The sequence below is a fragment of the Artemia franciscana genome, chromosome 11 (genome assembly GCF_032884065.1).
Source record: "Artemia franciscana chromosome 11, ASM3288406v1, whole genome shotgun sequence".
In the NCBI taxonomy this organism is placed as follows: Eukaryota; Metazoa; Arthropoda; class Branchiopoda; order Anostraca; family Artemiidae; genus Artemia; species Artemia franciscana.
The window spans coordinates 31,192,062-31,258,047 of record NC_088873.1 but is presented as its reverse complement, the minus strand read 5'-3'; the positions used below and the strand labels follow the sequence as shown (position 1 = coordinate 31,258,047).

At 34.8% G+C, this 65,986-nt stretch overlaps 3 protein-coding genes across 4 annotated transcripts in view; all 3 read left to right on the top strand.

The window, feature by feature from the left end:
- The first annotated feature begins 7,305 nt into the window (after positions 1-7,305).
- LOC136033090 (mesencephalic astrocyte-derived neurotrophic factor homolog) lies at positions 7,306-23,839 on the top strand. Its single transcript, XM_065713696.1, has 5 exons — positions 7,306-7,436; positions 11,018-11,090; positions 14,821-14,945; positions 21,702-21,843; positions 23,561-23,839. The coding sequence occupies exons 2-5, from the start codon at positions 11,024-11,026 to the stop codon at positions 23,725-23,727; spliced, it is 501 nt and encodes a 166-aa protein (XP_065569768.1). The 5' UTR covers positions 7,306-7,436; positions 11,018-11,023; the 3' UTR covers positions 23,728-23,839.
- Positions 23,840-30,718: 6,879 nt separating this feature from the next.
- On the top strand, positions 30,719-37,452 carry LOC136033089 (uncharacterized). Its single transcript, XM_065713695.1, has 3 exons — positions 30,719-30,839; positions 35,268-35,510; positions 36,861-37,452. Exons 1-3 carry the CDS (start codon positions 30,807-30,809, stop codon positions 36,906-36,908), a joined length of 324 nt encoding a protein of 107 aa, XP_065569767.1. The 5' UTR covers positions 30,719-30,806; the 3' UTR covers positions 36,909-37,452.
- Positions 37,453-51,658: 14,206 nt separating this feature from the next.
- Positions 51,659-65,986, top strand: part of LOC136033088 (uncharacterized) — a 53,402-nt gene continuing 39,074 nt past the window's right edge. For both annotated transcript variants that reach the window (XM_065713694.1, XM_065713693.1), the window contains exons 1-3: positions 51,659-51,782; positions 57,610-57,760; positions 59,353-59,490. In XM_065713694.1, coding sequence (XP_065569766.1) covers positions 51,703-51,782; positions 57,610-57,760; positions 59,353-59,490 — 369 coding nt within the window. In that variant the 5' untranslated portion in view covers positions 51,659-51,702. The remainder of the gene's footprint in view (positions 51,783-57,609; positions 57,761-59,352; positions 59,491-65,986) is intronic.

Sequence of the window (65,986 nt, the reverse complement as noted above, 5' to 3'; positions counted from 1 at the left end):
GTATTACGTATTTACGCATTAAGTATTACGGTTTACGTATTTGAGGTTAAGACAGCATGCGCAGCACACTAAAATAAACGGATTCTTTTGAAAGATTAAGGTCAAAAATTTAAAGCTACTTCATTCATGGATATTATAATATTTTTATGCAGCGATAAATTTGGGATATAAACTTTTATAATTCTTTCAGAAAGATCTGATGCGTGTACAAAAAAATAGGATCTGATTAAAAAAAAGGTCAGTTTTAGGGCCAGATTGTCAAGTTAGGCTAAAAAAACTTAAATGTTTTGCCTTTAAAAGTCTCCAACTGTTGCCATTTTTACGAAATGCAAAACTTTAGACGAGTAACTTTGCCTTTGGGTCTCAATTAAGGGACCATAATTTTACTGGACTTTCAGATTCCGAGATTTTTTCTTACGTTTAGGAGTTTTAATTTTAACGCTAATGCGTAGTAATCGATAGTACAAAATTCAAAAACATTTTACTCATTCCTTGAAAAAATTCAGAGATCAACTTATGGGGGCCCTTAACTAAAGCTTTTATTAACCTGTTGGCTAATGTGGAATGGGCTGTTATGTAAATGATAGTAGATGGCATGATAATAATCTCATGCAAAGATGACAAGCAAAGTTTAAAAAAAAAAAACTAAAATGAAAAGGAAAGAAGAAGGACAATCATTTGGTCGTAACAGAAGGCAATCAAGATTATTTTCTGAAAATAACAACTCCCTCATGGTTCGAAAATGTATATTTTCTTGTTAATTTTACTGATTTCATATACCATCTTCAGTCTTAAAAAAATTAAAAATGGTAGACCAAAATGGGTTAAATGGAATTCCTTCCCCATATCAACACTAATGATGGATGTCCCTAAGCATGCTATATCATTTCTGTAGAAGCAAGAAAACACCATCTAAGTCCCATTCATCTGAATTGGTATCATGGCAAATTCCGTACTAAGAAAAACTGAAAAATCTATTGTGGAATAAGATATCAGAAAGAGAACTCGGAAAATCGGTATAGTTGCACAATTTAGTAAATATTATTGACTTTTCAAATTCAATTTGACTGATTGTAACATTTCAATTTTGAAATTTTTAAATCTTGATTTTGCGGTGAAACTATAAATAGCCTGGGCCATTTTTTTGTGAGGGGGGGGGATTGAGCCTAACTTGACTTTCTGCTTAAACTAATTTCACTTATGTCGATTTGGATCTGGCTGGTACAAAGGGTGTCATTTGAGGAGCAAGGGGGATGGGAGCATTTGCACACCCTCCAGACTTTTTGTCTCTTCCAATATTTTGGAAAATACTATTTCTTATGTGATTTTATTGGTAAATGCCTTTTTTAGTATTTTCATTAGAATAATGAAAAAATAATAAGAAACTTATAGTTTTCCCCCCTCAACATTATGTAAGTGACGCCACTGGATTCTATGTATTTTTTGTAGCATGAGATTCAACTGCTTTCAGGAATTTATACATTCAAGAGACAGCGAAACAATTAATCTAAAATTTTTATAACTATGTACATCTTATCTGAAAATGAAACCGGAACGTTGCGGGGTTTTTCAAAGAAAAGGGGTCCTGTTTTACTTCGTTTAAGAATCACTGCATTTCTAAACTACAATTTTATTCTTTTTTAGGTCCAATAGAAAAATTCCTCCCATACTCCTAAGAAAACATATTTCTACTCTATATCATACTCACAAGAACACCCAGTGTTGCTCTGACTCAAAGAATCTTGTGCCCTGCCATACACAAGTATACTCAGTTAAAATTCGCCTCGATGTTTTTCCCTCCTTAAAACAAAGTTTGCGTGTAGAAGCATTCGTATATTTGATATTTTTTTCGTTTCATGTGTGTCATTTCCCTTTTTTGTTTTCATTTGGCTGGCTTGTATTTTCTTATAGCATACCGTATTTATCACTTACCATCATAGGCTTACACAGCTAAGACCTAAGGAGGGGAATGCTTATAAAGTTTTTCTAAAGGGCTAAGCTTCAGAAAAAATATACCTTGCCTCAAACACCAGATTTTCATACACTTTTAGCATTTCCCCGAAAAATTTGTAAGGACAGTTAAAAATCAAAGGAAGTAATCAAGAAATTCTAAATTTCTGTCTAAATTTGCTTAATTGCTTGGATTCTGGGTTGTTCCAACAAGTAAGATTTATTTCTGAAAGAAATTGGTTACCTATAAGTTTGAGCTAATCTCAATGTTAGTATATGCATAGACAGTATGTGCAGATTATTAAAAGGACGTATCTGCAATATCTGAGGAACAGCTAAGGATATTAAGCTCAGACTTTATCGGAATATCTATGGGATATGTAGCTAATTTAAAAGACACTATATGCATCCAGGTGTTCAAAATCGTGCGTCTGCAATATCTCAGGAACAGCAAAGGGTATTAAGTTGATATTGCTATGATATGTTGAGCCGCCTGAATAACTACACCGAAATACACCATGTAAATTCAGGTTATCAAAAGGGCATATCTGAAATACCCCAATAACAGCTAAGGGTATCAAGTTAGATCTTAAAAGAGATGTTGAGGAGTACGTTAAGGTAAAGGTAAAAGGTAAAGGATACGGCATTAGACTTTACAGTCCGTATCGGCGGTGCTGATCTCCGTTTCTTGGCCCTTCAGCCAGGAAGTGCAATGAGGGGTTGGGGGCCAGCCATCCTGTGCTTTCGCACACCCTTCCTGTTTACCTTCCCCAAATTATGTTTAACAGACATGCAGTTAAAGCAAAACAAACCACAATTTGGTACTTATAATGAAATCATTTATCGAGTTTTGTCTATGTTTAAGACTGTGACATGATGGGGTCGGTATAGCCTTAGCACCTCAGAAGGCCAAAAATTATGCAGATTTTCAATCCGTTTAACTGAATAATATCTTCCCTGCCTAACTATTTAAGGCTATACAGTATAATCGTAAATTTTTATTTTATTTTCTGCAAAATAGATTTAGTAAGCCAAAATCTTCATTCTTATGTCGAACCCCCCCCCCCCAAAAAAAAAAAAATTCTACAAGTATTCTTTCTTTTAACTAACGTAAAAGACGGACACTATTAATCAAAACAAAGAGAAGTTTTCAAGGAAAAGTAAAGAACTATATCAAGCCAAAAACGAGCAGAAATAAAATAAAATAATAATTCAAACTTTAAATAAACAGAAATTACCATCAATGAACAAATGAGACAAAATACAAATAGGCACTTCAATAAGTAATCAAGTCACACCTAAAACGAACAGAAATTATCACAAGCAGGAGCAGGGTTAACGTTTCCTAAACTTTCTGAATGTCAGATACCGACCAGTCCTAAAACCTCCGCCGTATTCCCCGGTACCTTTATAGTTCATCCATTCCCAGTGCCCTCAGGATATCTATACGCATTTGCCAGTCTAAAGTCCCCAGATGAGAATGAAATTCTGGCAGTAATAAGAAATAAAAAAAAACATCGGAGAAAACAAGCAAGCTTAACGCTTCTTGCTCTTCACATGCGAAAACTTTTGAAGTAGCTTTGGGAACAAAAAATACCCCCGGGTGACTTGTAAGTGTCAACCATTATCTACCTACAAAATATTATCCTCCTTCAAAATCTCTCGTAGGCATTCCCGCCAAACATTAGCCATAGTTTTTTTTTCAACGGTTTCAGCTTGGTAAAAAGCGTGACCTTACGCACAAAACAGTAGGGATTTTCCCCTGGAATCGGCTGCACTGACCATATTTTGGAATACAGCGCATTAAAAATGCTGGAGCACCACACGAAACACAACGAAAATAACTGTAACCATCTTTATACATTTCATAATAGTCTTCGAACTGATCAAAAGAGATTGCATATAGGCGGTGTTGTGGGAGAATGGTGTACCACACTAGTTGAAATGTTTAATCGGTTCATGCTACACACCACCCATATACCTCCACAAAAGGCAGTGCTTTTTCTTCCCCCTCTTTTACAATGCAATAGAATTTTTGGGAAAAATTAAAGTGGAGTAAAAACACATTAAGAAAGATAACTTATGTAATTTACGAGCCTTTAATTTAATATTTGCGAACTGAAAACGTTTATAGTTTGAGAATGTGTACATTTTTTTCGATGTCACGTTATAATAATATATCAGTGCGTATGGTTATTTTCAAAATGCCACTGACCATGGAAGGATTCGACTCAAAAACTTATTAACTTTGCTATTTTTGATTAGCCAAAATTTGAGGGTATTTGACATAAATCAAGCATCAAATAGGGTCTTACTAGGAAAACCCCAAATGCCTTCAATAACCTTTTAAGGTAATAAAGAAAAAAAATACAAATTACGTAACTTGCAAAATTATCAAACAGTTCGTGGTAACGAACTGTAGTAAGGAGCGACCACCGCAGTAAGGACCACCGCAAATCAGAGACACAATGGATGGAGAAGTTAGAACGCGGATTTCAAATGGGCATAGACTTTGCATTAAAGACTAGTCACTCACACTTATCAATATTCAATGACAGACCAACAGTTTTGAAATGTTTTGAAATAGATGATACGGAATTCGAGAGGCTAGATCTAGAACGGCTAGATCTAGAAGTATATCATCCGCATATGCAATACAAAGACATTTACCAAATTACAAAAAAGAAAGGGCATAATTTTGTATAACACACTGCGATACAAATACTGAAAAGATACGGTGAAAGAACACCACCTTGAAGCACTTCCAAGCGGGTTGGAATATTCCCATAACAATTAGAGTGAAACTTAACCGAATATGGGAATCAAACAGTTCGCGGTAACGAACTGTAGTAAGGAGCGACCCGGCTCAATAGTAAACGACACTCTAAAAAACGGAATTTCGATGCTAAAAGAAATATCAAAAGAATCGGATTTTTATGCTGATTTTAAATATATACGTTTCATCAAATTTAGTCTTTGTCTTCAAAAGTTACGAGCCTGAGAAAATTTGCCTTATTTTGGAAAATAGGGGGTAACACCCCCTAAAAGTCACAAGATCTTAACGAAAATCGCACCATCGCATTCAGAGTATCAGAGAGCCCTATAGAAAAAATTTCAAGGTCCAATCTACAAAAATGTGGAATTTCGTTTTTTTGGCCAGAAGACAAATCACGGGTGCGTGTTTATTTGTTGTTTTTTTTTCCCAGGGGTCATCGTATCGACCAAGTGGTCCTAGAGTGTTTCAAGAGGGCTCATTCTAACGGAAATAAAAAGTTCTAGTTCCCTTTTTAAGTGACCAAAAAATTGAAGGGCACCTAGGCCCCCTCCCACGCTCATTTTTTTCCCAAAGTCAACGGATCAAAATTTTGAGATAGCCGTTTTGTTCCGCATAGTCGAAAACCATAATAACTATGTCTTTGGGGATGACTTACCCCCCACAGTCCCTGGGGGAGGGGCTGCAAGTTACAAACTTTGACCAATGTTTACACACAGTAATAGTTACTGGGAAGTGTACCGACGTTATCAAGGGGATTTTTTTTGGTTTGGGTGTGGGGTTCAGGGGAGGGGGCTATATGGGAGGATCTTTCCTTGGAGGAATATTTCATGGGGGAAGAGAAATTCAATGAAAAGGGCGAAGGACTTTCTAGCATTACTATAAAAAAACAATGAAAATATAAACATGAAAAAGTTTTTTCAATTGAAAGTAAGGAGAAGCATTAAAACTTAAAACAAACAGAGATTATTACGCATATGAGGGGTTCTAAAAATACTTTAGCATAAAGAGAGAGGTATTTAGGAGGAGATAAATACTTCGCTCTTTATGCTAAAAAAATTTAAGTAATTTCAACTATTTATTCTACGGCCTTTCTGATTCGGGGGTTATTCTTAAAGAATTGGGACAAAACAAGATTTAGTGTGAAGAGCAAGGTATTAACGAGGGGATCAACCCTCTCATATATATAATCAAAAATATAAGAATATAAAAGTTTGTTACGTAAGTTAATTCTTAAGTTGCGTATTTTGTTTACTAATAAAAACGTTCGTTAAAAATTAAAAGATCTAGTTGCCTTTTTAAGTAACCGAAAAATTGGAGGGCAACTAGGCCTCCTTCCCCACCCCTTATTTCTCAAAATCGTCTGATCAAAACTAAGAGAAAGCCATTTAGCCAAAAAAAGAATTAATATGCAAATTTCATTTTAATAATTTATGTACGGAGAGCCAAAATCAGACATGCATTACTTCAAAAACTTTCACAAATTAAATAAAAAAAACAAGTTTTTTGAAATGAAAGTAAGGAGCGACATTAAAACTTAAAACGAACAGAAATTACTCCGTATATGAAAGGGGCTTTTCCTTCTCGACAACCCGCTCCTTGCGCTAAAGTTTGATTCTTTCCTGCAACTCTACTTTTTAAAACAATAAAAAACTTTAGAGTAAGGAGCGGGTTGTCGAGAAGGAAAAGCCCCTTTCTTATACGGAGTAATTTCTGTTCGTTTTAAGTTTTAATGTCGCTCCTTACTTTCATTTCAAAAAACTTGTTTTTTTTATTTAATAACAAAACTAGATCTGATAATCACAAAGTAATTTCGAGTCACACAATTTGCCAATAAGAATTCAATGTGAAACTTTAAAGCGTGTGCTATGAAATTTTTTATATTTAATTCGGTTAATGAGATTATATCTATAATTTCTGATGAGAATATTTTTTAGCCTTAACTTATATTTTTTGCGATTTTTTCTAGTTTTTTCCTTTAATGTGTCTCACAGATTCTTAACCTTCCTCAAATGTTTTTAAAATAATTTTTCGGAGAGAATTTCTTTAACAATGTTTTTGTTATTTCCATTGAAAAAGTTGAGAAATTTACAAATTTTCTACCCATAGATTTTGAACAATAAACTTACCTATTCCCCTTAATGTTCGTAAGTCGACCCCACTGCCCCTTCCCTCAAGGTTTTTAAACAATTGGAAAAAGGAAATCTATATCCAACACCAAGTCTATAGACATTTAGCAGCCTTAAAAAGGACCAAAACTTTGAAGAGAATTTTAAGAAATTACTCTACTTTAGCGTCTAAGTACAAATTTCTTGGTGTTACCGGCAGGGGATGTAGCTCCAGTATTTCTATGGAGGGGGCAAGAGGTCTACATCCAGAGAGTCATAGGGCATGAGTATTGTAATATTTTTTCTGAATTATTGGAAGGAAACTGCCCCCCTCCCTCAAACGACGCCACTTGTTACTGGTAATAAATTTTTTTCAAGGTCTTTGGAATTCAACATCAGTTATTTTCCAGCTGTCATGCCATCTACTTTATCTGATCAAAAGACGTCATAATAGACACATCATAGATGAGATTCACCAATCAGAAACAGACAAATTTAAATTGCAACAAGAACGATATAGAACAAAATATAGTCCTAGAAGATTCGAACAGATAAACTTACAGGTCTGCATATCGAGTGGTGTTCAAACAATATTCATTTCACAGGTAATTTATCAGGCTCATTTTTCTTTCAACTAAGCTATATCCCTTATGCCTTAGTTAGTCTACATTTTTGTTAGGCCTACTTCACATTTGAATTGTTTTGACCTTAAGAATGGGGCTGTAGGCAAAGCTTTTAAGCTGATAAAATTCCAGTCTAGGAACTGATTGTCATCATCTGGTAAATTAGTTGATTTAGGTTGAGTATGGAACTTTCAGGAATGGGTTTTGGGTCTAGAACATAAAGTGAATTTTGGTAAATTTGTTGCTGAGATTAGGCAGGTATTTTAGCTAGAACACGAGCTCAGCTAACCACATAGTTTAGCTAGATGAAATTGAATGCATAACTTGATGTTTTTTATCCTCTTTCATAATTAAATAATCACTAGTGGGATAAATTCAATTTTGAGACCCTAGTGGGCTCAAAACAGCCCACATTAGCCTAACTAAAAGTTTAAAAATGTGTTCCAAAAACATTCAAGCAAGAAAAATTGCCATTTGTTGCTGATTAGTCATAATGATTATTAGCATTAGTCTTACTAGTAAAATGTTACTAAAAGAGCCAGAAACCCCTCAAAAACAACATCAATTTTGCTGTGATGTCATTTTTGAGGTTTCATGCTCACTTCAAAAACTCCTACAAATATATTTTCAAAATAACATTTTATTTTTAAGACACAGGAAAATAATAGTTGACATTCTAGAATCAGTTACAAATGGCAATTTTTTCTCACTAGGCAGTTCTTTTAAACATGTCTTTAAAATTTGGGTTACTGTTTGTCTTTTTGGGGGGGGGGTGCATCCCACAGGGACACAAAATACCTTCCATCATGGGCTGAAGACTGGAATTATGTTGTCAGCTGCAAATATGCCTGAATTTCAAGACTAACTGAGATAGCTGAGAAATGCACCCAAATTTAGAATCAGAATTTTGTCCTGAATCTGAATATAATATCCTTTTGCTTTGCAAAATCACTTTAGCTTCACCCTTGTCCTACCTCATGGTCAAGTTTATATCCTGAATTGTAGAGTCCTATGTGGAATGAATTATTCATTGTTTTACTAATAAGTGTGATGAAAAATTGATGTATAGAAAATATGGTGCATAGCCTACTTACAACTCCAGGTATATATTTGACCAGTAGAGGAAGGGGTGGTGATGTTGAAGTAAATTTGCCATGCAAGTAAATTTTATATTGGATCCAGGATGAAACTCTTATTCTAGAGGTATGTTTAGGCATATTCTTTGGTAAAATTCTAGTTAATTGACTTCTTGCTATCTCAGAAAGGGTTTAGGTTAGGAAAATGAAACTTTCAGGGATAGTTCTACAGGCTAAAGTATGTCCCAGTAAGGTATTTTAAAGTACCCACCTCTACTCCTTCTCCCTCTAGAGGGCCCCGAAATTTGCCTATATGACAGGTTTATACCTATTGAAATTTTGACAAAACAACATTTTACCTGAATTTTCAGTTACTATTTGCTTTTTCTCTGCCTTTAGTTCTGAAAATGCAATTCCTGTTATTTGAGTAGAATTTTGAGCCATATCAGTATTTTTTTTTTCAAAATTTAGGAAATATATTTAAAACTTTCTAAAATGGAAATATGAAGCTGAAAAAAATTTTGTTGTACTTCAATTAAGCAGAAGATCTATTTTGCAAGGTTTCACTTTTATAACACACATATTTTTAAAGGTCATCAAAGGTCAGGGCCATCTAGAGGGAGAAGGAGTGGAGGTAGTTGCTTCAAAATACTTTCCCGGGACATACTTTAGTCTGTAGATTCATCCCTGAAAGTTTCATTTTCCTAACCTAAACCCTTTCTGAGATAGCAAGAAGTCAACTACCTCAATTGTCAGTTAATCTAGAATCTTACCAATTAAACCCTGAGATTGTACTGCCAAGCTACAATGTCTATGCTTTTCTTATTTCTAGGGCTTAGAGGATTGCATGCATGACATGTCTATACCTATCTAAATTGTGACATAAAACTTTTTACTGTCATTTTAAGGTTTAAATCTCTTCCATTGGCTTTAGTTTTTGAAAATGCAATATGATTCCTGTTACAGTCTCAAGCCATATCAAAGATTTTTATCTAGAAAGCAGTTGAGTTAGGTAATGGAGCTTTCAGTAGCCCTCCCGTACAGAGTAGGCTATTTAAATGCAATTATTCTGCTTCACAACACTTGTCTTTGATTGGTTCTATCTGTGATTTAGAAACTTTGTTCCAACTTTAATATTGCATGCATGTCTAAGATCAGGCAGTATTTTTCAAGATTAGACTTAAGCTGAAAATCTGGGTAAAAATTTAGCAGTCCTACTTTCCATAAGGAAATGCTAGGCTATAAAATTCTAGAAACTACTTTGAAACATCCCAAAATATTGATATGTATCATTTGTATATGTGCTTGCTTACTTTACCCCCCCCCCCCCTTACTGGACAAATTATATACATTCATTGTATTTTCAATGGCAAAACTTTTATGTTGTTATTAATTTGATGGTAAAAAGCAGAAAAACAGCAGGATGTTTGTTTTACCTAAATATGTCATGGAATTGTCCCTAAGTTTACTGTATATGGCTAATATATTCAAGCTAATGAAGTTTTTATCAAGAGAATTTAGACAAGTCTAGTAGTGACACCTTTGAAGGGAAAGGGGTGGAGGTAGATGTCTTAAAAAGACATTTCTAAGGCATTGTTTAGGCTCTTGTTCCATTCCTGAAACTTTTGTTTGCCTGTCTCCACTACTTTCCTAGCTAGTACAGAGTCTCTCATCTAGAATTTAAAAATATTTTGCATGTTCTGATTAATTTACTAGCTAAAATATTAAATTACCACTTAATATGCTCTTTAATGCTCAATCCAAGTAAACTAAACCATCAGAAATTCTATTTTAAGCCCTAAAAGGAATTTTGAAATGTAAGATTATGGTGCCACATGGTTCTTTATGTTTTTGGTTGCAGAACTGAGAAAATTCGTGGGGGCTAGTATGCAGTTCAATTGCAAGCAACTCAAAAAATCCCATAGAAATTTTTGAATGTAATGAAAGGATTTTGTAAAATCATTCCTGAGGAAGGGATAAACTTTACTGCTAATTTAGAAAGCTATCAATTCAGGTAGAATAAACTTTTAGCAATGAATCTACTGGTCTGAAAAGCTGTCTTCAAATTTATGCTACCATCCCTTCCCTATTTGTAAGCCTTGAAAAATTAGGGTAAAGTGTAACAGTATTCTGGGCTTGAGCATGACAACATTTGACTATATCTAAAAATGAGCTTTGGTCAATTTGCTTGTAAAAAGATAAACATACCACTTGCTGTATCTATTAATGAATAAAGAGGTGAAAAGAAGGATCCAAATGTATGATTAGAAAAAGTATAGCTCTTTTTACTTTGTGAGTAAAGCTCTTTTTACTTTGTGAGTTAGTGTTTCTTCTTCTGTGTGATGTGGGATAGGACAAAAAGAAGGAGAATGATTTTAGTTTTTTTTGTGATGCTATTTTAAAGAAGTGATATCTGTGTGAATGGGTTCTTGATATAAAAAAAACTCCAATCTTTTCTTGTTTGTTTTTATTTTCTTTCATTTTCAGGCAAAAATGAAAGTGTATTTCCTGTTGTCATTTTTAGCTGCAGTTTCTGCATTAAAGAAAGAAGATTGTGAGGGTAAGTAAATCCTTTATCACTAATATTTAACTCCTATTTTTTAAAATACAATGCATTTGATAGCAAAAAATACTCTCCACAAGGCAATAAATCCTACATCCTTCCAAGACCCTATACAGATTTTGTATTTTAAAACAATGCTGGGTGGACTTTGTGCAGCTTAGTGAGGAATCATTTAAGGTAAAACAGAAGCAATCATTTCCCTAAAATTTTGCAAGGGCACAATTCCTTGAACTGTCCAAGATGAATCCTAGGAAGAAGAAGAGACAACCTCACAATTAAAGACATTTGAAGATTGATATTTCTCACCAATACTAATTAATGAAGACTTCTTATATTGGAAATTGTCCTATTTATTATATAATAGTCCTTTCTCCCCAGTTTTCCCTGCACATTGTCCCTAAATGTTATTCCTACTGAGCAGGGCAGGAACCTGTGTGACATTATTATAGTCACACATATTCAAAATATTTTGCAATGTTGCTCATTTAATTGTTCACTAAATTTTTATATGCAATTTGAAAGTGCGTGGCAATTAGACTATGAACTGTAAGTGCTATTTTTAGTGTTTTGATTCATGACACCTAATCTTCCCCAAGGGTTTAGGCTGTATTTGCTTAGGTATTAATGTCTACTCTCAAGGATAAAAACAGAAGAGGTCTTCAAGAAAAACTTGAAGTATGAGAAAAGTATTGAGTGACTATCCCTTGGTTTTTAGATACCTTGAGGGATGATAATGAATATACTAGTTAAAATATATAAAGCTACTAAAGCGCTTCCTCTATTTGATGCTATTGGGCAGCCACCTGATTAACTTCACCTGTTCAAAAAATTTACTCCAATGTGACTTTTTCTTTTCATTTTGGACCTGGAAAGTAATAGCAAAGACTAGTATATATTCAGAAAAAAAGGCGGGAAAACAAAACATTGACAAAAAATCATTAGACAGTGCTTCAGGAATGAACCACACTAGTAAAAAAGACAGAGTAAAAAACAAATTACTAGGGATAGCAATCTTGTCATAATGAATATTGAAGTCTCTTTGAGTCTTATATTAAGAAAATAAGTATAAACTATACCAAATATTCGAAAATTGAGACTTCAACTCTATATTAAAAATTTGAAATTTTGTGTTTTTGTTTATAAGGACATTTTTTGGTCCATATTTGTTTATTTAACTTTTTTTTTCTCTCTCTGTTTTTCTGGGGTGATTGTTTTGAGCCACTGGTTGCTGGATATGGGTGAAGGGATTATTGGAATACAAATTTTAAGCTTCTGCACCCCTTTTAAGCAATAAAAGAGGTCTTGTCACAGCACATTAGTGTCTTGGCTCAGTTTGTGCTGCATAAGAAAATTAAATAGCTATAGAATGGCCAAAATGCTATCATGCAAAAGTTCCGAAATCGCTAATTAGTTTAAAACCATCAAAACCCTTGCGTAAGTCTTTCAGTTTCATACAACCTTTTTTAAAAAGGTTTTACAGATCCTTCTAGAGTCAGAGAAGGGGGTTATATACAAAATACAACCTGAAAATGTTTCATTTGAATTAAAATATTAATATTAGATGTTAAGAATGAGTGTTTAAGGGGTGACAGCTCCCCATGTATTGCACAGATACTTCATGTCTGAAATGCTGGATTAGGTTCATTTGATTAAGCAAATAGAAGGTAGGAGAGGCCCCCGAAAATCAAGATTGTACATAAAACTTTTGCTTCCTTGCAAAAAAAGAAGGTATTCCTGTATTTCCTTTTTTGGTATTTCAGGTCTCCTTTCATTTTTAGGGGCTCTTTTCTCAGGGGTTACCCTATCAAGTCAACAGTGATAAAGTCATTCATAAATTCCAATGCTGTTTTTAAAAACCGAAAAAAATGGCACCTATGTATAGTGGTGTTCTCCACATTTGGTGCTGCAGAACAATATTTTTGGTCTAAAGTCAACCAAAATGTTGTAAGTCCAACAATAATGCCCTCTGACAATCGATAACCAAGCCGTTTAAGGTATTGGTATTGGTTATCAGGGTTTTCTCCCATGCAGTGGTGCTTTTTGTTCTTCAATGCATTATTTTTCGTATAAAAAAATCTGTAAATAAATTGGAATGGACATTGATTATATAAAGAAATTATTTTTTCTGTCATCCCATATAAATTTTAGCATAGAGATAATAATATCTATGCTAAAATTTAGCTGAAAGTTTGCTCAAAACATATTAGAATGTAACAAATATAGCCATTTGGTAATTATAAGCGTTTTACTTACCTATATTGCCTTTCAAAACGTCTAAACTGATAATCTGTTGTAAAAAGTAAATAAATGTAAACAATCAAATTCTTTCTCAAAGAATTGCAAGTTAGCAACCCACCTCATATATAGGTTACCTTTTTTGTTTCAAATTTTAATGCTGCTTCTTACTCTTATTGGTTTTAATTTATTTAATTTTTCTCTAAAATGTCAAGTCTTTTGCTGATGGAACCATATATGGGAATTAATCACCTCGAGCATAGGGTAATATAGCTAGTTTTAGTCCGAAAAACGTGCCAACAGTGGAAATTAATAATAGCCAGGTATCAAACAGTTTATGGTAACGAACTGTAAGCAAGGAGTGACACGGCCCAATAGTAACCAAAATTCTATGACAAGGAATTTTGATGTCAATAGATAATTCAAAACAATTGGCCTATTATGCTGATTTCAAATATATGGTACAAGATTCATCAAGTTTAATTTTACCCATCAAAGGCTACAAGCCTGGGATAATTTGCCCAGTGTTCGGAAAAAAGGGAACCACCCCTAAAATTTAAAGAATCTTAATTAAAATCACACTATCAAATTCAGCATATCGGAGAACCCTATTGTAAACGTTTCAAGCTCCCATCTTCAAAAATGTGGAATTATGCATTTCTTCCCAAAAGAAAGATCACATGTGTGTTTTCTTTTTATTTTTTGGATGTTTCCCCAGAGGTGATGGTATCGAACTAGTGGTCCTAGAGAATCAGGAGAGGGCTCATTGGAACGGAAATTAAAAGTTCTAGTTCCCTTTTTAAGTGATCGGACAGGTTGGGGGCAGCTAGTCCCCATTACGTGAAAGGGACTGCCCCTTCCTCAATACTTTGCTCTTTACACTAAAGTTTTTTACTACTTTAAAAACCAGAGTTGTGACAAAGAATCGAACTTTAGCGTAAATAGCGAGGTATTGAGTAGGGCACAGTCTCTTTCATGTAACGGAATAATTTCTGCTCTTTTAAGTTTTAATGTTGCCTCTTGCTTTCAGTTGAACAGACTTTTTTTTTGCATGGAATGATATCACATACATCACTTGACATTTTTTTTTTACATTGGTGTGACATTGTGGCAGAACAGGTAACATCTTGGGGGCAGTCATTTGCACCAAAATTTTAGAAGTAGAAATGCTGAAAAAATGCTCCCCCGAAAAAATTACTTAGTATTCCCTCTCCCCTATTAAAATCCTAAATAAAGATTAATTTCTTAGAAATTCAGAAATCCGCCAAAGAGGAGTGATTTTTAGCTCGTGTTTCTCTACCTACCAAATATCTTAGGTTTTACAATTTTTTCCTATAATTTCTTCTATTATGTCCCATACAAAACGCCTGATTTTGATTTTTTTTTTTTTTTAAGCTGGGCCAATAGAAACCTAATTCAGAGCCCGTGCCTGCCAGATCTCCCCCCTTTTATGCTGTATCTCTCTTGCCTAATTTAATTTATCTCTTTTAAGTATGTTTCAACGTCTTGGACACATTCAGAGCTACGTTGACAGAAGACCAGCTAAAGACACCAGCCAAGATTGAAGATGCCTTTAGGAAGTATTGTAAGGGGACGAAAGGAAAGGATAACCGATTCGTAAGTTTATTATGTAACATAAAAGTATAAATAATATTGATAGTTTCTTTCCTAGGGGTCGTGATGCTGATATTAACACTTTATTAAATTTCCCAGAAATCGGTTTCATGAAGCTTACCAATTTTTTCCTTAATTTTTCTCCTTTTTTCTTTTCAAGTCCTTTCATGTAGAACTTCTTTTATTAGTTTGAGACTTAAAGCATATCAAATAGACCAAGTTCTGTCTTAAGATGTTTAGACTATTCTTGCGCTAAAAAATGAAAAAGATGCAAAAGACGGAAAAAGAAACGGATATACGATCTTCGTAAGTATTGCTGATCCTTTTGGCATTCGACTTATAATCCTTTCTAGAATAAAAGGCTAATTGAGGCTAGCATTGCTAACTTCACTTACCTAGGTCGTGAATATAGTCAAGGTGCAGACCGTACTTTTATGGTTAAAATAGTTAAGAAGATTAGCAGAAGCAGAGAAGAACCAGTTTAGGATAGTGGAAGTAACGGTAGTAACTTTAGCAACAAAAGTAGGTGCTTCGAGAAGTGGATAAAAATATGCTAGGTGTTTTCCATCGGAGTTGTCTGAGGGCAGTCTTAGGTACTTGTTTCATTGACCATATATGAAAACTACTACTACTCCTAATAACTCACCACAGCACTAAGCCGCCTGGGGCCAACACATCTACGCACGCTCCTCCTCCAACCCAATCTATTCAAAGCCTCCCTCTTTACGCCCTCTCAGGAAGTTCCCATTTTCTTTAAATCTTTATTTATGACATCCTCCCACCCCAGACGAGGACGACCTCTTTTCCGTTTAGCCCTAGATGGTTGGCCAAAAAAGGACAATCTTCGGCAATCTGTCATCCTTCATCTGCAGAACGTGACATAGCCATCTCAACCTTTCTTTCACTGTAGCTCTAGAAAGCGGGATTGAACCATATTTTTCATACAACCTACTGTTTGAAATACGGTCAGTCAGCCGGTTACCCAGAACGATCTATCGGCAATTTTGCTCGAAAATATTTATTAGATTTTCATTCACTTTTCGGAGCACCCATGCTTCAGAGCCATATTTGACCACTGTCATCAGTGTGGCTTCCAATATTCTAATCTTTGTTTGCAGACATATCTTCCTATTCTTCCAAAAAATTTTAATTGTGAGAAAACACCCTGAGCCTTGCTATTCTACTTTTAACATCTTCACTGCTCCCACCGTCTTCACTAATAATACTACCAAGGTAAGTAAAGCTACCCACCTGATCAATCTTTTCGTTACTTAACGTTACCTTTTTGTCTTCATTTATTCCTAGCCTTAGTCACTTAATCTTCTTAACATTAATTTTCAAACTTATTCTAGCACCCTGAACTCGCAAAACCTCCAAAAGTTCAATAATTTTGCTCACACTTTCATCTAATATGGTTAAATAATCAGCATAATCTAAGTCCAGGAGAGTTTTTCCTCCCCATTTGATTCTGTGGTCTCCCATTACCTTTCCTGTGCTCCTTAAGACAAAGTCCATCAAAATGATCCAGATAAAGGGAGATAGAACACAAACCTGCTTAACACCTGATTTAATACAAAACCATATGAAAAAGTAATAAGTTGAATCTTTTTGCATCATGTAAGACAAATACTAAAGCTCTGTCTCTTCGAAACATAATTCACATCATCTTTATTTACTGACTAATTTGGCCAATTTTTTTTTTGGTTAATATATGAAAATTATCTGTCTAGATACTCTATGGGGGTCAGAAAGATTGTGCTGATTTACGGATAGTAGTTTTTCAAACAGCTTTTAAGTTTTATTGATTGCACAAATACGTTTCTCACGTAATATCTTTTTCATTTCATGCTCATTCATTTTACTTCATATTTATCACATACTGATAGCCATAATGTGTTACTCTGACTTTTCCACTACGTGACGTAAATATTTTCATATAAATTTAGTATCATGAAAAGAGAAATCACCAATGCAACAGCACAAACACACAAAAAAAAAAGAGAGACAGAAGGAGAAAAGGAAGACTGTTTTCCTAAATTAGTGATTAATATAGACCAGCACTTGAATGAGGCCTTAACCCTACTCATCCATACAATCACATAGGTCAAACAGCATAGCCACACACAATCAACAATAAAGAATAATCCATGGACAGGCAGTCATGTCGTCAATAAGTATAAGTCGTCATTTACCAAACAATAGAAAAAATAATATAGACAAATAATTCAGAGGCAACACCCAACATAAGGGCTCATCAGGAGAATACACTGGCCTATATAGGGTTTCGCCACTCTAAATTCTCTACCCAGCACAGTGTTGTGGCTACCACAGAATATCCATGGCATCCCCGCGTCAGGTATCACCCCCAAAATACATGTCTATGAAAAAAAAAACAGCAAATGTAAAACAACCAAGTAAAACCAAAACAAGCTTATCCTGTTAATATATCCCTCCCTTTAGCAACAATAGGTAAACTAAATATTATAAATTTTACCAAATCACAAATATTAACACATTGCAAAAAACCTGAATGAACTAAACAATTATAGAATTCATCTTTACCATGTGGCTAATTTTTAAGAAAATCCGCTAAATTAGAAACACAATTCAAAATAAATGGCGCTGTGACAACATTTCTCGAACCTCCGAAATTAGTCGAAAATTTCTTTAAGTATTTCTAGATAATTCTTCTGATATTTATTTAAAAGTTCGTTATAATGAAAACTAAATTTTTTAAATTGCCAAGTTAATTTATTTGCAGAAAAACCTCTTGATATCAATTTTTGGCTCAAGATTTTATAAGGATATATATTTTTAGAAATATCAATGAAATCATTACAATTTAAGAGCAAAATATCATCTAAATATCTTTTATTATTTGACAAAGCATGTTTTAAATTAATTGGATTATTCTTATCCATCATATATTTATATTCTAGTTGACTTAAAAACAAGTCAGCTATAAATGGGCTGGCATTCCCCCCCATGGGAATTCCCATAATTTGCTTGTATAAATCACCCCCAAATCTTATATAAGTATTGTATAAAACAAATTCAAATAACTCAAAAATCATATCCAAGCTGTAACATCTCAAGTTAACTGTAGTATTAAAGCAGTTTGTCCATATAGCTTCTTTATTATAAATGTCTATTTTTAAGAACCTTTTACTAGATAAGAGGAAAGATTTCTTGATAACAGTTTTTAAATTATCAAACACTACATTAAGTGATAAATTAGTATACATTGTCGCAAAATCGAAAGACTCAATTCTTTTAGCTGAAACCATTGTTAAAGAATCTATCACCTGCAGTGAATTATTAACACTCCAATATGGATTAAAATTCGAAAATTTTTTAATACCAGAACAATAGGTTATAAGTTTATTTACAATTTCCTTTAAAATTAAAGAGAGGTCAGTAGCAGCAATGCGGGTTGGACATTTAGCTGCTCCAGCAATAAACCGTGGTTTAAGGGGATTCTTATGAAATTTTACAGTCCAATATAGGAAAGGGAACTTTTTATCATTGTCATTTATTTTAATATTAAAATTTTTAAAAAATGTTTCTTCAGTCTTTTCAATTAAATTCTCATCCTCTATATTTACCTTTTCGTAAACATTAGTTGTGCATAACTCCCTTTTTAAGATATCACAATACAGCTTCTGACAAATTATGGCGAAATTATTATTAGCTTTATCCACTCGCACAATTACAAATTCATTCTTTAGATTAGCAATTGCTTGTTTAATCTTCGCATTATAAAATAATGATTTAGTGTTACTATTTTTTAAGTTGGAATATATTTTATTTCTTATTCTACTAATAATTAAATTCTTCCAACTTTGAAAACTCGCTTTATTTTTATTCTCTTTCTTACACCACTTATCAATAAATAAATCAAAATCATTTTCCAAGCCATCAAGAACACTCGATGGTTTCAGATGATGAGAAAGACGGAAATTAGCCCCTTTATTCGTTATAATTTGAAGATCATCTTGCTTTATTATTGACAAGTCCCCTGTTATAACATGTTTGTAAGTAGGATTTACAAATGGGCCAAGTTACTTACAATTACAAACCGGTTTCCAATTTATATCACTATCTAGTTTTTTTAGTATTAAATTATAATTAAAAATAATTTGCCCAATAGTTTTTGAAAATTTATAAGTTAAAACTGGACTATCATTATAATTCAAATTTCTAGGAAGGGCCTGTTTCACATGCCGCTGATTTAAAATTTCTGGTAAATTAATATCTTCAATCTGCTTACAAGTAAAATTAATAGGTAAATATAATCTGTTATCCTTGCATAGATCTATAGAAAGCATATGTACATCTAATTCATTTTTTCTATTATTTTTCCTATGTCCTCTCGATCGTTTTTTACGTTTAGTAGGACAAGTAAAAGAAGGATGGTCCATAAAACCATCAATACATTTAACAACAACATGAGACATGTCACCATATTTTGCTACACGATCATTTAGCCCAAAAGGATAAGCTGTACCAAGAGTATGGATCCAGAAATCCTCCTGTTTACGCAGTCTATTATTCTTCTCTTCTTTATTTAAATTTTCTAATTCTAAATTTTCTAAAATTGTGACAGTTATATCTGATATGGAACATTTACCATTATTACAATGTTGAACTAGATAGTTATTAGTTTTTTCATTATTAACTGTTGTCTTATGTCCAGAAAATCTTTTATATATATTATTAGTTGTTTCCCCCACATATTGTAGGCAGCATTTATTACATTCTAATAGGTAAATTACATTGGTTGTTCTACAATTAACATTACCACGTAACTTGCATGCAAAATTTTAATTATACAATGTACTTTTAACAGAAGTCCGTGGGACAAAATGATCTTGGCAAAGAAAACAACGACTTTTACACTTACTAACTTTCAAAAAATCGTTCCGAGTTCCGAGGCTAATATTTGTGTTTTGTTGCATAAAAAGTTATTGAAAATAAATCCAAAACAAACCAACATCCAAATCAAAATCCAACAATCGAAGTCCAAAAAACATGCCAAGGTCAATAGGTCAATAAATACATAAACAAAAAGATGAAAGAACATGAATTTGCATAAGTGCCATCTCACCAATAATTAACAATATCAGGTTGAAAACCTGGACCAGGGTAAAGGTCTGTCGGGGAGAAAACTAAAAAAATTTTTTCTCCACCAGCACTGGATCCAACCTGGAATAATATCATGAAAAGAGAAATCACCAATGCAACAGCACAAACACACAAAAAAAAGAGAGACAGAAGGAGAAAAGGAAGACTGTTTTCCTAAATTAGTGATTAATATAGACCAGAACTTGAATGAGGCCTTAACCCTACTCATCCATACAATCACATAGGTCAAATAGCATAGCCACACACAATCAACAATAAAGAATAATCCATGGACAGGCAGTCATGTCGTCAATAAGTATAAGTCGTCATTTACCAAACAATAGAAAAAATAATATAGACAAATAATTCAGAGCATGAATTATTGAACATGAACATGAAGAAACATCTTCATGTTTCTCCTATCATTACCAATATATTTCTTTAAAACTTTGAAAAGTAGTATAGCGATTAATTGTGTTTAATATATATTAGACAGTGTATGTGTAGATAGGAAGGCACACTACCATTAAAGCAACCACAAAAACTAATGTTCTTCCCGTTCCAGGTTGTTTCCCCCTTCTTAACATAAAACGCCTTTTCACTAGTATAAATAAGTCAATAACATAATTATATGTTATAATTAGTCAATAAAAATAATTATAACCATTTTACTCTTTCTAAAATTTTGTAAATGGAAACGCAGTGTGGTCTAAGAAATTATATATTAACTTTAGTTTTTTCATGGAAATTTCCACAAAGCTGTATGCATCAAAATTTGGAGCTTTGCTGTAGAAGGAGAAGTAAGTTGTGAAAAGGATTTTTATGCCTCAGGATAGTGTTATGGAGATAAACCACTTGAAATATACAACTGTAAAATAATATATAAAATAATGTTAGATACTAGATAATATATATATATAAATGATACTCGATATAAAATAATACTAAATAATAGTACTAATAATAATATTAGATTTTACTAGATATATATGAGTGATACTAGATATAATATAGATAGATATAAATAATACAGATATAATATAGAAAATAATACTATGTAAAATAACACTAGATGAACCACTTGAAATGTAGTTGAAGATTTGCTTATTTGTACACATATCTGTATTGTTGATAAGGTCCATGAGAGGGCTAAATCTACGAAGTTTTGTCAAAATATGAGAACAAGGGTGTCATAATGTGGTTGTACTTTGACGAAACAAACTCCGCGAAATAAATACGCTAAATCCGTTGATGAATCTCATGATTGATGAAGTTATATATCAACAATTGTATACTTTCTCATAAGCTAAGAATTACAAGTTGATAGGGGAAACGTTGAAAGTTTTCTGCAAAACGGAGTGAAGTTTGGATTTGTCCAAATTAGTTGACATTTTCTGGAACAGTGATGGATAAACGTTGACATTTTAGACGTTGACATTTTGACATTAAATTAGTTGATGTTTTCTGGAATATAAACGTAATGTGCGAAAGCTGCCGAGTTGACAGCATCGAAGGAAGACGGCTGTTAAAATATAGCTTATTTATTAAAAAGATGTATAGGTAAGCCTATTGTTTAAAACATTTTATGAATTGTTTCTAATCAATTATTCCTATGTGATTTCATTTCCATTTTAGTGTTATTTTCTTGGTGGTCTAGAGGAGTCAGCCACAAGTATCCTTGGTGAATTGTCCAAACCACTTTCTTGGTCATTGCCAACTGAGAAGATTTGTGAAAAACTGAAAAAGAAAGACAATCAAATCTGCGAACTTCGCTATGGTAAGCTCCTTTGTTAAATTTATGTCTAATTGTATATTAATTGCATAATCTATTATGAAAACTTGTACTGTTCTTCAATCAAAAGATAGATCAACTTTTCTTTTTCATGGGAAAGGCAGAACATGTTTAACCTGAATTCTTTTTGACAAAAAGAGTATTTACCGAACTTTGGAATTCACTTGGCAAAATCTTCGAAACCCAAAGAAAAATTTACTATTAAATTTTGATATTTTATAATAGAAAAAATACTAACATTCTCTAAGTATAATTTAGTGTATTAAAAGTTAAACCAAGAAAAAAAAATAAGAGAAATTGTCTTTTTATGCAATTCAAGTCACAGCTATATCTGTGATTATTAATATTGAGACTATTTAACTTGACCTTGGGTTTATAATGAAAAAATATCCCAAATTGGGTTATTGGGAAGATATGATGGAATGTTTGAAACAAAATTAAGACTTGAAAGCTAATACAAAAATAAAAAGTGTTGTTGCCAAGTATTTTTTTCACTGAAGAAAGTTCGTTTTCGTACTTTGAAGTTACTCAAGCTCAAAATACAGTGGCATTTTTTTCCTTCTAAATTTCTTCATGAAGAAGAGGCTAATCAACGATTGTTGCAGATTTTTTCGCAGGGTCGTAGAAATATTTTTGTTAGTAAAACTTGTTCATAAAGTTTGCTTTTATTATTAGCACATTTTTGTTCGTTTTGATGGAAGAGGTTCAAGAGTATTGGGTTTCGAATTGTTATAAAGCAAGCTTTCACTCCGGGGGGGGGAGGTGGTGAGGAATTCAGTGTCACAAGCCCTATGTCTTGTTTCTATGTGAAATTGAATATAGGCAGTGTTTGAAAAATATGTAGTTGTATATACGCCATCTGTATTATATTCATTTGAAAAATACTTATACAAGTACAAATTTCGTTTTGCTTTAGGAAAGAAAAGACCCACCTAACTCGAAACGAATTAGGTTTCATTATGTAATAAAGAAAGTAATTAAGAATCTCAAAGGCCGAAAATTGCATTGGTTGTTTCAGTTCAAAGCTACTTTCTTCAAAATTGTGCTCATTACATGATACGTTGCAACTTGTTGCAAATAGTTACTGGCATGAAGTAATAGTTCGATAAATGGTACAAATACAAGTGGTATGTAAATAAGCACATCACACAAGTGTCAGGTAGATGTTTATATCTTTGGTGTGCATTCTATTCGTAAAGTTTCAAGCTTAATCAGAACGATAACAATTAGTCCATCATCTGTCATAATACTACCGAGTTTTCGTAAAATGTTCATTTTCTAGTGCTGCCCTGCCATCTATGCTTACCCAGGACAATGAATATACTATGTCTGTGGCTCTAGCATCGCCGGATTCAATACTAAAATCAAATTGAGGCTGTGGGACATTTCTCAAATAGCAACCAATTTCTAAGCAAGATGAATGCCTCACATTTGTTAAAAAAGAACCTTGAAATGGCAATATGTTTAAAAACTAAAACATATTTTTATTTTGAAAATTTTTTTTTATCATTATTGATAAGCATTTGAATTTACATATAACAGCCTCCCTGCACCCAGCTCAAATTTGGGTGGAGACGAAAGCGTTGTAAATAAAGCCTGTGGTTACACTGTACTTTAATGTCGTTCTTCGTCATAGAATATTACTTTTACGGATTGACTTGACTAATTGTTTACTGATCGATATATATTTTCTTTTTTTCAGAGAAGAGTATCGACTTGAAATCTGTGAACTTAAAGAAGCTAAAGGTCCGTGACTTGAAGAAAATCCTAAGTGATTGGGACGAGGAATGTGAGGACTGTTTGGAAAAGGGTGATTTCATTCGGAAAATTGAAGACTTGAAACCTAAATATTTGAAGTCAGAGCTGTGAGAAATTTGCGTCTTAGGATTCTTCTGTTTCAAAACTAGGGACCGTTTTTAATTTTTTTTACTGTTAAATTCACAATGATTGAGAAGCAAAGAATAAAATAAGTTTTATAGTATCTTTACTGTTCCAAACAGTTTTATTAAGCGGTTTTTTAAAGGGTTGATAAAACTTTGGAACAATAGGAAGAAATCTGCGAACCAAGATTAGAATATTGGAAGCTACAACAATGACAGTGGTCAAGTATGGTTCTGAAGTGTAGGCGCTCCGAAAAACCGAGGAAGATTTGCTAGATGTTTTATAGAGAAATTGCCTACGGATTGTTTTGGGTACCTGACTGACTATCCGTGTCTCAAACAGAAAGTTGTAGGAAAATTGGCGTTCAATCTCGCTCTTTAGGGCTATATTTAGAGAAAGGTTGAGATGGCTAGGACACCTTCTGCGGATGAAGGATGACAGATTGCAAAAAATCGTCCTTGTCTGCCAACCGTCTAGGGCCAAACAAAAAGTAGGTGGTCCCTGAATGGGATGGGAGGATGTAAGGAAAGATTTTAGGAAGATGAGAACTTCTTTGGAGGGTGCAAAGAGGGAGGTTTTGAATACATTGTGATAGAGGAGGATCGTGCGTAGCTGTGGTGGGCTCAGCCGGCTTGGTTCTGCATTGAATTTTTTTAGTAGTTGTAACTTACCTTCTAACACGAAGATCGTGAAATAATTTTTTTGTTTATTATTACTTTATTGTTTTTTTTCTTAGAAAGGACATAGAGCACAAATAAAAGTAATTTGAACGTGTTACCTAGTTAGCCATCTCAAAGAATTATGTTTCGATGAGTGTTTTCTTAATGTTAATAAACTGATATAAATGGTCCCGTCAGAATACCAAACAATTAAAAATGTTACCTTAGGCGCAACCTGTATTTCTACCACTAAGTGTAGTAACGAGTGTTTCTGTGCATTAAATAAAAGGTTGAACTAAACAAGGTAGAAAAGCGAAATGTATTTAAAATACGGGAATCATGAGCTATGATGTAGGCCAACCGGCTGAAGGTACACGAAAAGCAGGTCGTCCTTGTCTGGGTTGGGATGATGTCATAAATAAAGATTTAAAGGAAATGAGAACTTCCTGGGAGGGTGTAAAGAGGGAGGCCTTGAATAGATTAGGTTGGAGAAGGAGCGTGCGAAGCTTTATTGGCCTTTGGCCGCTTGGTGCTACAGTGAGTTATTAGTAGTAGTGGTAGTAGTAGATGTAGGCAAAAAAAATCAATAAAAAATTCAAGAAATTTGACTCTGAAGAACGCCATGCGAGGTTTGAATATCCGAGCTGCAGACAGAATTGATAAAAAAACCCGCGAAGCAGTCTTTACGGTATTAAGAAGGCCTAAACTAACGCCCTTGTGAAGTAAAGAACAGAGGCTGATGATGCCTCTTCAGTGAAGCAAGGCACTATTTGTGATGTGATGAATTGTTCGTTGAAGTGCACACTGATAAAAAGGATCTGTTGGCCAAGAAAACTGCATCGAGAAAAGGTGTGGTGTTCACTATAATTATGGAATATTTGAAACACAAATGGTGTTAGTGTAATAGGATTTAATTATAAAAAAAAATGGTTGACATAAATGTAATAACCAGAAGGAAAAAGAGTCAGCTAGAGTGTTTTCACAGTGCATCTCAACTTATAAATAGAGTCCAAAGGCACACTATTTGTTGTGATTTTACCTCTTGATAAATTTTGTTTTGGCAGCACAAGTGGTGGCTTAAAATATAGCAGTTAAAAACTATTGAAGTTCTATAAAATTTTTGTTATTGCTATTATTATTATTATGAGTGGGCTTTGGCTACATGGGCCCACTGTTTCCCCCCTGAAAAAATATAACTTCAATAATTGCCGGGCTATAGTTACCCCCTTGGGTGTGGTTTTCTGAGGAAGGGTTTGCCTATTTTTTCCCCTTTTGAGAAGAGCCAGTTGTCCACCTTTGCCTCCCCCCATCCTGATAACCCCACCCATCTGCCTGGGGAGGCAATAGTCCTCCCTCAAAAGAGTGGGTAGTTGCTGCCAGATGGACAACTTCAAATCATACACATTAAAAACACATCCTCGATCCTGATTTAAATGTTTGTGAAGACCAGCTTCCAAAAATTCACCATGTCTAAAAAAATTATCTTAGTTTTAAAAACCTAATCTGGTGTTTATTGATTTGGACTGACGAAGGAAGAGACAAGAAAGACCTTACCCCTGAGATAGATCTCAGGAACTGCTTAAGGTAATAAACGTTTAAGGCGTACATTTTTAGTTATAAATTACACACAGATTGGGATCTAGTAAAGAATAAACCAAAGGGACCCGGCAGTGGAATCTCTCAAATATGGTGTCCCTCAAATCCCTCAAATGTGGGATATGGTGTCCTGGGGACACCATATCCCAGAAATTAATTTTTAAAAGACGCGTGTGTTAGTTCATCTTGTATACGAAGATGGTTTTTTTTTGTCAAAGTCGCATTATATTGTAAATATTATGTTTTGTTGCATAAAACAACAAGTAGATATTGCAAGTTTCACATGAGCCCTTAAACAGCTCTCTATGTTGTTCCGGTTCCCCTCTAGAGTCAAAAAAAAAGAACGCATCAGTGCTATGAATGCAAAATAGTGATTTTCCTTGTTGTTCAAGCCATGGGGCTGTAAATTTCCTGGAAAGAGTTGTCGGCTATGGGAATTCCAATGGTATATTTTTGTTTCCGTCCGACGCTGTCTTTAAGGGTTTTCAGACTATTTTTCGAGGCTCCCATAAATTGGTTCTCTAAATAATATTGTACTATTAAGCCTAAATAGAGATAATAGTTACCATCATCATAAAATTACTATTTTTTTCACTAGCCAGTTTTTTTTAACGCCTTTCTCAGTTTTGGTTAGTATGGGCCTTGGTTCGTTCTTTTTATAGGTTGCTGCTATCGCTCCAACCATGATAAGAAGAAAAAGACGTGTTTTGATTTAAGACAGTCATATTACCACCTTAAAGATTTTTATTGATTAACATTTAATCACAATGAACAGTCCCTAATACCTTATGTTCGAACCATTATGAACCGAAAGAGGTAACATGTCTGGATATTCTCTCAATAAGTCAACTCTTTTGAGCTGATTAAATAAGAAAAAACAAGTTTTTTTTACTGAAAGTAAGGAGTGACATTAAAACTTGAAACGAACAGAAATTACTCCGTATATGAAAGGGGCTGTTCCCTCCTCAACGCCCTGCTCTTTACGCTAAATTTTGACTCTTTCTCTCGACTCTACTTTTTAAAACAGAAAAAAACTTTAGCGTAAAGAGTGGGGCGTTGAGGAGGGAACAGCCCCTTTCATATACGGAGTAATTTCGGTTTGTTTCAAGTTTTAATGTCACTCCTTACTTTCAGTTAAAAAAACTTTTATTTATTTAATTTCTGAACGTTTTTGAATTAATGCAGGTTTTGATCTTGGCTCTTCGCACATGAATAATAAATACAAAATTTGCATTTTAATTATTTTTTTTGGCTAAATGGCTTTCTCATAATTTTGATCGTACAATTTTGAGAAAAAAATGAGCGGGGGAGGAGGCCTAGTTACCCTCCAATTTTTTGGTTACTTAAAAAGACAACAAGAACTTTTAATTTTTTACGAACGTTTTTATTAGTAAAAATATTTGTAACTTATGAATCAACTTACGTAACGAGCTTCTATATTCGTATATTTTTACTACGTATATGAGGAGGTTCGCCCCCTCGTCTCAATGCCTCACTCTTTGCACTAAAGCTTAAATTTTTTTCTCAATTCCTTAAGAATGCAAAAAAAGGAGCAGGGGAGGAGGCCTAGTTGCCCTCCAATTTTTTGGTTACTCAAAAAGGCAACTAGAATTTTTAATTTATTACGAACGTTTCTATCAGTAAAAGATCATAGCTTACGTAACGAACTTCTGTATTCGCAAGTTTTTATTACGTATGTGAGGGGGTTCACCCCCTCGTCAATACCTCGTTCTTTACACTAAAGCTTAAATTTAGTCCCAATTCCTTAAGAATGACCCCTGAATCACAAAGGCCGTAGAATAAATAGTTGAAATTACTAAAAATACTTTAGTGTAATGAGCGAGGTATTAGGAGGAGGTGAACCCCTCATATGCACAATAATTTCTATTCGTTTTAAGTTTTAATGCTGCTCCTTGCTTTCAGTAGAAAAAACTTCTTCATATTTATTTTTTCATTGTTTTTTTTTTAAATAATGCTAGAAATTCCTGCGCCCCCTTCATGAAAATTTTAAATGCTAGAAAAATGCTTATAAATACTAGAAAATCCTACCCCCCTTCATGGAAATTCTCTTCCCCCATTACAAATTACTCCGCGGAAAGTTACCCCAAATAGCCCCCTCCCCTCAACCCCACCTCCAACCAAAAAATGTCGCTGAAAATGTCTGTACACTTCCCGATAACCATTACTATACGTAAACACTGGTCAAAGTTTGTAACTTACAGCCCCTCCCACGGGGACTGTGGGGGAGTAAGTCGTCCCCAAAGACATAGTTATTGGGTTTTTCGACTATTCTGAATAAAATGGCCATCTCAGAATTTTGATCCGCTGACTTTGGGAAAAAATTAGCTTGGGAGGGGGCCTAGGTGCCCTCCAATTTTTATAGTCACTTAAAAAGGGCAGTAGAACTTTTAATTTCCGTCAGAATGAGTCCTTTCGCCACATTCTAGGAACACTGGGTTGATACGATCACCCCTGAAAAAAAAACCAAATAAACACGCATCCGTGATCTTTCCTGTGGCAAAAAACATAAAATGCCACATTTTTGTAGATATGAGCTTGACATTTCTACTGTAGGGTTCTCTGGTTCGCTGAATCTTATGTTGTGATTTTCGTTAAGATTCTATCTCTTTTAAGGGGTGTTTCCGCCTATTTTCTAAAATAAGGCAAATTTTTTTCAGGATCATAACTTTTGATGGGTACGACTAAACTTGATGAAACTTACATACTTAAAATCAGCATAAAAATGCAATTCTTTTGATCTAACTATTCGTATCAAAATTCCATTTTTAGAGTTTCGGTTACTATTGAGCCGGGTCGCTCCTTACTACAGTTCGTTACCACGAACTGTTTGACTAGGAATTAATTGATTCAATTATGTTAGGCAGCCTTTACGCTACATTTACTCTGATTTTTTTTTTCGTAGCAATATCAAAAAACGGAGGTCTAAAGCCTATGTGTCAGATACGCTTCACAACTGTAACAAGTCGATGAGGACTTATTAAAATGCTCTTAGAAACCCGATAACTATTTTTCTGGAAACATAATTCTGAAATAGACCTTTTGGGTCTCGGCATGACCAACGCACGCATACGCTATAATCTATTTGGGTGGAATTTATAAATATAACTAACGAAAAAAAAAACCATTGAACTATTGGTGATCTCCAAAAATTTTGAATCTTTTTCTTCTGGCGGGGGTGAAAGGGGGAAGCCCGCTTGCTTGGCCTGATAACGTTTTGAAATCTCCTTCTCATTTAATTGTTGGTATTTGTGTATTATACGCCACTCACTCTAGTTTACGCTGTGTAGAACTCCAGAAAAAATCGATTTTTTCTTTAGTTTCTTTCAACTTAGCGCAAGACAAGACAAAACAGAATAGATGGAAAATATATAATTTGGGCTGTATATTTGCACACTATGGGCGGGGTGAGGGTAAAGTATTTTGATAGTTTGAAGTAAGAAAACAATTCTTACTTCATAATATGCAGAATAACTGTACCCTGGCACGTACGCAGGAAGGGGGGGAGGGACCTTCGGGCCCGGGCTCCTCCCGAAATTTTGTGAAATGTCTGATTTATCCTCGGTTTCTTGAGATTTCTGGCAAAAGTAGGACATTTATTAAGAATCTAGATACATGTGTGAAGCCTTTTTTGGGGGATCTTACAGCAAGTAATTATCCGGTCAAGTCACTGCCCAATTATTAACCCATTTTCTGTCTAACTTTTTACCCTCTTTGAAGTAATTAGCAATTGTACTGTTATTTATTATATTTTTTTTTGTAAAGAGAGTTTGCTTTCCACAGCAAAATAGAATTATCCTTGATGTTAGGGCGTTTATCCCCCCATTTCAGGATTAAGTACAGCTTTTAATGGATCCATTTTGGAAACTATCATTTTTCATTAAAATCAATGTTTTCACAATAGAAGAACTATCCCTCACAGCACCCATATTGCACTGTTAACCCTAAAATTTCCCTTTCAGTGGGATATAATAGATTAATCACTGATTCTAAATTGCTATGAACATAACCTGAGCCTAAAACGTGCTTTTGAGGCTTCAGTCTTTTTCACCCATCCGCTACAATACTAAAGATTAAAGTTAATCTGTATTTTCCAATATACGTGATTTTTGAATTACTAAATAAAAAAGTGCTACTTTATATCTGCTGTTTCGAAGGGTTTGCCACCCCCTGAAAAATTCCTGCGTACGTGCCCTGACTGTACCTAACACATTTTGCATGCAGAACTGCTATACTTTACCCCTACCCCCCTAATGTGTAAATTAATGTGTAAGAAACCAGTGTGTTCTCAAGTTTTACACAGCGTAAACTTGAGTGAGTGGTGTATAATACACAAGTACCAATTATTTTGTGAATTTTTAATAAGTGTTATAATTTCATTTTTTAAGTCGTATTTAATTTACACCTCTAGAAGCGAAAACGACTTGGCAGGGACATGTACAGGACCTGATTCTCAGGAGTCCACAAGTTCAAAAAAGCGTCAAAAGTAGAGAGAAAACCATAGGAAATAGAAGATACTATAGGAAAAATTCTGTGATCTCAGTGGATGCGGGGGCCTAATGCCCTCTCTCCCTGTTACTTAATTTCGTTAATTATATATTTCAAGAACAGTCGTGGGTGTTAATCCATTACATCATCGAGAACAGCTCACAAAAATTGAATGCCAAAAACCTTGATACCTACCTGGCGGCTATGTCAGCCGCAGATTCCAAACAAAGCATATTCTCTATAACTCAGTGTCAGTAAATAATTAGATGTTTAATTTCTTTTGAGTTTTCTTTATTTTACTAAGAAATGGAAAGGATTGCGTTCTGGCTTTTGTTATTGGTATATTTTTTTCTGCTGTTTTCCAATGAAATACTATTTAAAATAAAACCTATCCGTTGGCCTGTCGTAACCCATTTGAATAAAACTATCAGGCAATGAAATCTACAGCCTAAATTAGTTTTCCAATTGAATTTAGGTCCTCTTCTGAGCACACTATAATAACAAAATTCTCTTCATTTCGTCCAGAGAATTTCATCATTGGTTTTACAGGGCTGCTTACAGTATATTCAAATTCAATTCTAGCCTCCTCGCCCTAATGCAGGGATACAGTCGTCATCTGGGGAGTCTGAAATACCCCTCACGGAAAATGGCAGTTTCCCAATTTTTTAGAAATTCAAGCATAAGCGTGTTTTCAAGCTGTCGAAAATGGGATTTTATTTTATAATAGGCTAGATACCAAACATGAAAAATTAAAAGTGGTGCGGAACTACCTGAAGTCTTCAATAATACGCTTTTCTGCAAGCGATAACAGAAAAATTTTACTATTTAGCAAAGATGTTACACGATTGTTTTAAAAAGTATTTCACAATACATAGTAATTAATAGACAGACATCAAACAAACGTCAAACTAAGTTGTCAGTCCTGCTTTCGCACGTCTCCTGTCTGGTGGTGGAGGCTCACTGACAGGTTCTTGGCACCCGGAGTGGATGGTGTTCTCGAGCTATAAGGAATGCCTACGTTCCTAGCTTCTCAACGAGAAGCTTTGGGAAATACCGTTTAACATGGATAAAGGGTGCCATTGGGGGACCAGACGGTTACATATACTTCCGTCAATTATTTGGAAATGGCCAGGGACGGATCTAGAGAAAAATCTTAGGGGGCACTGGATTAAGGGCACCAATATGATTCGAGCGTAATGATAGGGGGGGGGCGTGTAGATAACGCTTTCGTCAGACCAGTTCGTTTGTGTGAATCTGGTTGGTGCTAATGTAAAATGACAAAGAAACCTCTTTGAAAGCCAATAGTATTTTCTTATAGCAGTAAAATGTGCATTAATTACAGACGGGAGCAGATTATTTGATGAATAAATTACTATGGCTTCATTGAGACTTGCTGAATTAGTAGACCAGAATATTTTTTTTTTTAGTGTTGTTAAATAATTGATATTTTTCTCAACACTTGTCGACAGTAAATTGACAGTGTCTAGGCAAAATTACTTTTCTGAGTTTAGGTTTTTTTCTAAACGAATTTATAAGGTTTCATTAATTTTGTTTGATCATTATATATTGACCTCTAGCGCTCAGTCAAGTCCCAAATGCTCAATTCTGAGCATTCCTCTCGTTAGAACCAGTTAGGTCATTTTTTCTTTGCAAAATTCCCCGTTAAGCGATGAAAAATAAGAAAAATATTCTCAAAATACACCCTAAGTAGAGATACAGCGTTCTCTTGTGATGATATTGTTCAGTTCAGAAATGGATGGTCTTGGATGTTCTGCCTTAGCCCATCTCAATTTAGGATGTTTTGCCGAAATACGGTCAAAATGCAATTTAAACGCGTGCTTTAATAATTTCTAACTTAACCCAGTAGCGTCCAGCGTTCCCACCTGGGAACACCTTACTTTAAATTTTTATGACTAACAGGGTAGCAACTAGGGCAAGTTTTAAGCGTCCCTCAAACTATCCTAAGTATCAGAGAAGTTCTCAAATTTTTTCGGACTTGAATTTGGTTTAGTTTGGTTCTCTGGATTTTTTGAAATATGGAAAAAACAAAGATTTTTAAAGCTATCTATTTCTAGTGGAATATCAGGGAAGGCAAGTGCTTGTAACCTTTTGTTTTAGGGTTTTGTTGTTCTATTACCACCACTCTTCGAATCTTTGAAACAATTGCACCAAAATATCTACAAAAAGAAGGATGCGGTGTCAGTTAACCAAAAGTGTTCCCGACCGGAAAATTTGGGCGTTTCGCAGACCTAAAATTTTCCAAATGCTTTGTAACAGGCGATCACTCTGTTTTGCAGATGGGTCCCAAGAAATGTGCTTCTATCAAAGAATCTGTAGCTATGGTAGACGAAATAATTTACGATGAGATAGACATTGATATGGTAATTATCTATTTATCCCCCATAATTTCGGGGTAATAATAAACGAAATACGGGGGTAATATTGGGGTAGTCAGTGACTAAAGGGAGGGAGACAAGGGCAATAAAACAAATTCAATAGTCTTTCAATTGGTCTTGCAGGGACGATAAAGCTATACTTATGAATAAGCCAGTCTACGTCGACCTTATCAATCTGGCTAGTTTCTAACTTTCACATTATGTTCGGGTAACATAGACGACATTCCACTAGGACTTCGTCCTAGGAAGATAGTATTCTACCCTACATCCTACTACAGTCAGGCAGCTCAATGAGATAGGGCATGTGTATTAGGTCTCCCAAATCCCACTTGGCAAACTCAAATGTCCAACATTTCCCAAAACCCCCTTTATAATGTGTCTCCCCTCCCGTGACCCATCCTTATAATACCCCTATCAATGACTCCTAGAAACCGTACCCTAAATCGATGGACTCTTAAGAAATAGAATAAAAAAATCTGCCCAAAAAAAGAAAAAAGAAAACACAATCTGAAGATGAAGATGAAGATCTAGCAAGCAAGTTTAATGAATAATTTTTCCCGAAAATGTTGTTTATCTTGTAATTTTATGACGAAATGATTCGTAAACTGATCGTGCGCGCAGTTTCATGTCTTAATCTCAAGCAGATCAAGAGCGAAATCTTGGGTAAGGGGGCCACTGGGCCAAGGGTGCCGATGTGACTCGAGTTGGGCACCAAATTAAAAAGTTTATTTTAAAAAAAGATCGAAAAAAGAAAAAAGAACAGAATAAGGGCGCCAGAAATATCTTGGGGGAAGGGTCACCCCCCGACCCCATGGATCCGTTCCTGGCCTAAATGCTTTCAACTCTCTCATTCATCTAATTTCAACCACATTAGCTATATAGTTAAAATAAATAGATAGACAGGTTTATCACACGAAAGCCCTATTGGGCCATTCGCTATTTAATTAGTCACATAAGTAAAATTAAGAATCTTTTGAGTGGGGAGTGGACAGGGGCAGTTAAAAAAATTACTCCATAACATAAATTAATGTTGTATGTTGCCTTGTCATATCCCCATCATTGAAGCCCAGACACCGTACTCTAAATCGACGGGCTCACAAGTAAGAGAATAAAACAAATCTACCAAGAAAAGAAGGAAAGAAAACACATTCTGAAGATGAAGATCTAGCAAGCAAGTTTAATTATATGATTAATTTTTCATCAAAACGAGGTTTATCTTATAATTTTGTGAGGAAATGATTCGTAAACTGCTCGTGCGAGCAGTTTCATGTCTGAATCTCTAACAGATCAAGAGCAAAATCTCGGGTAAGGGGGCTGCTAAATCAAGGGCGCCAATGTGACTCGAGGTGGGCACGAAATTAAAAAGTTTATTTTATAAAAGATTAAAAAAAAAGAAAAAGAACGGAATAAGTGTGCCAGAAGTGTCTTAGGAGGAGGGTTGCCCCCTCCGACCTCATGTATCTGTTCCTAGCCTAAAATGCTCTTAATTCTTTCATTCATCTAATTTCAACCAAATTAGTTATATAGTTAGAATAAATAGATAGATAAGCCCTATTAGGCCATTCGCTATTTGATTAGTCACAAAGCTAAAATTAAGCATTTTTTGAAGGTGGAGGGGGTTTATTATTAGTCAAAAATTACCTTTCGATTTCCGAGTATTTTCGGATATTTTACCAAAACATCCGGAAATACCATTTGATTCTCTTGCACATTCAGCCATCAGTCTTCTTCTCTTATTCATTCTATGCTCGTATCCAGTTTTTTTTATTCTTATCCATTTTGAACTTTTAGCTACAAGGCTACAATTCAATATGTCATTGTGAATAGACAAATAGCCATAACTGTGTTACCATGTTTATGAAACGTCTTGAAGATACCACTTTTATTTTCAACAGGTTTTCGTGAGATTGGGAAAGTTCCGTGTTCGTAGAAAAATCTTTGTAGCAATCAAAGATTTTTATGCCAATTTTGCAGATATATACTGAACCGGCTGAAGATAAATAACTTTTGTTCGTTTTAAGTTCCAACTTTGCTCTTTACATTCATAGGAAAGTTTTGCTTTTTGTAGTTAATTGGGTAAATTACTACGAATAATTGATCAAATTGACAAGTATACTTAAAAAAAGAGTAAAAAAAAGAGCAGAATGCAAACGAGGGCACCATAAAAATATGGGGGGTCTAAGACCCTCCAGGCCCCCTGGATCCGCCCCTGGAAATGGCAGACAATTGTAATGGAAATCTTACGTCTACGACTTCCACGGCAAACGATATGCCAGAGGCTTCGGCAACCCCGGTGAAAAGTAAGAGAGCCGGATCTCTTTTATACGGAGTGCTGAATGTTCACAGTTGATCTGTTTGTTTTAATTTCTAGGTCTCCTTTGCTATTGCTGGAGACACTATGAGAAAATCCATCGTTTTCAACAAAGATACTCCCGATGTTTTTTACTGCCCAATCGAGAAACCAACCCTTTTGGATAAGATGATTGTAAAAGCAAGACCCCTGAAAAAACTCTGTGAATATGAAGGACGAACACTGCCAAAAAACTACAGAAGTGACTGTTATAATGATGTTGACGAATCAGAATTTGCTTGTAAAGAAAAAAAGAGGATCATGGTAAAGTCTACTTTTATTTTTTACAACCACTCATGTTTTATGTCGATTTATCACTCAGAAATTTTATGGAATTCAGTGGATATTTTTTTCTTTTCTTTAATTAATTCGATGGTCTTGTCTATAGTTTTGAAATATCCCAACTTCAGCTTTGTTTACACATTCTTATTTTGGTACTTATGGATTATACCGAACACACTCAAGAAGTGAAGTTAGGCTAATCATAATACAGTATACCATAACATGATGAAAATATAATACCTTAGTTAATGTATAGAACATAATTTTGGCTATATATTTGCATATTAGTGGTGGGAGTAAGTAACCTAACCTTAATCCCCCCCCAAGGTGCAAATACATAGCACAAATTATACAAGTTCAATGCACTCTGTCACCCGTCATGTGTCTTTGTGGCTATGAAACCGGTTTTTTCAATCTCTTCATTCAGCAAATTTCTCTACAGTGTTTGATATAATACATAAGTTCTACTGACTGTGAATTGGTGATGCCATTATGATTTGGTTTTGGATATTGTTGTTACTTGTTTCTTTCCTTTCTTGGAGGAAAAGGGGGAGGGGTCTCAATTTGAAAAGCTTTTTTATATAGTTTTAGGGGGGGGGGAGGGTAAGCTATTTGAACATCGTGAAATAAGAAAAGAATTGTTACCTAGTAATATGCAGAATAACTGTAGCTAACACACCTTGCTTACAGACCCGCTATACTTTACCCCCATCCCCCCTAATGGGCAAATATATAGCCCGAATTATATAAGCCCAACGCATTCTGTCACACGTCACTAATCCTTGTGGCTATGAAACCAATTTTGTCAGATCTTACAGAGTGTATTTCTATAGTGGGCTCCATTTAATTAACAAGTATCGTAGGTTCTGTTATGAAATTATTGAATTGTTTTTCATGATCAAGATTACTTATACTTCTTGCCTTTTTATATTAACAAGGGCATTTTTTGGTTTTGGGGGGTTAGACTGTTCAACTAATGAAAAAACAAAATTGTTTTTTGTCACTATCTGTATTCTTTTTCAACTGTTCCTTAAAAATTATACTAATATTTAAATATAATTTTCCACTTGATTGTTTAAAAGTCCACATTTACCTTCAATCGTGTTTAATAAAGCTACATTAAATCGTTTTCAAATTTGAAGAGCAAAAAAGCAAGGAAGGCCCAAATAAGTAAAACTAAACATTCTGGACTTGACTCATTGGGAACAAAAAATAAATAGGAAAAGATGAAATTGAACACTTGCCTTGACCACGATTTTTTCAAGCTTTAATGGAATGTAATGGTGCGGCATTTTCATTAACTAAATATCTAATATCTTTATTTCTTTTCAGAAAAAGCTGGAAATGATCAAAATGGAAAAAGAAATCCGTCGGAAGTGAAACCATGGTCGAATATGAGTTGTTAGATATGCAAGAATTTTGATTTAAGTGTAAATTTACTTTATTCTTTTGTTTTTACTTTTTATAGCTGGCTGTCTTGTTCATTACGTACATCAATTCAATCTTTTATAGGGAATTACCATAAATTCAAGAATATTTGCTTCACTTAGTCTTTTTAAATATCAAGTTCATTGTCACTGTTTTCAAGCTTATTCGTGGAAATTTTGAAGCAATTTAATCTTCCATACAAAACAACTCAAACAGTTGTGAATTTCCAAACGTTAATTGTTCAAAACACAAACTCTTTCCAGATAGCCTTTATATAATTTTTTCTCTCTATAATCTGATACGTTAGTGATCTTGAAGTAAGTACGGCTGTAAACCATTAAATTAAGATTAGTGAAGTGAACCCAATCTGCTTTCTCCCTCATTTTCCTTTAGTATATGTAACTTTGACATGTATCTATAGGCCTATTCGAATATCTAAGTCGAAGTATTTTGATTTTATTTCATGCACAAATAACAATTTTTTTTGTATAGTGAACCGTAACTTTAATAATCAAAATAGGCCGGGTGCGGTAGCTTTTCTCCTCTATTAGCTAGAAACATCGTTTAGATTTAAAAAGTATTTAGGGTTTGAATTTTTGTGATACAGGCCATTCAAAATACAGCTGTCCAAAACACGGTATGATACAAATGTATGTCACGGTATGTCCAAAACACAGTAAAAAGTATTTACGGTTTGAATTTCTGTGATACAGGCCATCCAAAATACAGCTGTCCGAAACACCGTATGATACAAACGTATGTCACGGTATGTCCAAAACACGGTATGTCCAAAACACGGTATGTCCAAAACACGATAAAATAGTATTTACGGTTTGAATTTCTGTGATACAGGCCATCAAAAATACAGCTGTCCAAAACAAGGTATGGTACAAATGTAAGTCACGGTATGTCCAAAACACGGTAAAAAGTATTTACTGTTTGAATTTTTGTGATACAGGCCATCAAAAATACAGCTGTCTAAAACACGGTATGGTACAAACGTAAGTCACGGTATGTCCAAAACACGGTGTGTCCGAAACACGATAAAAAGTATTTACTGTTTGAATTTCTCTGATACAGACCATCAAAAATACAGCTGTCCAAAACACGGTGTGATATGTCTAAAACCGTAAGTCGTTTCAAAATTTCGCTTGAGATGAACAAACAATTCAGTATTTTGGACTCATCTCTTAAGCTCTTGTTAATCTCAAACTCTTTGTAAGTTGAGCTATGGAACACGTGCTAAATGTTTTTATACAAATAGTAATAGCCGAGATAATTTCTTAAGCACAAATTCTGTTTTGCAAATGAGGTGGTAGGGTGGAATAAAGAATATTCTTTCAAACCATGAAGTCGCCCGAATTACGGAAATTTAGCGGCATCTTAGCGCTTATTTTAATGTAGAAACAGAGTTTCAAATTTAGAGTATTTTAGCCAAATTTTGCCTACGAAGGTGTATCAACTTCTCATTTGGCTAATACGCTGAACACTGCTAATGTTTATGTCGTAGGGGAGGGGGGGGGGGGGGTAGGGCTTCTTTATTCAGTTATTTAAAAGAAAATAATTTCACACACCAAAGGTTTACAATGAAAAGTAAACACCGATACTAGGAACTAAACAAAACATATATAAAATAATAATAAAAAAAAAAAAGCCAAATAATAAGACAGACTTATAAGAAACGGAAATTACTGGCAATGGATAAAAGAAGAGATTAAAATATATAATAGAGGCAAATTAAAATCGAATAGAAATTACAATGAATGAACATACTCTACCTAAAACGAACAGAAATTAAAATGTAAAATTGAACTAAAAAAAAGTCACCACAAATAAGAGCGGGACTGCCCAGTCAATCCCGGTAAAGGTCAGATCGTCACTTGTGCTTTGATGACAATGATGTATATTTTGAAGAGCATTTTTATGTTCGTCTATTTGGGCCTACCCTATTTTTTACAGCATCGGGACTTTGTACCGCTCATTTTCGGGCTGCTTTACCGAAATTTTACTGACGAAACTTACCTCACCTGTCAGGATTTAGGTTCTTTTTTGAATGGAGTCAGAAATTGGATCATTTTTTATACCGAGTCAGTCCAATTTTTTTTCGCACTGAGTGAGGACTTAACGTATTTTCCCACTGCATCATGACTTAGCCCAGTTTTGAATACACTGGTTCTTAAATAATTTTTGCCTCGAGTTAGTTTGCTTTTGCACCAAGCGGTCTGCAGCTTGAGCTTACCTAGTTTTTGTACCGAGTCAGCACTTACCTCGTCTGTGCACAGATTTAGGATTCAGGTTTTTTTTTTTTTTGCATTGGGTTTGGACTGCATTCGATTTTGCACCAAATCAGGCCTTGACTCATTTTCGCATTGAACCATGACCATGGCTTTTGCACCGAGTCAGGATTTAATTTTTGTAGTTAATCAGGATTTAAAAAAAAGGTAAAGGATACGGCATTAGACTTTACAGTCCGTACCGGCGGTGCTGATCTCCGTTTCTTGGCCCTTCAGCCAGGAAGTGCAATGGGGGGTTGGGGACCAGCCATCCTGTGCTTTCGCACACCCTTCCTGTTTACCTTCCCCAGATTTCTCCAGGTACCCATTTAGAGCTGGGTCGACTCTGGCTAAGCTTACAGAGTCACGCCACTGACCCCCGTCCCAAACTGAAGAATTGGGTACACCGGGATTCGAACCTGCGTCCTCTCAGACAAGGGATCCCGAATCCAGCGCACCAACCCACTCGGCCAGGACGGCTCCTGGCCGTTCTGGCCAGGACGATAGCTAAATCATAGGATTTAGGACGAGCTAAATCAGGATTTAGCTCGTTTTTAAACTGATTTAAGACTTAACTCATTTTCACACCGACTAAGGATCCTCATTTATGCTCTAAATCAGGACTAAGCTCGTTGTTGCACCGAGTCTAGAAATATCTTGTTTCCACGCCAAGTAAAAACTTAGTTTTTCTTTTGTGCTGAATTAACACTTAACTTTCTTTTAAATCAAACAAGGACTAAACTAATTTTTGTTCCGAGTCGGGTCGCAGCTCATTTGGAATCCTTACATGATTCCGGCTTTAACAAGGTGTCCCACTCTCTACTAAAACGTATCTTTAAAGAATGGTCTAATTGCATAATTTGGGTCCCATGGGTGTTTCATAAATTCTCCCCATGGAAGTTCGTTTATGCCTAAACAAGGCAGTAGAAGTTACAAATTTCAATCGAAGGACCATTTTTTTTATGCGAAGTGGTAAAAATATAAGAAAACAAAAACATTATTGCGAGCTGCTCTCTATTTAGTCAATTCTACTGCGATGACTCTTAATAGATCTAGATCTGATTTCTCTAGGCCCCATAACCATATACTATGTGATGCTGGTCCAAAATACATACAATGCAGCTATTGATGTAATAGACGGAATAAACTTTAAAAAATTGTGATTAACTCAATGAAGTTTATAAAAATTATTTCCACCGATGGTCTGAAAAATTTCGCCGTCTTTGATTTGAGTAAGTCAGTTTTTCAGCATTTTGGAAATTCATCTTATAAACCGTTACTTTATATTATTATTATTTGAGTGTTTAGAGGTAATGAACTCAAATTACAAATCACTTTCTTGCGATAGGATTAACCTGAAATATGAAAGGAGAAGATGGAATTTTAGCTTGAGCGTCGTTGAATAGGAAATTTTCAATGGGATAATTTAAAAACATCTCTAACGATTTGGTGGCACAGTGGGATGATCTATGCTTGGCAATAGGGAACTCGGAGTTTAATCTCAGCTGCTGCAGGGCCAAGAATTGCATGTAGGTTTGTATTAGCGTCTCCAGATAATCAAGAAGGAAGATGAAGAAGAAAAATCTCTTCTATAATTGTACATAGGTATTATTGTAACTTCTAATTTTGGCTTGTTAATATATAAGTAAGATTACTTCTTATCTAACCTCTTGGAAATTTCTCAAACAGGCGAGACATTTCATTAGTCTATGCCTAGAATGACTCAAGCATCCGGCCCTCTGTGTCTTCCTAAGACAATCTTCCGTCTTACATAAACTATCAAGTGATGCTTTCATTCAGTAAGTTATATAAATATCTGCAGACAGGTTAATAGATATGACATAAGTTTTGGATATGACAAGGATTCGTATTTCTCAAACGTCACTTCAATATCAGTATAGTTTACACCCCCCCCCTCAGAACCAAACGCTATAGCGACAAAATTCTTACTTCCTCACATTCGGAAAATTTATATTTATTTGATTATTATAGTTGCTCTCAATTTAATTGTGTCATGCCCCTACCCTCCCATAGTGGCGTTGCCAGCATGGGTGCAATCTTGGATGGACTATAAGTGTCCCGCCTGAGCAGGTTTAAAAAGTTCCACCCCTTTCTGAGTCCAGTGAATAACCACCCCCTTCCCTGCCTTAAAATGGACTATTTTAGAAATTATGGGGATAACATTAGCGCTATTCTACTGAATATATTTTTTTTCTGAACATGATACAACAGCGTTGAACAATTATTTATGCAAATAATAAACAAATAAATCAGTGACTGGATTACGTCCCTGATACGAGGAGATGAACATAAATTACAACTGTGAATTCCAGGTTTGTGACTGTGTGTAGGACCGTGGTCTCAGGGACATATTTTCTATCGTAGCCTTGGCTGATATTGGCGGTTCTTTTCAAACGGCTGTCTTTTCAAATGGTTTTGATGTTTTCTGAAATCGCAGCTTGATCCAACATAATCGTAACATAAATTAGAAATGACTCTTTGCTCTTTTTGTTCTCTGGTTCTCTTCTCTCCGTGACACCCATTGGAAAGTGACGCTCGGGGTGATTCGCATCCCACACCATATTATTACGCCGCTCTATGTCTACAGATAGTCCATGGCTGTATACACAAATTTTCTTTGTTTTTTTTTTTTCTTTTTCCAAACTGACATTATTCGTTAAAATGAACTAACTGCTGACATTAGTTAAGTAAGGAATAAGAATAATAACAAAACAAATCAACGGACTTTGTATATACCCTGGGGCTTTAAGCAACTATAATGCATGTTTAATTACACTTTGATCCTCCCAATTCATATTTTGCCTTCCTGATCCTCCCTTTGAGAACACACTAAATAATACCAATCATCAATTGTTTACACATAGGTTTTATAACGGAAAAAGGTGGACTTGTTTGATTTAGTCAAAGGGATGACGTATTTTTTCTGTGAAGGGGCCTGGAAACAGATCAAAAACTTTTTGTATTTGATCACTTTGAAGCTAACAGGCTAAAGTCTCTGGGTGAATGGGAACCTAATGTACAAAAAAAACTGCTTCGGCGTACCGTCTTCCCCTAAAAAAAACCAAAAACTTTATGTCCTGATTGGCTAGACACTAATGTCTTTTAAGTCCCTTAGATAAAAGGACCCGATGCAGAAGTAAAAAGAAAATATTGGTTCTCCCACAGGGTCCGACAAAGGTCCACAAAAGGGCAAACTACGCTTTCTCTCGGCCGTTTCGTATGGAAGGGGTGGTCTTAGAATCCTAAGATGCTCATTTGGTTGGTAATTAAAAGTTATACGGATTTTTTTCAGGGCTAATTGGAGGACAATCAGCCTCTCTCCTGTGTCCTTTTCTGCTACCAAACCCTCTGTAACCCCCATGAGGACAGATCAAAACTTTGCGATCATTAATTTGTTGATAAACGTCAGAACATCTGATTAATGGGCTTAAAAGGTCATCATCAACTCCACAGCCCCAGGGATATTGGACCTAGATTAAGTGAATTATTACTCTTCACAGGTGAATTTTAGAAGAAAGCGGATATGTTTTTACCTTGGTTGTCTGATCAGCTGGGAGCTCTTGCTGGATTTGGAGCTCTTACTGGTAAACTCTGGAGCTGGAGATCATACTTGTTCTGAGTGTGTCAAGAGACGCGATGCGCACCGGAGTATTCAAATTATTTACAATATCTCAGGAATTGCTTGAAGGATCAAGATGAAGCTTTGAGAGAGTGTTGGGCGTTTGGATAGACCTAAAATCTTGACTTTTGAAAAGCTATCCGAAAGCAAAATTTTTCACAGACAGGCTATGGCCCACGTAGTACAGGTATCGATGTCGTGATCCTCTGCTTTAGGCCAGGAGTCCTGTGCGTGGTTGAAGGCAAATCATGCGACGCTTCTTGTTTTTTCCCGAAATTTCTCAAGGTAATCTATTTGGAGATGGAGTGACTGTGGACGGAATTTACAGAGTTACACCATTGACCCTCGTCCCAAACCAAATAATTCGTGGCACATGGACTCGAACATCTGCTTTAAGGTAAATAGGATTGCAAGGGGCAGAGGTAAATTAAAACAACCTAATTGCATTCAGGTCATCGAGATAGCATACCTACAATACATTGGGAATAGCTTGGGGGGATTTGAAAGTCCCAGTTACTGTCGTGGAAACAAAGGGGGAGACGGAGCAAGGGGATTTCATTTTTTTTGTTTTGAGAAAGGGGCTAAACGATTCCGTTTTGAATTCGTCAGTAAGTTTTTGCACTAAAATCTTTTACGGGAAATATAATCCATGCACTCTTAAGTTGCGAGATAAATCAAAAGACACTATGCGTCGCAAATTCATTAAAACTGGCATACCTACACTGTCTCAGGAACGGCTAGAAGCGTAAAATCTATACTTTCAAGGAGTGTTGGTGGGGGCAAATGAAGGTTGAATTACGACTTGGGAAGAGGGTACACTGGAATCAAAAGGCACTCTATGCATCCAGGGTATTGTAGTACTGCTGGCGGGATGGAGCCAAAACTTTTAGGTTTGTTGGAGAAGTAACGTGGGATGGGCGAAGAGAATTCAAATTCTATGCTGGGGGAGTGGCTAAAAATAATATATCTTTGATGTACCTGCACGTTTTTGAGGCCTAAGTCGACAGTAGGGTAAATCGGAGTATATGTTTTCAGGTTATCAAAAAAGCGTATCTGCAATATCTTGGGAAAGCCTTTGGAGATCAAGCTGAGACTTTCAAATTTTTTATAGGCGGGCGGTACGATGGCCCCAATTTGGACCTATAGAGGGCAAACATACCTTGTTTCAAATCTGTGTAAAACCTTTTGCCATTTTAAGCCCCTCTGGGATAAGAATCTATTCATGATTAGGTAGTGATGTAAATAAAAAGATTCGAGGGGTGTTGCTTTCAGCTTTCAAGAGGTGTAGGGGGTTAAATGGACCTCAAATTATGACTAAGGTGAGGGGGTTCTAATTTTGAATTTAGGGGGCATACAGGAGGGAATAAAATAATTTTCTTTGATTCAGGTACTTCTTTTACACTATAATTATCATAACCACATTTCAGACAAAAGTTCGTATCAGCTTGTGCGTTACTGTCGAACGTTCTCCATAAAATTCAAGCTACGAACAGGTGGCTTGTCATCTGTGGTGACTTCAAAACGAATTTGAATGATTCCTCACTGCCACTTACACAATTGCTTCTGTCGTCAGTTCCGCTTGGTATGTCTGTCCTACATAAATCTAAGCCTTTCTGATATGTTCGTAATTCTGGTTCAACCTCAAACCTCGATTTTGTCGTGTCTAATCATCCAGAGCTTTAATCTACCACTATGATCGTCTCAGATGACATCCTTTCGAGTGACCATCTACACCTCCCGTTCACCATTAACATATAACCTTCACAAAATAAAGCAAAATCCCGTTGGTTTACAAAAACATCATGAAAACACATAGATATATCATCCTTCCGGTATACACTTGATTCTTTGCTGATGAAAATTAAAATCCCTTTCCATCTTCTGTCTACTTCACTGAAAAGGAGCCCTCTAAATTTTGATTACCTTCTAGCTGACTTGACGCATACTCTTAAGGTCGCTTCTTCTGTATCTATGCCTTTGCAAAGGGTCAAAATTGGGACAGAGAAACATAGTTGGAAAAATGATGATGAATCGCAAGATGCCGAGCTCCGTCGTAAGTTTTGGTTTTGGATTTGGCTGGACTGTCATTGTCCCCGTTCGGGTGTTATTTTTTCGACCCGGTACTAAAAATATTCCTCCATTCCTGATTGAATCCTGTATTGATGTCAGCCATCTCTGTAACCAAGACGATGTTCTTCTACTATCAAACGACCTCAAAGTTCTCCAAAATACAGTTGACATAGTCTGCTCTTGTCTCAATGAGATTGGGCTCCAAGTCACCTTCTCTAAAACTGAGCTTCTCATCTACGGTTTGTCTCAGCCGCCTCCCGTAACTATCAATGTTGACCCAGTGATTATTTCCGTATCATCTTCAGAATTCAGAGTTTTATTTGCCATTAAATACAAAATGGAAATACAACATTCTTATTCCCCCTCAAAAAGCTCCATGGCCAGGGATACAAGGGGGATACAAAAAAAAATACAATATAAGCAACAACCAAAAAAAGGAACAATAGCCAAATAACTTATAAGATGAAAAAGAGAACGTACCTAAGGCCTGGGAGTCAAAGCGCAGAGATAACAACCATACACCATGAAAAAAACACTCAGGGGACATCAACTCCTCAGAGGAAAAGGAAAAGGAAACAAAAGAAAATAGTAGGGGTAGGCGGAATGCAAATATTATATGAAGAACGAAAGCTATACAGAGCTGAATCAGAAATAAATACAGGAGTTTTTTTGAAGGGATTTTGGAAGATTGCCGTGAAGTTGATGAAAGGCAAACGAAGCACAAGAAATAATGTAGACTGTAGACTCAAGAGTGGTGTTGGTGGGGAATGGTTGGTATCCATAACCAGACGCCGTGCTTTGTTATGCATAGCAGAAAGTGACCGCAGTGTAGACGGAAAAAGTATACATCCTTACAATGGGGCAATAAGAAACATATGACTGGACAAAGCAGAAAATAAAAAGCTTCAGAATATATCCAGGAAATATGTGTCTAAGTTTTGGAATAATACCCAAACTCCGTGAGACCTTAACCCTAATCATCGCTATATGGTTTCTAAATGAAGGGTTATCATCAAGCAGGATACCAAGAAACCGGACTACCCAATTCTCTGGTCTACACAAGGAGCTTTGTGACACCTAAAGTAGTGTATGCTGAGGGAAACCTATACCAATTCGAGAAAAAATTTGAACTTACCAGCATTCAAGGCCAAGTAATTTGCATTAAACCATGAATTAACTCTCTCGAATATAGCCACAAGGTTAGACTTGATATCACATTCCGTCTTCCCAAGGGTCCCAAGAGTGGTGTCATCAGGAAAAGCAATTAAAGAAAACTTCATTAAAAGTAGTATTCGAACACGATTGAGCATCAGGATGACACAGCTTGTAGCATACCAGAGGCCTGTTGTTTCTTTTACCACCAAAATCAGATCATTAACATAAATCAGAAATCTTATGGGGCCAAGAACAGATATCTGAGGGACGCCATAATATACTTCAGAAGGGCTCCGGAAAAGTGGATCAATTGAAATAAGCCTACGGGAAAGATATGAATCATGCCAGAGGCCTGGTGTTTTTTTTACCGTCAAAATCTGGTCATCAACATAAATCATAAATAAAACGGGGCCAAGAACAGATCCCTGAGGGATGCCATAGTATACTCCAGAAGGGCTCCGGAAAAGCGGATCAATTGAAATAAGCCTACCAGAAAGATATGAATCAAACCAAGAAAAAGCGTTTGATCTCATACCAGTATGCGATAGTTTCCAAAGAAGAATCCGATGAGTCAAGGAGTCAAAAGCTTTACGAACATCCAAAAATAAAGCTGTCGGGATATGATCAGGATCTATTGCCGAATGAATGAAATTCAAGAAAGCTGCACAAGCATGCTCTGTAGAGAAATTCGCTCGGAATCCAAACTGGAAATCATGCAAAAATGATTCTCTGCCATATTTGAGTCTCCCGTTTGGTTCAAATGTTAAAACTACTAAAACACTTCGCATTTCAACGCTGTAAGAAGACCTTAGAAAATCATCTGGGCTGCTTGCTCAGTTAAAGGCCAGTTTCACAAAATAACCCTGGGCAGACTTTGCAACGCTTTTTTCATCCCTTATTGGTCTCTAACATTTTGGTCTCTAATTTGCTTCGAATTTACGGCACTCTGAGTCCGTGTTGGACTAGAATATATGCCTGGGAAAGGATGTAGACTGACAGAGACATTGTGTATCGAGGTTGTCAAAATGGCGCATCTGTCTTATATCAGGATCAGTTTAAGGATATCGAGCTGAAATCTTCAGAGGGTATAAGGGGGCCAAGAGGATCAGGCTATTTAAACTTGGATATATGGATGCAACATTGCATATCTGCAACATCTCGGGAACTAATTGCGGAAATCGAGCTAAAACTTCCAAAATGTTGATGGGTGGAGGCAAAAAAGTTTTAAATTTATTGTTTTGAGGTGGACGTTAGGGCCAGCAAATTTTTGCCTCTATTTTTTTGTCATTGGGTAAAGTTTTCGGGGTAAACTATTTTTTTGTTTGGGGTAAGTTTTTGTCACTAGTAGCCCCAGCTGGACTTTTAAGGTATTCAAGGTGAAGGAGCGATGTTAATCAAAAGATGGTTTATTCGCCCAGGCTATAAAATGACCTGCCTTTAATATTTAGAGGCTAAACTAAACCTTTCATAGATTGCTTGGGGAGGGCAAAGGGAATCCAAATATCCAGTTTAAGGAGAGAAATAAGAATGCAAAATGATTTTGTCTCATAAACATTGGTTCGTTCGAAAAAGAAATAAACCTTTTTTTTCTTAAAAGCACGAAACTTATTTCCGTAAGCTGTTGGCTCATGGGAGTGCTTATGCAAAGAAAAAGCTTGAAATATTCCGCCCAAAAATGAGTCAAAAACTTCTTTTTCGTCAGCTAGGTTTCTTTCGCTCAGCCCAGTTAATCGACTTCGAATTTTTTGGTCATTTTAGACCAAAATAGTAACAGAATGGGAACAATAAAAAAAGGGGCCTCAGATTTCGTCCCTCCCATTGGCTCTAAAATGACATTACTAACTTCTCGGCAAGACAGATTCCTTTGTAAAAAAAAAATAAATGTAAAAGTAATTTTAGTTGTATCGAATAGTGACATCCAAAAATGGATCCAATATTTATACGTCTCTGGGTTTGCTTGTAACTTAAAGGACATGTAGACAAGACCAAAATGAAAACAAAAATATTCTCGAGATAGGTTGTATCGACATGTGACACCTGAAACTGGGCCATCTGCTTAAAAATTTCAATTAAAATTTCAGATCAAGGGAACCTCAACTAATACAATAATTAGAGAAATAAATCTGATTGCAATGACGTGTGATGTCATTAAAAAGACAATACAAGAGAAGTTCCTTTAATAAATGACCTCGTCATAATTTATTAAAAAAAGCTAATGTAAAATATAGCCTAAAGTATCCTTTAGCAAAATAATAGGTTAAGATATGCATAGGCTGAAGGATACCCACAGGATGGGGGGTTTGCATGGCTTCACCGCTATAAAACACAAAAATTTAGCAGATTTCTAATTCATATGAATAATAACCCCTCCCTATCCATCAAAAATTTTATAGTAAAACTATTACTAAGAATTTATTCCACAAAACTACTGCAGATCTAAAATTTTGACTAGATATTCAATTTTATCAAAAATACGTATTACGATCCTGCATTTTAATTCAAAGGGGGATGCCATCTCAAAGGGGGAGGGAAAGGGAGTTTGATATCCCCCCGAAAAGTTTGTTTGACTTGTAAAAACATAATAAAAATGAATATAAACAAATTTTTTATGAATTTTTATTTTTTTGTCACCCCCCCCCTGAAAAATTCTTTTGTACCCCCCCCCCCTTCGTCATCTTGGATACGGCCGTGATTATTAAGCAGAAAAACTAAAAACAGTGCACGTATATTCTTAATATTAACCAATAATCGAACCATGTCAATTAAAAATCAACAGGAATTAATTCAAAAAACGTTTTCCAAAAGTTGGTTTTTGAAATAAAAGTAAAGTGCAATATTAAAACCTAAGACGAGCAAAAATGCATCATAAAAGTCGAATTCATTAAACTATTCAAACTTAAAACGAGCAGATGTTACTATTAATTACTAAGTTAAACTCAAAATTAACCAAAATCAAGATAAATAACCGGGTCTAATATTAATCTAACATACCACTATAAAGGAACAAAGGAATCTTAAAATGGACAAAAATTACCATAAACAGGAGTAGAGCTATCGTCCCTGGTTTTATGAAATATTGACCGACTTTTCAAGTTTTGCCTTAAATTTAAATTGTAATCCAATTTTTTTTTTCTCAAACAGAAAAACAGAGAAAATTTACAGATATTCTTACAGTTGACCATTGTAAGTTGAATGCCATTTAAAAAAACGAACAAAATTGAATTTAGAATAAAAACAATTTCGAATAAAATTTAAAAGAAAAGTAAAGAGCCATATTGAAACCGAAGACGAGCGGAGATAAAGTCAAATAATGAGTCAAAACTTAGCACAAGCACAAATTAAAATGAATGTTTAAGGGAAGATGAAACGAAAAGAGATTATATGAATAGTCACATTTTAAAAATAGCAGATACTACTATGGTTGAATAAATGAAACTTAAACCGAAGAGAAATTATCGCAAATAAAAGCAGGACTATTGCCCCCTCTAACCCTCCAAAGCTTTATCTGCACTTTATTGAAAAAAATATACATTAGACCGTTTGATCAAAAAAAAGAAGAAGAAGAAAAAAAAATGCCAGGACCCCAGCAGCATTATATTTTAAAACAGTTAGTATAGTTTCATTAGTCGGATATATAGCAATATATAGCAACCTTTTATCCATACTTTAAAGCACGTTCAGCACTTCTTTTTTAAGCACGTTCTGTGTCAAGAACTATGCTTTACTTCCATCTTTATATTTTTGTAACGCTAAAATCATCATATTTTCCCAATTTAATTACATTATTCCCTAAGCATTAGTAAGAAAAGGAAGGCGAATAATCCCATATCTTTACACGTTGTTGTATTTATTTTTTGCTTGATTGAATTTTGAGCCTGTAAGAGGATTAAATAAAAAAAAAACAAGTTTTTTTAACTGAAAGTAAGGAGCGACATTAAAACTTAAAACGAACAGAAATTACTTCGTATATGAAAGAGGCTGCTTCCTCATCAACGCCCCGCTCTTTACGCTAAAGTTTGACTCTGTCTATCAATTCTTCTTTTTAAAACAGTAAAAAACTTTAGCGTAAAGAGCGGGGCGTTGATGAGGAAGCAGCCTCTGTCATATACGAAGTAATTTTTGTTCGTTTTAAGTTTTAATGTCGCTCCTTACTTTCAGTAAAAAAAACTTGTTTTTTTTTATTTAATTTCTGAACGTTTTTGAATCAATGCATGCTTTGATTTTGGCTCTCCGCAGAGGAATAATTAAAACGAAATTTGCATTTTTTTTTTTTTTTTTGGCTAAATGGCTTTCTCATAATTTTGATCGAATGATTTTGAGAAAAAAAGAGCGGGGGAGGAAGCCTAGTTGCCCTCCGATTTTTTTGGAAATTAAAAAGGCAACTAGAACTTTTAATTTTTAAATAATGCTAGTAAATCCTGCGCTCCCTTCATGGAGATTTTCATCCCCCATGACAAATTATCGATAGAAAGTTCCCCCAGCATATCCCCCTCTTCTCAACCCTTCCCCCAACCAAAAAATCCTCCTGAAAACGCCTGTACACTTCCCAATAACCATTACTATATGTAAGCATTGGTCAAAGTTTGTAACTTGTTGCCCCTCCCATGGGGACTGTGGGGGAGTAAGTCGTCCCTAAGGACATAGTTATATGGTTTTTCGACTACGTTGAATAAAATGGCTATCTCAGAATTTCGATCCGTTGACTTTGGTAAAATAATTAGCGTGGGAGGGGGCCTAGGTGCCCTCCAATTTTTTTGGTCACTTAAAAAGGGCACTAGAACTTTTCATTTCCGTTAGAATGAGCCCTCTTGCAACATTCTAGGAGAACTGGGTCGATACGATCACCCCTGGGAAAAAGAAAAAAAACAAACAAAAAAACAAATAAACACGCATCCGTGATCTGCCTTCTGGCAAACAATACAAAATTCCACATTTTTGTAGATAGGAGCTTGAAACTTCTACAGTAGGGTTCTCTGATACGCTGAATCTGATGGTGTGATTTTTGTTAGGATTCTATGACTTCTAGGGGGCGTTTCCCCCTATTTTCTAAAATAACGCAAATTTTCTCAGGCTCGTAACTTTTGATGGGTAAGACTAAACTTGATGAAACTTATATATTTAAAATCAGCATTAAAATGCGATTCTTTTGATGTAGGTATTGGTATCAAAATTCCATTTTTTAGAGTTTCGGTTACTATTGAGCCGGGCTCTTACTACAGTTCGTTACCACGAACTGTTTGAAATGATAAAACCCATTTTTTTTTACGTATGAAACTTTAAGCCGATAAAATAACGATAAGTTTTCGAGTCATAACGTTTTTTTACACCTTAACTCTCCTTGGTCTCAGCACAGCTCTGAGCAAAAAGCAGGGTTTATATTTCCTTTTATAACCTTGTCAAAATCTATACAGCCTCCTGAAAATACTTTCCAATTCTTTGGGAATAAGATAAGAAAATGATAGAAAAATGCCAAGCAGTGTTATGGAAAAGGGGGTGTGGCCTCTGATAAATTTTCCCAAAGCTATTAAGATAAAAGTAAGATTATTTCTTATTTGATTTTGCGGATATTTTCCGGAGGTGAGATAAGTCTCATTAGTCTAGGATCACAATGACGCGAGTAACGGTTCTTCGCCAATTACTAGGAAAGCCTTTAGTCGGTCCAGCATTATCAAATAGCGTTTTCATTCAGTAAGTTATACTTTAATATCCATATGTAATGCTTTACCAATGGGCCAAGTAGAACCTTGGCAAAGGCACACTGGTGTGGGGGGGTTTTGTGAAGCTAAAAGTCAAGCTGTTCTTCTGCTTCTAGGAAGTCTTTTACTGTTTTCAGCAGGCTTAGAGAAGCTAACTTGTTAGTTTAAATAATCATACCGAATTATTTTATCCCGAAGGACCATATTGACTATAGCCACCCATTTATAGGCCGTCTCAAAAGAAAAAATATTTAAAAGAAAGCAAATTGTCAATATCAAAATTATGCTTAGAGATACACAATTTCATTATTATCTAGAATTTAACTACGGTAAAAACACTAAAAAACACTAAAAATTCTTTTTTCTCACGTTCTTTGCTAACTGTTCTATTGTTGGATAATGAAAAATATGTATAGAATGACCTTTGTCCATATAATTATAAGAACTCTCAAAAACAGGAATTCAAAATTATTTATACATTTAAAGAACATAATTTTTATGGGGGCCTGAGTCCCCCGGAAAATCCCCCTGGAACACCCCCCCCCCATTGGAAATTCCCTCTGGATAATCCACCCATGGAAAATTATCCGAAACGCAAAATTGATCTGCCACAGAGGAAGTACAAAACAGTTACCTCAAAATGTCGATTAGGTACCTATGGGGTAATAAAAGGATCAGATATGAAAAAAGATACTAGGACAAGGACTGGATGGTCTCCAATCACTTTTGACTTAAAAAAAAAAATGAACAAGAACTAATCAATTTCCGATGGAATGAACATCCCCCGAAGGTTTTACGACCATGAGGGGGAGATTGAGTATGATGGGAGGACAGCCCCCCTCCTATACGGAATAAATCCTGCTCGTTTCGGAGCTTAATGTGTAATATTTAATCTCACAACAACGACACAGACTAGAAATATTCTCAAAAATCAAGGGGGATAATATATCAAATACTACATCCACCCACTACATCCTTAGAACTAGTTCTGTGTGTATCTGAAGGCTCAATAAGATTATGTTTTGTCCAAAAAGATCACGAATGTATGTTGCTTGTTTTGTTCTTTTTTCCTCTCCAGGGATGATTGTATTGAACTACGAATCCCAGAATATCGGGAGATGGCTGGTTCAAACAAAAATTAAAAGTTGCAATAGCTTTTTTTAGTGGCCAAACAGACTTGAGGGTGACTATCCCCCTCCCCCTTTTCCCCCAAAGATATCCGACTGGGAATTTTGAGATAACCATTTGCTTCAGCATAGTTGAAAGGTCAGGTCAAATAAATATGCCTCTAAGGATGACATGATCCTCCACAGGCCCTAGGGAAAGGGCTTTAAGTTTTGCAATTAGTCCATTGCTTACATACAGTATCTTTTATTGGAAAAAATATGGACATTTTTTAAGGAGAGTTTCTTTAGGGGGGGGGGGGGGGTCCCACGTGAAGAATTGTCAGCAGGGAGTAAATTTTCGGGGAGGATTTTTTCTTGATTCATATACATAATTTATTTTATTTATCTTTTCTTCTCTTTGAATGCACAATTTTTCATATAGAGAGAATGTTATGGGGGGAATTGTCAGGATTAAATTTTCAGCTGGAATGCTCCAGGGGAAATTTTCTGGGGGGATCCCTAGGACCGATTTTTTACATTAATCCACCAAAAATGTAACATTGCTAAGCATGATTTACTTATCGAAATTTATTCCTTCCTTTGGCATTCTTAATTTTGATCAGATTTAAAATATGACTCATATCCTTTGAATACCTGGCTAGAAACAGGATGATTTCAGTAACTCATCACCGTCGATCACTCATTTCCAGGACTTAGTTATTATACTTGAGCAATACTGTTTTTTTTTCTGACACAGGTAGGTTGCAAATTTGAAAGGTGTATGCTGCCTATGCGTCGTTCGTTTAGCAATAACTGCTAAGGTTTGATATAATTATTTACATTTTTCTGTATTTCTTTTTTGTTATTTTTTCCTCTCCATGTTTATTTCCCTTATCTTGTATTATGATTTGATTGGAATGTTTTTCCCTATCTTCACAGGCCATGGAGCTTTTAGTGGGAATGTTAAAAGGGATGCATGTATTGATTATTTGATATTAATAAAGCTGAACTTCAATCATCATTTTGAAAATCAAAACTAAAGATTACATCTGGTACTCTTTCAAAATGAGCTTATGTGTTCACTTAACGTGCCCAATTAGAAAGGTATATTTATTGAAAGGTGTGGAAGGGAGTTATCTTTCACTTCTGATTCCACTGAGAAAAAAAAGTAACAGCAAATTGTCATTTCTGGGGTCTAAAATGCTACAATGTATAGGTCATTCATTTCCCCTTGCGAAAAGTAAGTTAGATTGTCCAGCTATATAAAATCACTAGATTTTTCTTGTAGAAGCCATGCACAATAAAATGGGCACGCAAATTGAAGGTGTCACCTCCAGATTGTCAGTTCTGGGGTCACAAATGCTACAATGTATAGGTCATTCATTTCCCCTTGCGAAAAGTAAGTCCAGCTATATAAAATCATTAGATTTTTCTTGTAGAAGCCATGCAAAATAAAAATGGGCATGCAAATTGAAGGTGTCACCTCCTGATACAAAAACGATATTGATGAGGGTGTGGAGGAGGGCTTCCAAGTTCTAGTAAAATTTTCTGAAATTTTATAGACAGTCTTCCATATTTTCTTGGAATTTACTGAGGTTTTGACAGAACTATTTCGATTATTTACTAATAAAAAACGTAAGACAAAACTGGTTTTGGTAAGTTTATCACTTAAACTTAAAACTAAAAACTTTTCAAACTTAAATCTTCCTTCAAAGACGTTGCGTCCAGATAGGCTGTGTTGTCCATGTGCAACAATTATTCTGGTAAGACCTATGTCGGAATACCTGGAACATTCTCCCTGGAAAGTTTCCTCCTGCGGAAAATTCCCCTGAACAATTCTCCCGTAACATTTTCACCATATACAAAATTGTGCATCCAAAGAAAAAGAAAGACAAATAAAAACAAGGCTATTTATGAGCCCGAAGAAAATTCTTCTCGGAAAAGTTTCTCATTAGAATCTCTCCCAAAATTCTGTCAAAAATGCCCGAATGTTTCACAATAAAAATACTATCCGTAATCAATAGACACATTGCAAAACTTGCAGGCCTTTCCCTAGGGACTGGGGGGGACTGTGAGGGGTCATAACATCCCTAGAAGAATAAATATTGGACCTTTCAAGTATTGCAAACCAAATTGCTATCTCAAAATTTCAATCGGATGTCTTTCAGGGGAAAAAGTGTATGGAAAGGGGACTAGTTGCCTTCCAATATTTTTGGTCACTTAAAAGAAAACTAAAACTTTTACTTTCTTTGAATGAGGCATAATAATAATAATAATAATAATAATAATAATAATAATAATAATAATAATAATAATTTATTCCAGAAAAAGCCCATGGGCCATAGGAAATTTACATAACAAACAACAAATTCACTAAAATAAATTAATACTATTTAAAGAAAACGCTCCCGATGTGCCGCTGCAATCCTGACAAATCTTGCTATCCTTTTAATACTCAGGAAATTTGTCTCTTTCGTTCTATCTACCATCCATATCTCATTCAATTTTTCTTTACAATACATCTCTTGCCTCCATTCATTCAACTCGACACATTCACACAAAAAATGTATTAAACTTTCATCCTGAGATCCACACATAGGACAAGCAATAGATTCTACCTTCTCCCCAACCTTCCAAAATACCTCCTCCCCCCAACTACCCTTTATCTGTCTATACAATTTTAACGACCCTGAACGATCCAGACTTGCCCACCATATCTGGATTTCTTGGTTCTTCAGCCTCTCTTGTACCTCCCTTTTTACTATTTCCTCCACACCCATAATCCCCTTTCCTTCATACCACCATTCCCCTAATCCACACCTATCTAAGATATCCTTAATCTCCACCGGCCACTCTGCTTTACTTTTCTGTCTCAATCGTCTGGGATTCTTAGTTCCGCACGATCATCTTTAGGAAAAAAGACGAAGAAAAAAAACAACACATATCCATGATCTTTTTTTTTATGGGATTCAGATAAATACGGAATTAGTCCTAAGGGAGGGGGATAGAGGTAGAAATTGATATATAATTCCTCTTAGTCTCCAGGAATATTTCTGGAGTTCGTCATTATTATAATGATAAAGAGTATCATTAAACCCAAAATAGTGATGACAATGGTCTTGCTACGTCATCTGTGCTAGAAAATAACCGATGGCAGATTTGTAAGCAATCAAATTACACTTTCAAAATAAACTTTGCACTTGTCACGGTCATATCAATTGAGTCATAATAAAGAATTTAAATTTCTTTATCCTTTTAACATCCTCAGAAAGTTTCATCTTGATGAATAAAGGATATCCATTGACAAAATGATATTCAACTGACAAAAAATATCACTAATAACACTTAATTCAAAGTGATGAGTTAGTAATAGTAATCTATGAATGATGAACCCTTTATTCGTCTGCTCAGGTTGGTGGAGACATACATTGGAGTAGACCAGAGGCGCCATTTGGGCCAAATCTTGAGGTGGGCATGAACTCCATTTTGGGCCCCCAACTTTCACGTAAGAAAAAATGCGAGTTTTGGCAGCACACCGATCGAATATTCTAAGTAAAAACTCATTTTCAGCACCCGTCTGTTGCATGGAAACACTGACCTTTAAGATTAATTATAACATCAGTGTGGCTGTTGCCACACTGACCTTTAAGATTAATTATAACATCAAAGATCATAATCAACGAGGTTAAGTGATTAAACTGAAAGTGGAATATTCAACCAGACTAAAGACTTGCCCTCCTCGACGAGAGACTTTCTTATTTAAGTAAACAATACGTCGGTGAAAGTAATAGGCGTGCATAATTTCAAATCAATTGGACGCAATGGATTATCTTGGACATAATGGATTATTATGGCCGGCAAAGGGCCCTTTGTGGTGGAAGCTTGGGCCCCCCTGAAAAATCTGGGGTGGGCATTTGCCCCCCCCCCCCCTAACCCCCCCCCCCTCAAATGGTGCCTCTGGAGTAGACGGCAGCGGTAGGAGGTGATGGCCGTGTCAATTGAGGTATTACTACTGAAGTAACATAGCTTAAGCTTGTACATGCCGCAACTTTAGAAAAAAGAATATAAACTAAGGTAGGTCTTAAGTTTTAGGACAAACTTATAAAGTATTAGTTTTTATGCATGGTGCGCTTAAAAAAATGATTGATCGGATTTAAATATGTGGCATATTTTGAAACCGACTTCAAGGAACACGCCATGACTTGCCTTTTTGGGACGTACCAATCTAAAGTCTTGGGGGAGACAGATGCGGCATTTAAACTATAGTGAAGATCGATGGATCGAATATAATCGATCGAATCGATATAATCGATAGATCGAATATAATCGATAGATCGAATAAAATCGAAGGATTGCTCCCGCAATAAATTTGCCGGCGTAGTCCACCGAAAACTGCCACAACACTCCTTATTCAAAGGGTGCAAGCCCAGTTGAGTTTGACATACTCAGATTGAATCCGTAGTAAAGTCAGACATGTAAAGGTGCAGGGAAAACCATTCTAATGTTGACGGATGATCATGGTGATGAACAGTTTGTAGGGTGTAATCTTGGTCTTAAATAACAGTTAGTACAAGTGTGCAAACTTGCTATGATATTATATGATCGTTTTACAAAATCTATGAGAAAAAGTTTAATTTCGCTTATGTTAATTACTTTAAACTAATGTTCACTTTGATTAACAACGCAGTTTACAAACAGTGTATATTTTGACAGGGCAAGAAATGGTCATAATGTTGCGCAAAGTCGACTAAAGCGACAAAATCTTCAAGAAGAATTTAGAAATGTATTTCCAAGGATTGTCGAGGAACTTACAGAAGATAAAGAGTATAAACATATTCCATTTGCAATGAATTGGCAAAAAGAAGCAAGTATTTTCCTTTTTCAATCACTTCTCTGTATACTTTATCCAAGTTCACGTTCTCACATCAGGAGAATGCACAATTTACATGTACTCTGAACGTAGTTTTCATAAGCAATCCTTCTAACTAATGTAAGACCCTATTTCCTGCAAGTAACGCTACATTATTTTCGACGTCTGTACCTCTCGCTCCACCATGAGTTACCATGCCTTAGACGCTAATTTTGTGCGCAGCCAAAATTAATATTTCAATTGATACTTAATTGATATAAATATCAAATGACATTTGAATTATCAGTTGACATTTGAAGTATGAATTGAATACTCAGGATATAATTTTGTGCGGGTCCCTTACAATAAGAAGTTAAAATCAGAGCTAAATTGATTTACCTATCCTTTTATATTTCCTATGGAGCCTGTTTTTTTTTTTGTTATAAGCTGAAAAGGATGATGTGTTCAAGAAGTTTCAAGCTTAATTATTTTTGTTTGATGCATTTCAAATGAATAAAAAACTAATTGCATTCCCAAAATCTTTGCGATTAGACTCTAACAGAATATTGTAGTTATATAAGAAACTATTATATTTTTTTTTAGATTTTATAAGTCTTAAGTATGGGTTATGCTCTAGAATTCACATGATCCTGGCAGAAATTGGCCGAAGCAATTGACCTACGCGTTCTAAAATTCTTTTAAAGATCAAAAGAAATATAAAATCACTAAGATCGCATCCATTCCTTAATTACTAGATAGATACCGAATTACCTTCATGGGGAATCTGAAAGAACCTGGATATTTATGGGAGAAGGCCGATTGAACCCTCAGTTTCAAAATCTCACTTAAATACAAACCTTAATATAGTATTTTAACTTACTATATCTATTCTCAGAAACATACTGCTTTGATTCTAACGGGAGAATTAAAACTAAAAAGAGATTTGTCGAGTGAATGTACCACGGTGCTGGCTTTCCCCTGTGATCTTCCCTAACGGGTTTAGTGACCTTGTTAGAATCTTCGATCGCTCAGTAGAACGTGATGTGACGACACCGCTTTCACAATCAACACCTCCTTGTCTGAGACTTTGAAGCAGTTACTGCGTCTCGTACGCCTTCTTAAAAAATCACAAGAATTTAATTGACCTAATAAAGGTGTCTTATGCAAATTGTAAAAAGCAAATTGAACTCCATTAAAACCATGCAAATTATGTGCGCAATAAGGATCAAAATTATTACTGTAAGTAAATTCAAAGTTATTCTAGGGCAATCTATATTTTCAGCTGATAAAAAAAGAAGAAAAAACTAATTTAATATAAAGATTGTGTTGATGTTGAAGGGAAAAAAAGCCATTTTATTATCCGCTGATCATCTTGATATTTGAAATATCAACTGAATATTCAGAAGAAACCTGCTAGAAGTCGAAAGGAGTCTAGATTCAAGTTGCAGTTTCTTAGAAGAAAAAGATCTAGCAAAAACTCTGCAAAATCAAAAAGACTAGCTAAAAAAAAAACAAAAAAAAAACATAGAAACTAATTTCGGTTGAAAGTGAAGTGATAGTCAATTAGTTTCGAAATATGATAGAACTAACAGGTCATTTTTTATTAGGTGCTTGAAATCAACTGCACACGAGGTAAACTAAATCGAGGATTCACTGTAGTTGACACCTCAATTTCTTTAAAAAACGGAAAACTGACAGAAGAAGAGCTACAAAATGCTTACATTATTGGCTGGGGAATAGAGATGGTAAGTGTAAACACCATTTTTTTGGTAGGAAAAACTGTTTGCCTCTTATTTTAATATTATTATTATTATTATTTAATAATAATTATATTATTATTATATTATTATTATTATTATTATTATCAATAATTATATATTATTATTTATATTAATATATATATATATATATATTATATATATATATATATATATATATATATATATATATATATATATATATATATATATATATATATATATATATATATATATATATATATATATATATATATATATATATATATGTATATATATAATATAATATCTATATATATAAAAATAAGTTGTCTGTGTGTGGATCTGTGGATGGATCAGGTGACGTCACCTGAAAAAACTGGATCAGGTGAGGTCAAAACTGAAAAAACTAAAAAAAGGCAAAAACTACAAAAAAAACTAAAAACTAATAAAAAAAATAAAAAAGCTAAAAAACTAAAAAAACTAAAAAAAGGCAAAAACTACAAAAAAAACTAAAAACTAATAAAAAAGCTAAAAAAACTAAAAAAACTAAAAAAAGGCAAAAACTACAAAAAAAACTAAAAACTAATAAAAAAAATAAAAAAGCTAAAAAACTAAAAAAACTAAAAAAAAGGTAAAAAACTAAAAAAACTAAAAACTAAAAAAAACTAAAAAAAGGAACAAACTGAAAAATAAGCTAAAGTAAAGGTAAAAACCAATAAAAAACTAAAAAAAAAGGCAAAAACTACAAAAAAAACTAAAAACTAATAAAAAAAGTAAAAAAGCTAAAAAACTAAAAAAACTAAAAAAACTAAAAAAAGGTAAAAAACTAAAAAAAATAAAAAATAAAAAAAAAACTAAAAAAAAGGAAAAAACTGAAAAATAAGCTAAAATTAAGGTAAAAACCAATAAAAAACTAAAAAGAAAAAAAGGAAAAAACTAAAAAAAATTTTCATCTAAAAATAAAAAAAACTAAAAAAGGTAAAAACTAAAAGAACTAAAAAAGAAAAAAATAAATGACGACACTCAAAGAGAAAGCGACCAGGACAAAAGGAATGTTCGAAAAAAAAATAAAAAAGCTAAAAAACTAAAAAAACTAAAAAAAGGCAAAAACTACAAAAAAAACTAAAAACTAATAAAAAAGCTAAAAAACTAAAAAAACTAAAAAAAGGCAAAAACTACAAAAAAAAACTAAAAACTAATAAAAAAAATAAAAAAGCTAAAAAACTAAAAAAAACTAAAAAAACTAAAAAAAGGTAAAAAACTAAAAAAACTAAAAACTAAAAAAAAGGAAAAAACTGAAAAATAAGCTAAAATAAAGGTAAAAACCAATAAAAAACTAAAAAAAAAAACTGAAAAAACTAAAAAAAGGCAAAAACTACAAAAAAAACTAAAAACTAATAAAAAAAGTAAAAAAGCTAAAAAACTAAAAAAACTAAAAAAAGGTAAAAAACTAAAAAAAATAAAAAATAAAAAAAAACTAAAAAAAAGGAAAAAACTGAAAAATAAGCTAAAATAAAGGTAAAAACCAATAAAAAACTAAAAAAAAAAAAGGAAAAAACTAAAAAAAATTTTCATCTAAAAATAAAAAAAACTAAAAAAGGTAAAAACTAAAAGAACTAAAAAAGAAAAAAATAAATGACGACACTCAAAGAGAAAGCGACCAGGACAAAAGGAATGTTCGATTAGCAATCAACAAAGCACCGGGACACAGGGAGTATAAATGACGACCAGGACATAAGTAAAAAAAAAACTAACAAAACTAAAAAGAAGGTAAAAACTACAAAAAAACTAAAAAGAAAAAAAAACTAAAAACTAATAAAAAAACTAAAAAATCTAAAAATCTAAATAAACTAAAAAAGAAAAAAAAAGGAAAAAAATAAAGGAGAAAAACAAAACTAAAAAACGAATGTATATACAGACCGGGACACCGGGATACAAATGACGACCGGGACACAGGGAATATAAATGACGACCGGGACACAGGGACACAACAACAACGGGGACACCGGGGGAAACAGGGGGATATAAATGACGACCGGGACACCGGGACAGGGAATAGTCGATTAGCAATCACCATCAACAAAGCTCAAGGGCAATCATTAGAATCATGAGGTATAGATCTGAATACAGATTGTTTTCCCATGGACCATTATATGTTGCATGTTCAAGAGTCGGTAAACCTGACAATCTATTTATATGCAAAGACAATGGGACAGCAAAGAATGTTGTATATTCGCAAGTTTTACGTAGTTAAAACCATATATATATATATATATATATATATATCTATCTATATTCACAGGTGGGACATAGGGACACAACTACAATGGCGCGTAACTATTATGGCGCGTAACGACTTACGCGCGCGGGGGGGCTTGGGGGGGGGCGCGAAGTGCCCCCACCAACTAGGTGTTGGGGTGGCGCGAAGCGCCACCCCAACAGCTAGTATATAATATAATTAGTACATAATATAATATAATATATATTATTATTATTTTAATATTATTATTTAATATTATTATTCTTTTACTTCCACGAAAAAATATCACAAGTGGAAGAATTTCGTTGTTTTTTCCGTTCCTCTTGAAATATTCCAACGTTTGACTTTTGTAAAACAAATTAGAAACTTAAATCAGTTAAAATATTCAATCAGATCAATAGAATCAGATGTACCATATCCAGATATCCTATTTCTTCTTTTTTACAGAAATAATGGGGATATTATTGATCGCCGTTTATATCTCCAACCTTGGCTTCGTGATATCTACGCCAAATTCATTTGTCTCTGCTTTAATAATCAATTAGAGGTTCTTACAACTTTACTTTTGTAATCATCTTATCCTTTTTATTTGCAGAACTGCAGAATTAGACAAAGATTACCTGATATTCCTATACTATAATATTTTCATCAACTAAGAAGATTAGGACAAAAAAAAAATTCAAAAAAATCTGTAAATTTATTAAATAAACTAGTCTTTGAAATACATCTTGTCAGTTCACATCTCAATTTTTACAAACACTTTTTAGGTGGTGCATAATCGACTTTATATAATAACTAAATTGCATTCTCACGAATATAATCATGTAACACATATACGCTTGTAAATATATTTAAATATTCTGAAAAGTATAATGGCGCTCTCTTAATAAAATAAATAACTTGAAATCCAAACGATTTTGAAAAATATCAACATATGTTTTTGAAGGAATTTAAATTCCTATCAAATGTCCTTCTCTCTGTATTAAATCACTTATTCACAATAATGGCTGTAGAGTAGCTCAAAATATGTATCCCGCTTAGATGATCAGAAGGAATGCAAAAAGTATTAATTATACTATTCTCAAAGTCATTTTTATCATGTTTTGAATCTGTAAAATATTCATTATGAGGAGAAAGACACCAAAGGCTGATTATCTGCAGTAAGTTTTAATATACATTCGTAAAATACTAACGCTAAAAGTATTAATGAGCTCTCAAAACTTCGCTAAAGTTTCCCTCAAAACATGTCCGTTTCAAACAGTTCGTGGTAACGAACTGTAGTAAGGAGCGACCTGGCTCAATAGTAACCAAATCTCTAAAAAGCGGAATTTTGATACCAATAGTTACATCAAAAGAATCGTATTCTAATGCTGATTTTAAATGTATAAGTTTCGTCAAGTTTAGTTTTACCGATCAAAAGTTACGAGCCTGAGAACATGCTACCTGAGAACCTTAAAGGTGATAGAATCTTAACGAAAATCACACCATCAGACTCAGCATATCAGAGAACCCTACTGTAGAAGTTTCAAGCTCCTATCTACAAAAAAGTGGAATTTTGTACATTTTGCCAGAAGGCAGATCACGGATGGGTCTTTATTTGTTTTTCTTTGTGTGTTTTTCCCCAAGGGTGATCGCATCGAACCAGTAGTCCCTAGAATGTTGCAAGAGGGCTCATTCTAATGGAAATGAAAAGTTCTAGTGCCATTTCTAAGTGACCAAAAAATTGGAGGACACCTAGGCCCCCCAACACGCTAATTATTTTCTCAAAGTCACCGGATCAAAATTCTGGGATATCCATTTTATTCAGCATATTCGAAAAACCTTATAATTATATCTTTGGGGACGACTTACCCCCCCCCCCCCACAGTCCCCGTGGGAGGGGCTGCAAGCTACAAACTTTGACCAGTGCTTACATATAGTAATGGTTATTGGGAAGTGTACATACGTTTTCAGTGGGATTTTTTGGTTGGGGGAGGGGTTGAGGAGAGAGAGAGAGAGAGAGAGAGAGAGAGAGAGAGAGAGAGAGAGAGAGAGAGAGAGAGAGAGAGAGAGAGAGAGAGAGAGAGAGAGAGAGAGAGAGAGAGAGAGAGAGAGAGAGAGAGAGAGAGAGAGAGAGAGAGAGAGAGAGAGAGAGAGAGAGAGAGAGAGAGAGAGAGAGAGAGAGAGAGAGAGAGAGAGAGAGAGAGAGAGAGAGAGAGAGAGAGAGAGAGTTTGACTTAGTGCTATTTACAATTTCTTTCAATTCCAGCATACTTGTTGCTTCAGTCTCCATTAATAGTCCCAGACCTCTCTCATCAATGAAAGCTTCCTTACTTGTTCCTTGACTCTTTGGCTTATCTTTCTTTTTAACCACTCCACCAATCGTCGAGAAATAGGCACCAAAGTGATTCACAATGATCTGTTTGCCTCCTTAGATTTTCCATCTATAATTAGTGGAGTTGGCGAATTTTTCTGTTTGTCACTATCTAACACTTCTCTCAAAACTTTCCATGTTCCTTTTGAGTCCTCTTTTGTTGCTTTAAGTTTCGATTCATAATAGTTATTAACACAAGATCTTCGAAAAGTATTCACTTGATTTCTTACTTTTTTGAACTTTTCAAAAATATCAGCACTTTGACAATATAACAAGAGGTAAGAGCTCATATGGCACTTTTGACGAGACCAGAAGAGCCAAGAGCTCATATGGTGTGAGATCTACCAAAATTCTAAGAATCAATGGATTGATTTAAAAGGAAAATCAGAGGCTTAATGCCGATCGCTCCTTACTTTCAGTTAAAAAAACTTGTTTTTTTTATTTAATTTCTGGACGTTTTTGAATCAATGCATGTTTTGATTTTGGCTCTCCGCAGAGGAATAATTAAAACAAAATTTGCATTTTTTTTTTGGCTAAATGGCTTTCTCATAATTTTGATCGAATGATTTTGAGAAAAAAAGAGCGGGGGAGGAAGCCTAGTTGCCCTCCGGTTTTTTGGTTAATTAAAAAGGCAACTAGAATTTTTGATTTTTTACGAATATTTTTATTAGTAAAAGATTTACGTAACTTATAAATTAGCTTAAGTAAAGAACTTTTGTATTCTCATATTTTTATTACATATATGAGGGGGTTCCCCCCTTGTCAGATCCTCGCTCTTTACATTAAAGCTTAAATTTTGTCCCAATTCATTAAGAATGACCCCAGAATCACAAAAGCTGTAGAATAAATAGTTGAAATTACTAAAAATACTTTAGCGTAAAGAGCGAGGTATTAGGAGGAGGTGAGCCCCTCAAATGGGTAATAATTTCTGTTTGTTTTAAGTTTTAATGCTGCTCCTTACTTCCAGCTGAAAGAACTTTTTCATATTTATTTTTTCATTTTTTTTTTTAAATAATGCTAGTAAATCCTGCGCTCCCTTCATGGAGATTTTCTTCCGCCATGACAAACTATCGATGGAAAGTTCCCCCAGCATATCCCCCTCTTCTCAACCCCTCCCCCAACCAGAAAAATCCTCCTGAAAACGCCTGTACACTTCCCAATAACCATTACTATATGTAAGCACTGGTCAAAGTTTGTAACTTGTTGCCCCTCCCACGGGGACTGTGGGGGAGTAAGTCGTCCCCAAAGACATAGTTATAAGGTTTTTCGACTACGCTGAATAAAATGGCTATCTCAGAATTTTGATTTGTTGACTTTGGTAAAATAATTAGCTTGGGAGGGGGCCTAGGTGCCCTCCAATTTTTTGGTCACTTAAAAAGGGCACTAGAACTTTTCATTTCCGTTAAAATGAGCCCTCTTGCAACATTCTAGGACAACTGGGTCGATACGATCACCCCTGGGAAAAAGAAAAAAAAAAAAAAAACAAAAAAAAAAAACAAATAAACACGCATCCGTGATCTGCCTTCTGGCAAAAAATACAAAATTCCACATTTTTGTAGATAGGAGCTTGAAACTTCTACAGTAGGGTTCTCTGATACGGTGAATCTGATGGTGTGATTTTCGTAAAGATTCTATGACTTCTAGGGGGCGTTTCCCCCTATTTTCTAAAATAACGCAAATTTTCTCAGGCTCGTAACTTTTGATGGGTAAGACTAAACTTGATGAAACTTATATATTTAAAATCAGCATTAAAATGTGATTCTTTTGATGTATGTATTGGCATCAAAATTCTATTCTTTAGAGTTTTGGTTACTATTGAGCCGGGTCGCTCCTTACTACAGTTCGTTACCACGAACTGTTTGATCAAAATTCATTAAAGGCCGATCATC

Bases quoted from the DNA above. Each gene is read 5' to 3' on its own strand.
- LOC136033090 (XM_065713696.1), top strand. From the start codon at position 11,024: ATGAAAGTGTATTTCCTGTTGTCATTTTTAGCTGCAGTTTCTGCATTA. The intron at 11,091-14,820 runs GTAAGTAAATCC...ATCTCTTTTAAG, and splicing joins AAAGAAAGAAGATTGTGAGG to TATGTTTCAACGTCTTGGAC. The intron at 21,844-23,560 runs GTAAGCTCCTTT...TCTTTTTTTCAG, and splicing joins AATCTGCGAACTTCGCTATG to AGAAGAGTATCGACTTGAAA.
- LOC136033089 (XM_065713695.1), top strand. From the start codon at position 30,807: ATGGAAAGGATTGCGTTCTGGCTTTTGTTATTG. The intron at 30,840-35,267 runs GTATATTTTTTT...TTTAATTTCTAG, and splicing joins CGTTCTGGCTTTTGTTATTG to GTCTCCTTTGCTATTGCTGG. The intron at 35,511-36,860 runs GTAAAGTCTACT...ATTTCTTTTCAG, and splicing joins AAGAAAAAAAGAGGATCATG to AAAAAGCTGGAAATGATCAA.